General features: G+C 35.4%; 1 protein-coding gene and 2 long non-coding RNA genes across 5 annotated transcripts; all 3 read left to right on the top strand.

Moving 5' to 3' along the window:
- Nucleotides 1–24,495: 24,495 nt before the first annotated feature.
- Nucleotides 24,496–40,005, top strand: LOC149539490 (phosphatidylinositol 4-phosphate 5-kinase 9-like). 2 transcript variants are annotated; one of them, XM_089800726.1, is made up of 9 exons: nucleotides 24,496–24,884; nucleotides 28,694–30,119; nucleotides 31,127–31,294; nucleotides 32,746–32,911; nucleotides 34,255–34,365; nucleotides 34,654–34,841; nucleotides 35,403–35,572; nucleotides 38,702–38,753; nucleotides 38,872–40,005. In XM_089800726.1, the coding sequence occupies exons 1-9, from the start codon at nucleotides 24,875–24,877 to the stop codon at nucleotides 39,155–39,157; spliced, it is 2,577 nt and encodes an 858-aa protein (XP_089656852.1). In that variant the 5' UTR covers nucleotides 24,496–24,874; the 3' UTR covers nucleotides 39,158–40,005. The 2 variants fall into 2 exon arrangements, with proteins under 2 accessions (XP_089656852.1, XP_089656851.1); XM_089800725.1 differs by lacking the exon at nucleotides 24,496–24,884 and having other exon boundaries at nucleotides 27,683–30,119.
- On the top strand, nucleotides 27,129–28,137 carry LOC149539492 (uncharacterized). 2 transcript variants are annotated; one of them, XR_016356243.1, is made up of 2 exons: nucleotides 27,129–27,275; nucleotides 27,996–28,120. It is a non-coding gene; the product is annotated as an uncharacterized LOC149539492 (long non-coding RNA). The 2 variants fall into 2 exon arrangements; XR_016356244.1 differs by lacking the exon at nucleotides 27,129–27,275 and adding an exon at nucleotides 27,402–27,588 and having other exon boundaries at nucleotides 27,996–28,137.
- LOC149539491 (uncharacterized) lies at nucleotides 35,583–38,546 on the top strand. Its single transcript, XR_016356245.1, has 2 exons — nucleotides 35,583–38,135; nucleotides 38,278–38,546. It is a non-coding gene; the product is annotated as an uncharacterized LOC149539491 (long non-coding RNA).
- Nucleotides 40,006–72,089: the final 32,084 nt, after the last annotated feature.

The following is a 72,089-nucleotide window of genomic DNA, read 5'->3' as shown; positions in this document are numbered from 1 at the left end:
GGAGAATTTCCATTCATATGTGGTCTATGTATCATGTATTTGAGATCCTATGGGATGATGTATTACATTATTTTGTACTTGTGTTATTATGACGTACCCTATGACCTATGTAGGGGATGTTATTTATTGAATGTGCTTTATTATATCAGATGTACTTATGTATTTTCTTATGAAATTATGCATCTATTATTCATCATGGTTATAGATATTGTAGTTAAGACCAAAATAAATTAATAAAATTTTCTTAAATGTGACTCAATGTGAAGGAACCCTTGATGAATGGAAATTATATTTGTAATTGCTTATGTGTTATTGATGTTTATGTGTATATTACTTATGCATTACTACCTTGATGTTGTATAGACTTTTAATAAAAAAATGGTTCAATAAACATTGCAAATATTAGGTTGATTTCTCTTGGATTCGCAAGCAGAGCATTATAATTACCCATTATTCCTCCAAAAAAACTAATCTCTAATATAGTCTCACAAAGATGAAAAAACACTTGTGTGTGTGTGTGTGTGTGTGTGTGTGTGTGTACATACAAGCATATGTGTGTGTGTGTGTGTATATACATATGTACATATATATGTATTTATATATATTTAATTATATTTATATATCTATCTATATCTATACATACATACATATATATACATATATATACATATATATATACATACATATATATACATAAATATATACATATACATATATATACATACATATACATACATACATATATATACATATATATATGTATATATATGTATATATATGTATGTATGTATATGTATATATATACACATATACATACATACATATATATACATATATATACATATATATGCATATATATGTATGTATATATATGTACATACATATGTATATACATACATATATATACATATATATATGTATATACATGTATGTATATATACATGTATATACATATATACATGTATATACATGTATATATACATACATGTATATACATATATATATGTATGTATATACATATGTATGTACATATATATACATACATATATATATGTATGTATGTATATATATATATATGTATGTACATATATATACATACATATATATATATATATGTATGTATGTATGTATATATATATGTATGTATGTATATATATATGTATATATATGTATGTATATACACACACACACACACACTAGATATATAAACATATATACATATCTACATTTATATACATATGTATATATACATATTTATATATGTACATGTATGTACACATATACGAATGCATATACATATATACATTGTTCGAACTACAATTAATGGAACAATTGTTATGTTGTCATTAATGTCAAACTTTATTGGTAAGACAATTGATATCTGAATAGAGTACCATATCAAGATGATTGATGAAGAGGATTTGAAAAGAAGAGATAACAAAATGACCTAGAGGAAAGGTTGAGTTATGTGAAACTAGAATGGGTACTTGATTAGTTAGACCTTGACAAGATAATCTAATTGTTTAATCATAATCTAAGTGGAGAAGATAGTTGTATTGAAGCCTAGAAGAAGTGATCAATAGAAGACCAAATGCATAGGCTTGACCAAGAAAAGAGCATAAGATTAAGGAATTAAAAGTATATTTTGAATGATGCTGGTGTTGACGGGGTGACAATATAAGTCGAGAAGAACATAGTGTCAATCAAGCACCAATATCGACTGAGTATTAGAGGGTACATCGAGTAAAATAGTTAGTATTGACCAAGTAATTCAATGATGACTGAGTGTCAGAAGATAGTGTTGGCTGAGTGACATCATTTGATAATTAATGAGGAAATATTTATTTCCAATCGATACAATTGAATTCTTGGAATATGTAAAACGTGTTGAAGATAAGGATGGATGACATGGATCATTTAATTAAAGAGAAACCATTTTTGAGAAATTCTAGGCATGGATTGAAAGAGAAGTTTTAAGAAGTTTCTAGAAGAGAAAGGAGGAAATAAAAAGATGGAAGGATTCGATGAATATAACCAAACCCTAAGATCTATAGAGATGTTTAAGTGGAAAAAGATCATAACTACCTATTTAAGGAGGCATAAGGGTAACCTAAAAAGATGAACAAGTAGATGTTGATGCTATTGACCAACAGACTTAAGTAGGAGGCTAAGAAGATTTATGAAGAGGTGAAGTGTGATCACTTGAAGGAGTGCCAAACAGATCAGAGACATAGATGATAATAGATGCCAGTCAGTGGATCAACATATGAGCTACATTATGATTTGTATTTGTAAAGTGAGTTGTATTTATCATATCAACCTGTTGCTACTTTCTAACCATTGTATCAGTATTGCAATCCTTTAATCAATGTTGACCTAACAATTATTTGTAAATCCTTTAATCAAGGTGACATTCTAATAGAATGTTCTAAATCCCTCTAATGAGGCCACTGTATGCGTGAAAATGCGGCCTTTGCTAACACACACACTTCAACATGGTCATTGTATGCAGATTCATCTCGGAATGAACATTGGATTGTTCACCCGAAAATCAGCTGGCAAAACGACCTGTTGCCTTCTATCTAACGGGAATTGCTTGTCAGATATCCTCAGATTTGAGGTGTTTAAGCAACCAGACCCTGTAAGAATGAAGGATTTGAAAGAAAATGTGACTAATCTATATGAGAATGCAGATTAATCTAGAATGGAGTATGCACGTTTAATCTAAAAATATGTAAAAGAAAGCTATGCTAAAATGTATGCATATTATGCTATATGAGAATTAAACTAACAATGAAAATCTTATGAAAATAAGGAGCTCAAATGAATGCACAATCCAGCAGCAATTCGATGCAAATTCTCATTCAACCTCCCTCAAAATGAAGAGATGAGGATCTCTTAAATAGACTTTCCTGAAATCCATCAATGGTTGAGATTGATTTCAATCAACGGTCAGGATTAAAGGTGAAGTTCAGTCATAAAGGGAGATTCCCAAATTAAAGGGAGTTAACAGATTTAATTTGAGTAAAATAAGGAGTTAACTGATTCAATTTGAGTAGAAAAAGGAGTTAACTGATTTAACTCATTTTTTATCAATAGTGAACTAGAAATTTCCCTTTTTGAACTGAAGAGAGATTTTGGTGAAATATTTAATTTAATAAAATGAGATATGCTCTCATAATTACCTTTTCTATTTAATTAAATAATCTTTTAATTAATTTAGAGGCACTTTTCTTATTTAATTAAATAACTTCATTTAATTAATTAGGAATGGCTTCCCATTTAATTAAATAATTTTGTTTAATTAATTAGAAGTAAGTTCTCCATTTAATTAAATAATTTCATTTAATTAATTAAAATAGGCACATTTATTAAATTTAATAAATTTAATTTTTTAGTACATTAGCCTTTAGGATATAATTTAATTTAATTAAAGTATAAATACTTAGTAATTAAATTAAATATTAATTAATAGGTTTAATGTGACTAATATAAGTAAATACTATAGGAATTAAATAATAAGCATGATGAATGCAGATTAGGGTTTTCTGCATTTGACAATTAAGTCAAGTAGCGAGTAGCAGAATGAGAATTTGCCTAATGGAATAGGACTTTAGGATTGGTCAGAAATAGACCAGAATTGGTATCATGGCAATGAGCCAATTTTGAGGTATTACATTTTGCCCCTCTTTGAATGAATGTGCGAGCAACACGTTCAATTCAAAGAAAATTAGAAAGCATGATGCAAAGATGAGATTGGTTCCGAAGTTGATGACACGGAGACCAATTGATAAGCTTTTAAGGACTATCTCTAGAAAAGAGCTTAATCCTAAGGAATCCAAGTAGAACACTTAGATACCTAAGATTGATAGCATTTAAAAGACTATCTCCAGAACGAAGCGTAATCTTTAAGGATCCAGACAGAACATCTAAATACCTGAAATTGATAGCATTTAGAAGATTATCTCCAGAACGGAGCTTAACCTTCAAGGATCTAGATAGAACACCTAGATACCTAAGATTGACAAAAGATAACAAGGTCCAATCATGAGTCGTAAAATCATCCCAAGAACGGAGCTTGATCCTTAGGAGTCGGGGTTTAGACTGTCCCAATACCTGTCCATCAAACTTTGAGAAGAGTTGTTATAAGGTTGATCAATTGATGAAAAGATAAGATAGATGGCAAAGATGCCAGATAGAAGGGAACAAGATGCCCTGAGCGATGAGATGCCCCAAGTGATGAGGACATGAGATGGGAACTAGATGCCCTGAGTAATAAGTATTTAATGATGTAATCATCCTGCCCCCTCAGGAGCAAAATCGAAAGATGACACACCAGAAATATGATTTGAAGCAGTATATCATGAGATATAGAAGAAATTTGAGATTCAACAGAATCTAGAAGAGATCAGAACGATCTAAAGAAGATTCAAGTTTTTTTGAAATGATTGCGAGATCGCAAGATTGACCAAAAGTTGACCAAATTTAGCCACAGTTGACTTGAGTTGACTATTTTTCAAAATAAATTTGAAAAATATGGAGAATATAAATTTGAAAGGATTCTAAGAATCACAAAGTACTAGAAAGATTTGGGCTGCATAAGCATTCGATCACGTCAGTCCCCAAAAATTTAAAACACATTTTTGAGGCTCTTAGGTGTGTCAAATTTTGAATATTCCAAAAACGGATCCAGAACAGTCCAATTAGCCAGGGGTGTGATTTTTGTGCAAATCTGAGCACTTTGAAAAATTTGGGTCAACAGCTATATAAGGGCTTGAAGGGTCATTTTCAATTCATTTGTGCTTTTGTCTAGTGGTGATTTTGAGCTCTGATAGAGACATGGCAGTGAACATGAGATATCATCAGTTTGAGCGCTCCAGATGACACAGTCGGCCAGCAGACTACGGACCACCGGTGAGTCGTCTATTTTTATCTTCGTACTTTTATTTTTACACATGTCGAGGTCATTTATTGCATGTTGTAGCATGTTTTTAGGATTGTTTAATCTTTCTTCACGTGAAGATTCAGGGTTGTTTGTTTCTTTTCACGCGATGTGAGGATCTTTGCGCGGGAGGCATTTGGTTTCGCGCGAAGAAAGAGATTCTTCACACTAGGCGATTTGGTTTTCGCACGAAATCCTCTTTTCTCGCGTGGACATTGCTTTCTTCGCGCTAGCAACTCTTTTTTCACGCGAATGCGTGATTCTTCGCACGAAGAAAGAATGTCTTCGCGCAAAACTAGTAAAATTTTGTGCGAGATTTCATGAATTTCGCACGAAATTCCATGACAGTTTGGATTTTTGCACTTAAAAATTGGATTTTAGTTTGTTTTGATGCTTCATTTCGACTTCATACTGATCGTTTGTTTGTCATTTTTTTTGTTTGTGCGTGCAGGAGGTCTTTGGAGATGTGTCATTTAGATCACACTATCCGCCATATGGAGAGCTATTACGGAGTCTTGATGATGCAGATCGGGCACACATTGCCCAATTGGGATTGTCCTCTCTATGCTGAATTCCAGCCGTGATGGTGAATCATGGCTTACTCACAGCTTTGGTGGAGCATTTCCATTCGAAAATGAACACCTTCCACTTGTCGATGGGTGAGATGACCATCACTCTGGAGGACATCTGGAGGATCTTGCAGATTCCCTTTCATGGTGCCCGAGTCATTTATGATACATTGCCCCGAGTAAGGACAGAGGCATTATCAGTTGTGTTCAGGAGAGAGCTACCGAGGGGTAGGGCCATCAGCTAAGATGAGCTCATGCACACATATGGACCAACACATAGGCTGGCATCTATGCTAGCTATATTCCTGAGCTGTTTCTTATGTCCTAACAGAGGACAACATGGTTTGGAGTGTGGGTGGGGTGCCATGCTCCGCAGGATGCTAGAGGCACCTGAAATCTTTGGGTGGGGTCAATGCATGCTAGCTCACCTTTTTCATGAGATGCACGAGGTCATCTTCCACAAGAAGAAGACCATGGCAACGAGAGTTTATGTTTTGCAGATCTAGGCCTAGGAGCATCTTCTCGTATGTAGGCCAATTTTTGAGGATTCTTGGGAGCCTATGGAGCCCTACATATGCAGATATCAAGGGCATATTACCCAAGCCCACCTGGGTAAGACTGAGCACTGGCGGACACATCTTGATGACCTGGTGTTCGTTGTATGGCGACCCTGGAGAGAGACAAAGGACTAGGATGATGCCTCTAGAGAGCTGCCATGGATGTTTAGTTCTTGACCTTTGGCGAGCAAGACAACATCTATCATAGAGATATTCATGATTTCATGAGTATGGCGGTAGTATGGCCGTCCCCAGGACATTTCTCGTGAGTACTGTGCCTATGCCAGGGTGCAGAAGGATATTGAGTGGGGATGGCCTCTATGGATGGATCCAGGGTGATCCATGATAGATATCCGTAGTCTAGCTATTGTTCAGTGGGATTACCTGCCAAAGGTAGTAGATGCAAGGATGACACTTGCATATTAGGCATTTTTGATCAGCCATCTATTCCCACGCTTCATAGATCCACTAGGGATGGCAGGGCAGGCATAGAGACAGGTGCCCCAGCAGTAGCAAGCACAGCCACAACCGCCAGGTCAGCCACAGATTCTGCCACAGGTCCAACATCAGGTACAGAAGATTCCTATTCCCCCACGTCAGATGGGATCAGTCCCAGGTGCTGGGGGCAGTGGGGCAGGACACAGTAGACGACAGAAGCAGAGGATAGAGGAGCAGGCCCCTCGGCAGGAGGTGCCACAGCAGCAGGTGCCTCCATAGCCAGAGGTACCTCCATAGCAGCAGGCACTAGAGATGGTAGATGAGGACATGCTAGATCAGCCGGCAGGTGGGGTGTAGGACATGGTGCGGTGCTATTGCGAGTGGGTTTGTGCAGCCTCCCGACAGTTGGGAGAGTTGCAGATTGCAGTAGTAATCTGGGATGCATAGCTAGTGGAGAGACAGTGGGAGACAGATCGTCAGAGGGAGCGCGCAGAGACTGCAGAGCAGAGGCTGGAGCTGGCGCTTGATGAGATCCGCTTTCAGTCAGCACGAGAAGCTTATTATTATGCTGCTTATACCAGCGTGGTATCAGATGAGACATTACAGGTTCAGTGATTCTCTTAGTACGCACGAGAGTCTAGAGGTGCACGACCTCCTATCAGACCAGATATGCCACCACCGCCTCTACCACCTGTTGTCCCTGCTCCTCCTGGAGGTGAGAGTTTGAGAGTTTGAGATAGAGTTAGACGCTCTGTGCCTAATTTTTTATTTTGATCCCTGGCTATGTATCGATTGGTGTGCCAGCACCACATGTATCATTTTTTATCGACTGCGCTCGAGTAGCGCCCATTTTTGTACTGACCCATTATTTTGATATATATATATATATATATGAGATCTTGAGCTGAGTATACTTGTGTACATGTCATTGTCTATTTTGTTTTACTTTGATGTACATGAGATGTATGTTGTACTTAGATAGAATGCATATGTATGAACTGACATCTCACGTAGTGTTGCATGTTTTTACTTGACAATCACAGGTATTCCATTGAGGAGTGTGAATCGAAGAACCAAACGCTTGTGCAACCGTGGAGGAATTTGATGCATGTGGAGTATGAACAGAATGACCATCGAATTGCCCAGTTATGCAAATGAAGTATGTAATGCAAGACTATATTAAATGTAACCCTAGGTCTGGTTACCAAGCCTCGACGATTTATCATCACTGGATATAAAATAAAGCTGGTATATTATACAATTCTCACTGACATTGCAATCATGGAAATATGAATATAACATACGTTATTGGTTTGTCAGGATTAAATGTAAGCATTCGAGGCACAAGAAGCCAGAATGACAACAACATTTATCCCTTTTAATGTAGCAAGTTAACATAAGCATTAGAGCATAAACGGTAGGATGACCTGAATGTTGCTTACATGACAGGCACACCAAACACACGGGAGATCCCTCTCATGCTAAGTATTCAGTATTCATTCTGTCCGCAATGACCCTTGCGTTCGTAACCTGAGACAGAAGTGTGCTAGATATACTTGCAGTGACTCATACATTCACTTAGCAGGACGAGTATCAATATTTACTATAGCATGAAGAGTTTACTCCAACAAACAAGAAGAAGAACCAACATTATTGGCATATTTGTATAAAAGGAGTCGAGGTACACATGGCCATCCAATACGAGATATAGGCTCTTATAGTGGACACCCCTCTTATAGGAATATATCAACTTATTGGAACTAAACCACATATAGAAAGTAAAGAAAAGATCATGCCCCCAGTCATTACTTCTCTAGTCAAAGATGACATCATTGAGTTGCTCAAGGGGGTATGATAAAGAAAAACAAAGTAAACAAAGAAAATGCTCAGCATATCCAAACAAGTATATCATTTTTGAGTTCAATGTTTTCGGGATTGATGTTAAGTGTCAATGTCCAGAACATGTTTGAAAGAAATCTCTTCAGTAGGGTGATGACAGTAGGCAGACGCAGTCAGAACAACTGGTGACTGAGGTCAAAGAGGAATCTTCACGATGAAGAACCTAAAGAGGAATAAATGACAGTAGACAAACACAGCCAGGACGACTGGTGACTAACACAAAAGAGATCTTCCATAAAGGAATCTTGAGACATGACCCGAGCAACGGTAGGTAGACACAGCTGAAACAACTAGTGACCGTTGCGAAAGAGATTCTATGAGGAGAATCTCGAAAAGACAGTGTCACTGGCGACAGTAGGCATACACAGTGAGGACCACTGGTGATTGTCGCAAAGGAGATTCTATGAGGAGAATCTCGAAAAGAGAGTGACACTGGTGACAGTAGGCAGATGCAATGAGGACCACTAGTGACTGTCGCGAAGGAGATTCTATGAGGAGAATCTCAAAAAGAGTGACACTAAGGAGGAATGCCCCCGAGCTATGACAAGACTCAATCCATGGATACATGAGCGGAAAGCAGGAAAGCAAAAGCATGAAAGCGACTGTACAGAATAGCCAAAAGATGTGCTGCAAGATGGAGCATTGGGAACAAAAGGTGCCTGTTTACGAGGTTTTCACCTTCTTGGCAAGATCTTCCTTTTTTTTTTTTTTGCTACCATGATGCCTGTTTCCAAGTTTTCACCAATGGCACTTTTTTGTTTTTCAATTTTTTTGTTTTGTTTTTTTTTTTTTCAAGACTTTTTCTGATTTTTAGATTTTTTTCAGGACATACAGATATGTACAAAGAGCTTGCTGAGATTGAATCAACTATAAAACTGCTTTAGGTGGAGAGTGTTGATAGGCTCTTTAAGCACTTCTCCTTCGGTTGTGGAAAGATGATAAGTGCCAGATCCATATATTGTAGTGATGATGTATGGACCTAGCCAGTTTGGTTCAAACTTTCCTTTTTGCATTCGTTTTTGTTGATTCTTAGTGTTCTCTCTCAGGACGAGGTCACCCAGCTGGAAGTCACGTGGCCTGATTCTCCTATTGTAGCTTCATGCCATTCTTTGTTGATATGCTCGTAGATGATCACATGCCACTTGTCGTCATTCATCTAGTAACAAAAGCTCTTGAAGCCGAGCTATCCTGTAGTCATCATCAGTAATAAGGCCTTTCATAGAGATTCTCAAGGTAGGAATCTTGACTTCTATTGGAAGCACAACATTCGCCCCATACACCAACACAAATAGAGTCATACCCGTTGGATTTCTAATGCTTGTCCTATATGCCCACATGGCTAGATTGATTTGGAGATGCCAGTCTCTTCCTGACTTACTGACTATGCGATGAAGAATTTTGAGGATCGCCTTATTAGATTCCTCAGCTTAGCCATTACCCTAGGGGTAATAAATGGAAGACCAATGTTGTGTAATCCTGAATTTCTTGTACAGTTCCTTGAGGTCTTTTTTTTTGAACTGTCCTCCATTGTCAGTAATGATTGAGTATACCATATCTACAGATGATGTAGTTTGTGATAAAAAACGCTACAGTTTTGCCATCAACAATTGTGAGAGGGACTGCCTCTACCCATTTTGTGAAATAATCTGTAGCTATGATAATAAACTTATGTCCATTGGAAGAGGTTGGGTGAATCTGCCCCACCAAGTCAAAGGCCCATTGTTGAAATGGCCATGTTGTAGTTGAGGGAAGCAACTCTCTGGCTGGAGCGTGAATGAGATTCCCGTGTAATTGACACTGATTGCAGGACCTAGCATACTTAACAGCTTCTTGCTCCATTTTAGGCCAGTAGTAACCAGCACGAAGGAGTTTGCGAGCTAGTGTCAGGCTATTGGAATGAGATCTACAAATGCCTTCGTGAACATCAATTAGTGCGCGTTTGGACTCGTCGGGTTCTAAACACCTAAGGAGTGTTCTGTCGAGACCTCTCCTATATAGATCATCAATAATAATGACATAATGTGAAGCATTACGGATTAGGTAATGTTTTTCATTCTAGGTCAGACCTTCTGGAATGGTTTGATTATGAAGGTAGAAATAGATGTGATGGTAGCGGGATGATTCTTGTTCTATAATAGAACAGATCATCCTAGAATCAGGTGTATCATAGGTTGGGTAGTGTAGTGCTTCCACCAAGAACTAGTGTCGAAGATCATTTTCTGGCATTTGTAGCAGAGAGGCCAGAGTGGCCATGACATCAGCCACTTTATTATCTACGCGTGGAACTTGTTGGAAGGTGATGTGTGCAAAATACTTTGTCAAGTCATCAACCATGCATTTGTAAGGAATTAGTTTGTCCTCCTTTGTTTGATACACATCATTTACTTGGTTGATAACAAGCTGAGGGTCACCAAAGATGTCCAACTGATCTACTCTCCATTCAGCTGCAATTTTCATACCATTGATCAAAGCTTCATATTCAGCAATGTTATTGGTACAAGGAAACATAATCTTGTACGCTTTGGGCAATGAATATCTCTGTGGTGTAATGAAGAGTAATCCAGCACCTGATCCTTGTTGTGTGAAGGACCCATCGAAGAACATAACCCATGTATGGTGAGTGAGTGTTAGAATTGACTCATCTGGGAAATCAATGTTTATTGGTAGAAGACTCTGTATGGGTGCCTCAGCCAGCTGGTCTGCAATTGCCTGCCCCTTTATAGCTTTGCATTCAACATATTGGATGTCAAACTCACTTAGTATCATGACCCATTTAGCCAATCTTCCTATGAGAGCTACCTTACTGAGCAAGTACTTTAATGGATCTATTTTAGCCACAAGTCGTGTAGTGTGGGCAAGCATGTAGTGTCTCAATTTCTAGGAAGCAAAGAAAACTGCCAAGCAAGCTTTTTCAATAATGTTGTAGTTTTTCTCATAAGAGACCAATGTTCGGCTCAAGTAATAAATAGCTCTTTCTTTGTTGTCATTGTCTTCTTGAGCCAACAAGATTCCCAAAGATATCTCAGTGGCTGAAATGTATAAAAGCAAAGGCTTTCCAAGCATAGGAGGCATCAGGATTGATGGATTGACAAGATATTGTTTGATCTGTGTTAAGCTTTGCTCACAATCCTAGCTACAATTGAATTTCACACCCTTATGTAAGGTCTTTGTGAAAGGTTGTGATTTATCCGCCAATTGTGAAATAAACCTGCGAATAGATTGAAGCCTTCCCTGTAGTCCTCTCATCTAACTAATGTTCTGAGGTGGTGGCATGTCCATTATTGCTTGTACTTTTTTTAGATCTACTTCAATTCCCTTTGCAGAAACAATATATCCCAACAATTTCCCCGATGTGACACCAAATGCGCATTTCTTAGGATTGAGCCGAAAACTAAATTTTTCCATACGATCTAGGATGGGTCCCAAATCGTGCAAATGAGTATTGCGTTTAGCGCTTTTGAGAAAGGTATCATCAACATAGTCCTTCATGGTTCTATGAATCATGTCATGGAAAATTGTAGTAACAACCCGCTGATATGTAGCTCCAACATTCTTTAAACCAAATGGCATCACATTCCAACAAAAGGTTCCCCATGCACGTGTGAAAGCTATTTTCTCTTGAACTTTTGGCACAATTTTTATCTGATTGTATCCAGGAAAACCATCCATAATTGAGTACATCTCATAGCCAGTCGTCATGTCCACGATCATATCTATATTAGGGAGCGAAAAGTCATCTTTAGGACATGCCAAGTTAAGATCATGGAAGTGTGTACAAACCCTAATTGATTTATCATGCTTGGAAATAGGAAAAATATTGGATATCTATTCAGCATAATCAATTGCACGGATGAAACTAGCCTTTAGAAGTTTCTCCAATTCTGCTTTGACGAACAATGCAACATGAGGGTGCATTTTTTGAAGCTTTTGTTTAACCGGTTTGATGCCTGGTGCTATGGACAAGTGATGCATGATAAGATCAGGATCCAATCCTGGCATGTCAAAATATGTCCAGACAAAATTTATTTTCTTCTCCTTGAAAAAGGCAATGAATTGTTCCTTTTCTTCAGGTGACAATGACTGAGCCAAATGTATCACATGAGGATGTTCTTCTGTGCCCAGGTTAATTGGCCGTGTCAGGTCTATTAACACTGATGATCTCTCCTGAAAGTGACTGGGAAGGACATCAAATATCTCATCTGCGGGCACCTTAGAGAGGTTTTCACCCTTGGATACGTGTTTTGTTTTTAATTTTTTGGGATCTAACACTGCCACAATGTGGTTTTCACCATCAAACCTCTTGCATTTTTTCTTTTTAATTATGTGACTGAGATATTTGATGTCAGCCTCAGTCATGTTGATAATTTTCTCATTGGTGGAAGACGTTACAGGTTCGATAACGTTTAGGTAATAAGCAAGAGCATAGTCATTCTGGAATGTGGGGACTTCGTTAGATGCATTGAGGTTCCAGTCTATAAGCTTAGGATGTGCGAGTGAGAGAGTAGTGGCTGGTTCAATTGCATTCACAATATAGTCATTAAATGTGTGGACTAGAAATTCAAGACCTACGATGACCTCATCCACAGGTGTATTCAAATGCCTCAGAGTACGAACGTTAGTAATTGATGGCTCTAGGACACTAGTTGGATCAGACCCCCGTGGCCTAACCCTAGACGTTTCACTCACTTCGATTTGATTTTCATAGACATGCACTTGGTCAATGTCTTTATTGGTAGTTGCTTCTGAAAGATTGTCAAACTCATATTCATGAGAATTGGTGCTACATGGTGAGAGACTATAGAACTCCCCAACAGTGATAGGGACATACTCTCCTTCAGCCTCTAGATTCTTACACAAATACTCAATATGGCATGACTGACTAGATTCTCCCTTTTCTGAATGATATTTGAGTTGCTCGGTATTGTCCTCAGAAGAATCACTACTATCATCCACAGTGCTAACACATGGCACAAAGTCATCTGGCTCAGCAAAGAATTTAAGGAATAGGATGAGGGTAGGAATCCTCATCATCAGATTCTTCCTCTCGAGTACCTGACTCAGATTGTGACTCATTTTTAGATGAACTCTCAAGTACGGGTATGAATTTATTGGATCCCAAATGGAAGGGGACCTTCTTAAACCCTAGGCCAGTTGTGTCGCTGTTGCTTCGAGCTGTTGCTTTGATAGGATCTATTAGACCATTGTTATTGCACCTAATATGGCCAGTCCCCTTGTAACCAAAACACTTCATAAGCTTAAGACCAGGTCCATATTTCTTAGGATTGATTTCTTGAGCTTGTTCTGTTAGGTCTATTGGAGCCTCTTCTTTGTAAAGCCATGCAGCAATGGCTCTGTTTTCACTTTCATCTTCTAAGGGAACTGTAGCCTTGACAAAAGAGCAATTAAACTTGATCTGAGGTGTTAGCATGAATGGCTTCTTTGCTTCTGAGGGTCTCCCAAAATGTCGAGGGGACTCTGGGAGAGACGTTAATGATAGCACTGGTTCCATGTGGTACTCTCCCATACCTGTTTCTTTCAATTTAAATGACTGCTCAATTTGTTTCAACTTATTGTCGTGACAATCAGTATACTCATGGTTAGCAGGGACAAAAGAATCAGCAGCTTTAAGCATATTGCAGGTGTAGCTAGCAATGGCAAGAACAGTAACTTCGGAGCCATGAAATGGGAATTTAATGCATTGGTGGTATGTGGATGGCACAGAGCGCATCTCATGTATCCATGGCCATCCCAATAGAATGTTGTAGGCTAAGGGAATGTCAAGCACCTAACATGTGATATCCCTTTCAACAGGACCGACGCGAATTGGTAAAGTCACAAGACCTAGTGACTTTCGTTCTACTTCATCATATGCTTTAATAGTGATCTTTCATTAAGGATCAACAGAGTCCTCAGAATAATCCAATTGTCTAAGCAGAGCAGCAGAGACAATATTTAGGCCAGTGCCATTGTCAATGAGTACCCAACGAACACATGTCTGGTGGATCATAACCTCAATGTGTAGAGGCTGATTATGTGGGTGATTCAATGAGTTGTCATCCTCCTCAGAGAAGGTCATAAGATGAGGTGAGGTGAGGTGACCTACCATGGATTGAAATCACTCAAGATCAAGATCATGAGGAACGTTTGCCTCAGTGAGGGCTTTGTCCAGAATTTGCTTATGAGCAGGCGAGATTTTAAGCAGCTCAAATATGGAAATGTGAGCATTAGTTCGTTTCAGCTGATCTAGAACACTATAACTAGTTGTAGTCAAATTCGTTGTGTGTTTTGCACCTTTACCGGATGGACCCGCAAGGGCTTTGTCTTTGTGTTGTTCAAGATTTGAAGTAGGAGGTGCAGGGCCTTTGAGCACCAACTTTGCATGAGAGCGAGTAACAACATTAGCAAAGTGTTGTGAAGACGCATTATCCATCTTATTGGAAGTAGGGCCTCTCAAGATAAATGGTGTCTTGGGTTTGTCGTTATCTTGCTTCCCCTTTATGGTAATAACGTCACAGTATTCAGAATCTACAGGTTCAACCATATGAATGACATTGTCATCATTGGAATATGTATAGTTGACCTTATTGTAGGGTTCTGGTTTCGAAGTCTCTCCTTTTTCATAAGCTAGGAAAGGCTCTTTGAATGCCTTGTGGTCCGAGTTTTTGTTATGTCCATCTACCACAAGTTCACTAGCATCAATCATGTCCTGGACTTTATGACACAAGTTTATACAGTTGCTGGTTTTGTGTCCCTTGTTTTGGTGATACTCACAAAATGAGGTCTCATTCCGACATGGTGGACGTGGTTGTGGATCATAGGGACGAGGGTTATCCATTAGTGAGATAAGCTTGTGTTGTAGCAATGTTTTGTAAACCACATCCAAAGTTTCTCCTAAAGGCGTATACTCTCGCTTGGGTCATGTTGCCCATGAGTTTCTCGGTTTGTTTCCAGATGTCTTATTGTCAGGAGGAGGCTTCTCAACATTTTTTACCGCTTTGAGGCAATCTGTGAGATTAAATGCTACTTTAGCAGGTTTAGGTGTGACATTATCAACAACCCCATCATGTACAATTTCTCGGTTCTTGTTGACATGTTTGGTTTTATCCCTATTGGAAGTGGAACCTTGTTTTGTGTCTCTCTGAAGAGTGAGCTCACCTTTCTTGACCATAAATTCTTCAATACAGATAGCCTATGTAATCATGTCTTCAAAGGTACGTGGACCTTGTAGTTGGATTCTATACTCGAAATCAGGTAAGAGGTTATCAGTGAAAATGTCGAGCTTCTCCATTTTTGGGATTTTACGGGAATACTTAGTGTATAGTTGTCTCCATCGTTGGAGGAAAGTGAGAAAAGGCTCACCAGCCTTCTGTTTAAGGTTGCATAGATCTCGAATATTTACAGGATGTTGAATGTTATAAGAATATTGCTGAACAAATGAATTAGCAATTTCGTCAAACGTCTTGATACTAAGAGGTAAATGTGAGAACCACTCCAAAGCCTGACCACCTAGGCTTCTAGGGAATAAACGCATGAGGTACGTTTGATTGTGTATAAACTCTATAGACAAAGCACCAAATTCTTGCAAGTGATCTTTGGGATCAGTAGTACCAAAGTACTTGTCATATCTGGGTAGTTCTATGCCTCGTGGGAAAGGCGACATGTTTATACTTTTGTCAAATGGGAATGAACAAAGAGCATCCAATGTGTATGTCTTTGTGGGTTTCTCTTTCTCATGCATCATCTAAGCCTATTGGTCTTGCATAATTTTCAATTGTTTTTGGAGTTTGGAAGTCTTAGTTTCTTCTTCACGTGTGATAATGGTTTCCACATCGAAATGTGTGGGCAGTTTAGCTCCCTTTTGGGAAAGTTTGAGAAAGTACTTTTCTTTCTCTTCGTTGAGTAGAATTCCCATGACCTTTTGAAAGTTTTTGTCTCTTCGACATTTTGCTATGTGTTCAGGAAGGATTTCCACCTCTTCCTGTTCCTCATCAGTGTCATATTCTTTCTCTTTCTCTTTGTCATCCCTAGGTGGTTCTTGATATCGACTATGACTACCATGTTCAGGTTCACAATTAGTCATTATAAGAACATGTTCAGTTTCTGTACGTTGTGTTTCAAAAGGGTCTGTGGAGAAAGGATCATACATTGTATTTGGGAATGCAGGACCTCTACTTGTCTCAGTATCCTCTTGGTAAAAAGGATTCCTAATTTGTTGCAAATTGGAAAATGTTTGTTGAACTTGAGATGACCTGGCAGGTGAGGAAGATCGTGAAGACGCCTCACTAGCCAAATTAGATACAAATTGCGTAGTGAAAGGTAAGCTACCTCTACCGCGATTACGATCCCTAGCACGACCACGTCTAAGATTATCAGGATAAAACACATTGCCGCTTCTGGTTGTGACAGTCATAGACAAGGACAAGAAGCTAGAACCTGGACAAGGACTACCCTAAGACTGAGTCTCAAAAAGGACAAGATAATAGCAAGAATGCTTTTCACTAAGGCACAAATGGTTTGATTTAAAGGCTAGAACAACTAGAGATTATGACCCCTGCAACACAAAGTATGACAAGCATTAAGACAAAGACCAAAAAAATTACTTATGAGACGAGACTAGTCAAGGCGTAAGACACAAGTCTTCAGCTAAGCGAAGTGTCGCTATTTCAAGACTAATTGCAAACAGAGAGCGATAAACAGACGTAAAAAGGACAGCGTGCAGGCTGCAAATAGCTAAAACAAATCCAAATTGGTAATGCTGATACAAAGTCTCGCGCGAAAAAGTTTTACAGGCCACGTGAAGAAGTTCCTGTCTTGCGCAAAGGTCAGTGACAACAATTTAATTTTGCGCAAAAAAGTTCACAGGGCCGTGTGAAGATGAACAACAGTAGTTTAATTTCGCATGAGGACAAAATGGCTTCGCACGAGTATCAGATGATTTTGCGCGAGACTCAAATGATTTCACATGAAAGGGCAGAACAGTTTCACAACAACGACTGATTTTGACAAAATTTTTGATTGTTCCAATAACCAAGCAAATAAACAGGCACGTAGAACAGCAAGCAAGTGATTTCAAGCACGTCTGAAAACAATCAGCAAGGGTAAAAGCAACCTTGCGCATGAACAATCAAGTGACTTAGTTTGTGCTAATCCCTAGGAGAGCTATTTGTGTACGTTTTCAAAGAGTTTTGCAATCATTGCACACATCCCTAAAAAATAAAAGTTGGCCTCTCTAAGGTTTTTAGTAATGGTTCGACTCTGCAACTTTTATGACTCACAGGGGTGACTTCCAATCCAGGCGCATCGAGGTTTTGACACAGTCCGAGAACTTAATCTATAAGAGCTGCTAGGGAGATCTGACAACCCACAATGAACCACACCCGTGGAGATTTCTTCCACAAGGACATTTATATAGCAGTTGTCACTACCACATCAAAAATGGCTATTACCGCTCGAGGTTTCGTCATCACAGTTTTCCCTATAGAGGGATTGTCTGCTATGGTTAACCCTCTCTAAAGGCGACCGACTCACAATAGTGTACCACAAGGGGACTTAGCTTCTAGATTCAACTTTTTGACACCTTTTCACCTTTAGCCCAATCAAAGCAGACAGATTAATCTGACACGCTAAACTAAGATTATCTCTTAAAGATTTTTGATATCAACTCCAAGTGATCTATCAACCTCTCCAGAGAAAGGATGCCTTAATCAACAAGTTGAAGATTCATCTATCTGCGAGATGCTCAAAGTATCCTCCCCACCTACAAGGAATCCGTCTTAGACAGGAGTTTCACTAGGAACCCACTCCCTCAAGATCCACGAATAGTGTTCATGGGGGCTTAATTACTATGTGTGTACAGATGTTAATTCTTGAAAGAAAATCTATCCAAAAGTAGTCAAAGAGCACAAGGTGGTACACTTAACGCTTTAACTAATGCGAGGTGAGTCCAAAGATGTGGAACATTTAACCCCTCACACAAGCCAAAACAAGTCCACAACTTAGAAACTAGTGAGTTCTAGAAAGCACAAAAGGGTTGCCTAGTGGAGCCTTTAACGCTTCTGTCCTGTAGACCCCTGCCCTTTAACGTGGTGCTGATCTTGCAACCACAGGGTAGAACGAGGGGCCGGCGGATTAGTGAGTCCAATAACCCAAAATAGCTATCTAAATCTATCACTAGTACCTAAACCTGCTAAATGAATACTAACGGAGATCACACCCTAGTATCAAATTATGCATGTGTTGTAAAATGAAAATATGGAAGGAAACACACACAAGCTCAACACGAGAGATGTTTGTTTTAGATCCAAATGAAGTGTTATCAGCTGAGGAAGGTTACCTGGTGATCCTCGCAATGCGCTTAGTAGATTTTACCTATTTTTAGCAACTTTATCACGCTTTTCCCATTGTCCCGCAAATCGCTGTTACGTTGTTCCAAAAAAATCATAAAACACAAGAAAATTAAAAATCGTGAACAGTCAGCAGAAAAACCAGAAAACACAAAAATCAATGCAAAAAATTGCCTTTGTCAGTAGAGTTTCGCGCGAAATTCCTAACAATCCGCGTGAAGAAGTTTTACGACTCGCGTGAAATTATATTCGGCTCACACGAAGAAACAGGATTCACACGAAGTTTCGCGTGCCCAAGAACTTTCTCATGTGATATGGAAAGAATCTTCATGCGAAGATTCTAGATCCTCGCGCGAAAATGAATAGTCTCCCGTGAAGATTCTCGAATCTGTACGGAACAGTATGGATAGAGAACAAAAAAATGATTAAAAAAATACAGAAAGAGGCCAGAAAAATTGATTTTCGAGCCCCATGGTGGGTGCCAGAAATGTATGCATGAAAATGCGGCCTCTGCTAACACACACACTTCAACACGGTCATTGTATGCAGATTCATCCCAGAATGAACATTGGATTTTTCATCCGAAAATCAGCCTGCAAAGCGACCTGTTGCCTTCTATCTAAAGGGAATTGCTTGTCAGATATCCTCAGATTTGAGGTGTTTAAGCAACTAGACCCTGTAAGAATGAAGGATTTGAAAGAAAATGCAACTAATCTATATGAGAATGCAGATTAATCTAGAATGGAGTATGCACGTTTAATCTAAAAACATGTAAAAGAAAGCTATGCTAAAATGTATGCATATTATGCTATATGAGAATTAAACTAACAATGAAAATCTTATGAAAATAAGGAGCTCAAATGAATGCACAATCCAGCAACAATTCGATGCAAATTCTCATTCAACCTCCCTCAAAATGAAGAGATGAGGGTCTCTTAAATAGACTTTCCTGGAATCCATCAACGATTGAGATCGATTTCAATCAACGGTCAAGATTAAAGGTGAAGTTCAGTCATAAAGGGAGATTCCCAAATTAAAGGGAGTTAACAGATTTAATTTGAGTAAAATAAGGAGTTAACTGATTCAATTTGAGTAGAGAAAGGAGCTAACTGATTTAACTAATTTTTTATCAATAGTCAATTGGAAATTTCCCTTTTTGAACTGAAGAGAGATTTTGGTGAAATATTTAATTTAATAAAATGAGATATGCTCTCATAATTACCTTTTCTATTTAATTAAATAATCTTTTAATTAATTTAGAGGCACTTTTCTTATTTAATTAAATAAATTCATTTAATTAATTAGGAATGGCTTCCCATTTAATTAAATAATTTTGTTTAATTAATTAGAAGTAAGTTCTGCATTTAATTAAATAATTTCGTTTAATTAATTAAAATAGGCACATTTATTAAATTAAATAAATTTAATTTCGTAGTACATTAGCCTTTAAGATATAATTTAATTTAATTAAAGTATAAATACTTAGTAATTAAATTAAATATTAATTAATAGGTTTAATGTGACTAATATAAGTAAATACTATAGGAATTAAATAATAAGCATGATGAATGTAGATTAGGGTTTTCTGCATTTGACAATTAAGTCAAGTAGCGAGTAGCAGAATGAGAATTTGCCTAATGGAATAGGACTTTAGGATTGGTCAGAAATAGACCAAAATTGGTATCATGGCAATGAGCCAATTTTGAGGTATTGCAACCACTCCTAACAAGGTGATTAAATCCTTTAACAAGGTCACATTTAATAGTGTGTTTTCTAACCTTTAACAAAGTTGGCTCCTAACAGAGCTCACTTCAAAAGAGTGAAAATTGGTGACATGTTACCACTAGTTTTTCCCAAATTGGGTTTCCATGTTAAATCCTGGTGTTATACTTGTGTGAATGTTATTTGAGATATTTTATTGCTATTGTTTTACATTCTACAAAGTTTGTTACTACTAGGACAATGGACTGCAAGTTTAATGTTGTTGACGATCTTTTATAGAGACCAAGCTATAAAATGATTAGATTTGAAGTGATTAAAAGTTGAATCAGTACATCTAGACCGAAGGATAGCTGATTCACCTGCCTCTCAATTATTTTAAATCATTTTAACAATATACATATCTCTAATATAAAGTTTCACAAATATGAATAGCACACTGATATATGTGTGTACACATATACATACATAGATATATGTGTGTGTATACATACATACATAGATATATCTATATGTATGCATGCATATTCTCTCTCTCCCTCTCTCTCTCTCTCTCACACACACACACACACACACACACACACACACACACACACACACACACACACACACACACACACACAGAGGTCTCAAATAAAGGAAAAATGAGGCTCTATGTTCTTAAACTATTTTAACCAAAAGAGAATTTAGCAAGCCCACGACAAAAGTGGCCCAAAGAACACTCACCTAAAATAATAAACAAAATAGTGGCACATCAAGAACCTCCATAATCACGAACAAAGAGGCACACACAAGGGCCAAGTATGGTCTTATGATCCACAATCAAGGTTAAATCTCGTAGGTGGACTAAGTCACACCTAATCCTTTCTTTGCATTATTAATTCTATAAGATTAGGTGTGACTTAGTCCACCTACGAGATTTAACCTTGATTGTGGATCATAAGGATCATAAGACCATACTTGGCCCTTGTGTGTGCCTCTTTGTGCATGATTATGGAGGTTCTTGATGAGCCACTATTTTGTTCATTGTTTTAGGTGAGTGTTCTTTGGGCCACTTTTGTTGTGGGCTCACTAAATTCTCTTTTGGTTAAAATAGTGTAGGAACATAGAGCCTCGTTTTTCCTCTGTTAGAGACCCCTGTGTGTGTATGTGTGTGTGAGTGTGTGTGTGTGTGTGTGTGTGTGTGTGTGTGTGTGTGTGAGAGAGAGAGAGAGAGAGAGAGAGAGAGAGAGAGAGAGAGAGAGAGAGAGAGAGAGAGAGAGAGAGAGGAAAAATGAGACTCTATGTTCCTACACTATTTTAACCAAAAGAGAATTTAGCAAGCCCATGATAGAAGTGGCCCAAAGAACACTCACCTAACAATAAACAAAATTGTGGTGTATCAAGAACCTCCATAATCACGCACAAAGAGGCACACACAAGGGCCAAGTATGGTCTTAAGATCCACAATCAAGGTTAAATCTCATATGTGGAATAAGTCACACCTAATCTTATATAATTAAAAATGCCAACAAATCAAGTTTTTTTTATTTTTCTCTCTTTTTTAGAGAGGAGTTTCATCCCACTAGATTTTCTCCTTTTCTTAATTTATGAGAGATTGCATTATAATGTACAAGTCTAACACAACCTATAGCGAGGACACATAATCACCAACATCTTCATGCATCACTTGCATAATAGTATGATACTTCCCAAGTTTCAGTTAATGAGGATATTGGTTTAAGGTATTTTACCTAGCTAGTTCATCTAGTAGGTTCTTTTCATATGCACATTAAGTGAATCTTTCTACAAGTATTAGTTGTCAATTGGATCTTATTTTATCTCATGGAATTTACTTCTTGTTCTAGGTTAATTTATATCTATGATGTTGGCTAACTCATAACGTACAATTAAGGAACATGTCACAATCTCATGCAAATCTATTTCTCAACCTTAACTAAAAAATCAAAACATCGTATGTAAATTTAATGTAATTTAGTATCCAATATCAATCTAATTCATTGCACCAATAATTAAACATATTTTTATCATATTATTCTCTTTTAGAATACATCTATTTGTTTTGAAAGTGGTCCTATAAGAATAATAAATTGGTGATTCTAAAAATGATGTCATAAGAAGTCCATCCAAATAAAAATAATTGACCATGTACAAGACTTCTATTAATTTTTTAAATTAAAATCCTCAAACATTATATCCTTACAATTCCATATTTTATAAGAATCTCTATGAAAAACCATTTCAAACCTTAGGTTTCCAAGAAAAATATACATATTGATTTTACATCCTAGGCTTTGACAAAAAAGATAATTCTTTCAAACTCATATCTTTTTTTTTGTGAAATATTAAGAAAGTTAAGGGAAAGTATATTAGAATCTCAAACTGTATTTTTTTAAAGTTTATTTTCTTAATTTAAAATTTTCCAACAAAATTATAAGAAACTTCTCAAACTAAATACCAAATAATATCTCATCCTACTAGATAATAAATTTAAAGTTCAAATTAAAAGAAAGTCAAGATAAATTTAATCAAACTTCATCATTCTAAATATTAGAGTATAAATAACCATATAATAATATGGGTCGTTTTCTATTTAGAAGGTAATACTTTCAAACAATATACTTAATCATCTAAATTTTATGCTACAAAAATAACAAACTCTTTCAAACAAATAATAAAAATAATAAAAAATTTAAATTTTACGTTCTAACATTTTAAGTAACTCTCTCATTTTAAAAATAAAACACACAAATCATAAAAAAAAAGAAAAGAAAAGAAAATAAAAAAGAGGAAAAAGAGGAGAAAAGCAACACAAATTAGGAATGAGAGAAACGCTTCACGTGAAAGCTAATCAATATTTAGACATTTTTCTCTATTGGTCTATTCTCTTATTACTGGACTACACTATTTTATTTTCCCCAACATAGGTGCATGCTCTTTAAGCCAAGAAACTAGAAAAGTTTTTAACGCACATGGTGAGACAATAGTTAGTGGTGTGTGACTAACTTTGGCTTGTCAAATTAGGTAATTTATATGGTGCTAATGACATATCATGAATAATAATAATGAATACTTTACCCCCTTATTTGCATTAGAGGAAAAAAGGCATATTAAGAGGCATAGAATAATCTAAAAGTGCCACTAAAGCTCACTAAAAGCCCATGCCATTCCACATCACAAATGTGAATATAGAAATTACTTTCTTAAATGAGACAAAGGCTTCCACCTAAGAAGAGAGTTCCCAATTGTCATCCCACACAAGGGGTGTGGTAGTCAATTATATAAAGTTAAACTTTTGTGGTAGTCAATTATAGAAAAAGTGTAATTTAAGCTCACTAGTTGACAATGTTATCCCACCATTAACATCATACATACTTTTACAAGTCAGTCAATATCATCAAGGGGTCCACCTAGACTCAAAAGTGGACAATGGCACTGCAATGTGCCACCTAAGCTCATAAGTGGACAACACTATTCCAGATCACCGAAGTCAGGGCCCAAGCCAACTTTTCTTTTGGTTCAACTTGAGCATTGTTCATGTGTTATAATTTTTAATATACCCAAAACACCATAGAGTTCAAGCATTGTTTGCTTCTAAACAAACTTTATGGCACTAGGGAAAAAAGAACTATGTGATTTGCCACTTGGAGACTTAGTGTAAAACGTGGTGGCTATGTTTCTCCAAATATATAATCCAAGATGCATTGGGAACAATAAATTTCTTGTTTGGGCAAGTGCATTAGAACCCAACTTTGTTTCATCTAGTTTGGCCACAATATAATAACAATATAAAATGGTGCATATGTACCCACATGCACACGGTGAAATATATCCAATGGGAATGATTTTCCTAATGTTGGATCTAATTTAAATCCCCAACGTGGGACCCAATTTATACGACAAGCTCTTGACTGTCTGTTTTAAATAAGAGCGCCGGCAATTTAATTTTTTAATGGCGATGAAATCTGCAAGATCTGCTCAATTAAAAAAAAAAGATATAATGCTAATTCCAATTCCAAGAAAAGAATTTGGTGGCTTTGCAGGCAGACATTCCAAAGCAAGCGCTCGAATCAATTAACGGCATAATTATTATTTTTAACGGTTTAGAAAACGATATTTATTTATCGATTGGGGCTTTTTTTTGGCCTTTTAATTAATTGAATTTAATCGACCTAGCTGATGTGCTGCTTATGTTCAGGCTTACAAATTAATCTAATAAATCACCTGTGCCGATTATCGTTGCTTCTTCCTCTTGTTTCCGTGGCTTGCTCGGAATTCGATCCTTGGAACAGCGGTATGGGACGAGAAGAGGAGGGAAAAGAGGGATGATTTAATGTTGAAATCAGTCCGGTTCAGGATTATTTTCATCAAGGAAACTTTGCAGTCAATTCGTCGACGGGAAATATAATGTTTTGTGGTGAGTTGCTTTTGCCAAATTTTGTATGAATGTTTGCCGTTTTTTGGCCGTTTTATCGATATTTGGGGGATTGCCTTCGGGATAACAATGCTGTAAGTAGAAATTAGCGTATATTCGGACGCGCTTCTGCGAAAATTTGTGCATTTGATTTGTGTTTTTTATGTGTTTGAAATATTGTTTGCAGAGGTGCGCAGTGATCTGTAATTGCTACGGCTCTTTGTGTAGTTTTTTATATTTGTTTTGTTGCTCTGCGTTTTTAGAATTTGGCTGATTATTTTGGAAAATTTGTTTTGAAGTTGAGTTTTGCACGTTTCCTTCGGCAAATCTAGCCTCTAAGGGCTCTGGATTTTATTTTGCGTTTTTTCATTGAATTTTGGAAATATGGCAGTTTTTTGGCCTCCTGCGCGTTTTATGTTTTGTTTTGTTTTTCTGCATTTGTAGAGACTGGCTGGTTGTTTTTGGAAAGTATCTGTTTGAAGGTCGAGTTTTGCACGTTTCCTTTAGCAAACAGAGGGCCTAGATTTCTTGTTTTAATCCTTTGATTTTTTTTTTCATATATTCATCTTCTTTGCTTTTCTTTGATAAAATCTGTGTTTCATTGGGTTTAGCAAGTTTCGTACGGTTTCTATGCAGTCTTCCGCCGCTTCCATTTGGATTCGATCGGTTTTTGTATGACTGATAAATCGCTTGAGGAAAACGTTATATTTTATGCAAGAATTTAGCAAGATTTGAAAGGGACTTTGATGTGTTCTTTGATTTACCGATCTCAATATATTTGGTCGATTGATTGAGAAAAGTGAATGGAAGGTGCAAAGATTTTGTATCGTTCTCCGTAATGAATTTGGCGGATTATGGGTTGGGCGAAAAAACCGAGAAAAATGTACAGGTTAGTATCTGTTGAAGTTTGAGGTGGTTGATTGTAGCCTGGACATTGAGTTTTGTCGTAAATTTGCGTGGAATGTTATCAAATTTTCTCGATTTCGTGTGTCTAGTCGCTGTTTTTAATTTTAATTTTTTTCAAAATTTTCTGATATTTTGGTGATCTTGCAGCATAGAGGCCATTATCTTGAGAATTTGAGGACTATCTTAGTATTGAACGGGACTTTGCCAATGTTCATTATTAATATGATTTGGTGGAAATTTGTTCAATATCGTGCGACTTTTTGACATCTTTAAACTTCAGTTTTTAAAAAAAATAATTTAACCAGCTAAATGTGCAAAATGTGAGCTTATAAGTAGCCTGTTCCTGGAAAGTTTTAAAATTTTGTCGGATTAAGTTTCGAGAATTTGCATCTCTATTGCTGGATAATTTTGGAATCCTTTTAGTCTTTAGACCTATTCGACAAATTCTGTTTCCAGTGATTAAGTTGAAATTTAAACATGTGGCGGCTACAGCTTGCTAACATTGGACGGAATGTGAAATGTCGAGGTCTTTTTTGGAATTTGTATGCAGCTTGTTTCTGTTTTTAACCTTCATATTGATTATTTGCGTGGGAATTTTGTGGGCTTCAACTAAATAGACTTTTAGTTTTGAATTTTTCTTTGTGGAAGGATACGAGTCCAACATTTACGTTTTTGGAGGATTCCTAGACAAGGCAAATGACACTCGAGATAGAAAAACATAGTTGTAATTGTGGCTATCTTTTTGTTGAGATCGAATTGAGAGTATTGTTGTTTCTCAATTGGACAATGCAGTATGCTCACAATTCGATTCCGCGGAGGACATTGTTTCGTGGGAGAATTTGATTTAATTCGGGTTTTACTCGTTTCTTGTTCCACGTCAACATTGATGCCAAAAGAACACCTTCATATTCTTCGTTTCAAATTTGATACCTGGAAAATTTGACGTTTGAATTATTCGTAGTGTAGATTTTCGGTGCAGATAAAACCGAGTACTGAATGAAAAGAAAGACGTTCTTGCCTGTTAACCTCTGTTTGGATGTTTGGATTTAGCTTTCTAATGTAAGCATTCTGCCTTGATCCTTGCTTTTGCCTCTTACTACCTGTTCGGATGATTTTTGAACTTCTAAACTTCGAAGCTTGGAACATTGCTTATTTTTGGTGCTTCTAGGGCCAAAATTAGTTACTTTCTTAACATTAACGGCTAGCTTCTCATTCCTCTGCATGAGGTTCCATTTTTTTGACTTGGACTTGGTCATGATGTTGAAGTTTTGATTGAATCCGTGAGGGAGCAAATGCAAATCTCCCGGATTTGAAATCTATTTTTTATCTGTATAATATTTTAGCATTTAATTTTTAATGGTCCCCTATATTTACAGTTGCACACTTAGGTTCAGTCCTCGTTTGGCTGCATACTGCAAAAGCTTAGGCTACGTCTCTGACACCAAAGTCAGTGATACAAACTGGACGATCGTAGATAGGATCTGTGAGGTGTTCTATGTAAACCTTTTTGAAAGAGTCATATTTTTCGATATTGTTTATGCTATGGCCCATTGGATTTTGAAATACCTGAGGTTATTATTTTTAACATTTCCTGCCATGGTCCATCAAAATATGGATGCCCGATAGAAATTGGCTTGCGTGGATAAATCTTGAATACCCACATGGCTATATTTAATATTTGGGCGCTTTCTTTTCCAATGTTTTTAAGTAGATCCGAGCAGAGCAAAGATCTCGGTTGTAGATTAAAAACAACATAGGGAAAATCTCCTATGGCTCGTCATCCTAGGCTGTATATTTTGCGGTAATTTGATTTCACTTGACACAGTTTTTGAGAAAAAGGCCTCGAGATTGAAGCTCATCCTTACATGGGTATCTCTATAATTTAGTTGGATTAAACTTTATTGCTGTCATTTCTTGCCTCTCGTACAGGCTAGTGTTTTGTTTCCAAGGGAAGATTGTGGTTTAAAACTTTTTTGACTTTGTATGAGTAAATGAATGACCGCCAGATCTCCTATTCATTATTGCTATTGCCGCTGTCGTGAGTAGTTAGTGTGTATTGAGTAACTAACTGTCGACTCATGTGTTTCCTCGTAGCTTTATCCGATACGTTCTCAATGGGGATGGGATGGGATGGTAAGGGAAGGGATCGAATTGTCCGTTTTATCTTCTTCTGATCTGCAATGGTTGCTTGTGTGTTTTTCTGTTCAGGTTGAAGTGCCGAGACATGGCAGTAAACATGTTCATTCATTGCTGTATATCACGCCAGACATATGAATCGATTAATATATGGTGTCTGAAAATGGTCATGAAATGTACGAGGGGTCTTGATGGGCTTTTGATATGGATTTAGGACACTCCCTTTCTCTCTGGCTACTGCCAAGAAACGTGCCAGATAGGAAAATATACGTCACTAAACGTACCGCGAGTGCGTATGTTTTTCTTGCCCTGTGTGGAATTGCTCCCAACAGGCTTAAACCTCATGTATTTGAATAGGGCGTTTTTAACAGTAGCATACGCGCTCGATAAAGCTGTTGGGAACGGTAAAGGTTGTATACAATGCCCATATATGAAGAGCATTTAGCAAATTTGTCTGAGTGCGAAGCGAATTTTGGATAGGGAAGGTCCTGATAAGACTGTTCAATGTGTACGTGGTTATGACCATCCAGCTTGAGAGAATAACAGTCTTATGTCGGACCGTTTTAGGTTTGAGAATGTAGCCTGTGAATGTTAGTTTTCTATGTGGGTGTTGTGTTGGGTTTCATAATCTACTCTGAGAGTATCAGTTTTCTATGCCAGATTGTTTGAGGCTCACAATCCAGTCTCAGAATATGAGACTTACATTTGCTTTGAGCGAGTTCAGTATATTATTATTAAGACGGACTGATTGGTTTTGATGAATCTGACAGGAGGCGCCTTCTGCACACATTATAATAATAAGGCAATCAGAAGCAGTACAGGAGCTCGCTACAGGCCAGTAGAAAAGAAATCAGAAATAGCAACAGATTTCACAGTGGCGAATACAAAAGATCCAGATCGGTTGGCAAGAGGCAAGGACCTTGTAGACCCAGAAGAAGCGACTGCCCTTGATAGCTTGTTCCGTTGTCTACAACTGAGGAAAAGGGCAAGAAGGGCGGCACCCGGTGGTGTCTTCTGTATGTCTGGTCCGGTAGCCCATGTGGATGAAGAAGAAGAGGAAGATGATTCAGAGTTCTTGTACATTTTCCCAGAATCCATCAATGGATCCCATCATAAGCCATCAGAGAGATCTATTAAAGGGGAAAAGGCAATGCCCAATGGAGATGTGTACGTGGGAGCTTGGAACCGTGGTTTACCTGAAGGGAGGGGAAAATACTTGTGGGCCGATGGTTGCATGTATGAAGGTCAGTGGTGCAGAGGTCTAAAAACAGGTAAAGGTAAGCTTTCATTGCCATCAGGTGCAACTTACGAGGGAGAGTTTATTGGTGGTTACGTGCATGGGTATGGGATATTTACTGGAGTAGATGGGTCTACGTACAGAGGGCAGTGGTTGCTGAATGACAAACATGGGTATGGTCATAAATCCTTCAAGAATGGTGATTTTTATGAAGGCCATTGGAAGCACGGTGTTAAGGAAGGCCAGGGTCGGTATATTTGGGAGAATGGTTGTGAATATGTAGGAGAATGGAGATGTGGATTAATGTGTGGAACGGGGATTATGAGTCAGACCAACGGGGATAAATATGATGGGCAATGGCTTGATGGGTTGAAGCATGGCCATGGAGTCTACAGATGGGCAGATGGGAGTTGTTATATGGGGACCTGGAGTAAGGGGCTCAAAGATGGGAAAGGTACATTTTATCCTGCATGTGGCAATCAGACAAGGCTATGCCACCTTTTGGAATCCTCGCCTTCCAGTGTGGATCAGCATGACGATCTCTCCGATGATGACCAGTCTTGTTGGAAGGAGAGAAGCTCTTCTATGTCTGATTTTGAGGTTTATTTGAATACTTCTTATGCCCCTAGCTCCGAAACAACATCCTCAAAAACCCTTGAATCCAGAATAGCAAGAACCTTTTCCTTTGATGGGATAAGAAGCTCAAGTAGTGAGGAATTTGATGATAATGACGAGGGTGTCAGAACTTGTTATCCTGGAAATTTTCCTGTGCAATCTGCTGTCGAGAGAGAATATGTTCAAGGAGTATTGATTAATGAGGTATCCAGAATAAATGTGCCTTCCAAGGCTGTGAAAAGAGGGCATAAACAACAGCCAAATGAAAGTAAGAGACCGGGTGAAATTATCTATAAAGGGCACAGAAATTACGACTTAATGCTCAATCTGCAATTGGGAATCAGGTTCGCATACTTATTTGCATATTCACGCATATGCCTAGTGACTTGCTCAATATTTTACATTTATCTGGATATGCCTTGTAATGTTTATTGATTTTGCTAACAAGAAATTCAGAGTCAGACTAACAAGAGAATGAAAAATGGATACGTGTAATATTTGAATGATGAAAACAATATGATTTTAAAACGTGTATTTATTTTTAGTCAATTTCTTGTTATTGAAGAAGACTGTACTAAAATATACTGTTTAGGTTTCTAATACCAAAATGATAATCGCCCTGCCACTCTTTCGAGCTAAAGGAAATAGTAAGTGTAACCATTGTGAATTGCAGATTTTGCCAAATACCTGTAATGTTGCAAGAACTCCACACGATTAACTTAAATCCTTGGCTTTAAGGCATTCTTATAATTGCTTTGTGGTTTTTGATATCTCTCTGTTTCTCATTTAAGCAAAAAGGAAATAATATTGTAACCATTATCAATTACAGAGTTTGTCAAATCCCTGCAAAGTAACATCTTTGAGGCATTCTTTAATTGCTTTATGAGTTGTGGTATAATTTTGATTGTTCCAACGGGAAGATTGTCTACTAGCATTATCTGTGGCAACCAATGCCTTTGCTTTGAATTTTATTCTTGCAATCTGAGATGGGAATGTCTCACTGCTTCAGCTTAGTAAAATTCTCTTCTTCAAAATTTCAAATAAGAATTTAATCCAAATGCTTTTGTTTCTAAAATCTCATCTGTTTGTATCTGTCCTTTCAAATAAGAACTTAATCCAAATGCTTTTGTTTCCAAAATCTTATCTGTTTGTATCTGTCCCTCTGGGGTTGTTTTATGAAGGGCAGATTCAGTTCACATTATCATTAATTTCTAAATGCCATAAAGGATGGGTCTTTTGCTTCTGTCTGTTGCCACTGTTCCTCCTCTGGTACACATAAATTTGAGAGAAAAAATATTCTTGTGAGAAAACGCTATGTATTTCATCTGATCATTATGTATTATGATTGCAGGTATGCTGTAGGAAAGATCACTCCCATACACAAACGAGAGATTGTCCCTGCTGATTTTGATCCCAAAGGAAGTGTATGGATGCGATTTCCACCAGAGGGTTCAGCATGCACCCCCCCTCATCATTCTGTTGACTTCAAATGGAAGGACTACTGCCCAATGGTTTTCAGGTTTTTCTCGCATCTAGCTCTTTGCATTGAATTCTGTGTTCTGTTTGTAGTGCTTTAACCATCAGTCTATTTCATTTGTGTCAATAATCTATGTGCAATAGATGTATCACAACAACCTGCTTTCTAGCTAGCTGGAATGATCCGTTTCCTTTAGGAATTTCTTAAATATGTTACCTTTCCACTTATAAGATGCATTGATAATATTTGCAATAAATACTCCAAAGCAAAAGCTAAATTTTTGTTATGATTGTTATGGAAAAACCACTTAGTAACATGTACATTTAGTTACATTCAAAATTTAGGAGGCATAAATTATGACACAGATTTGGTATCTTTGCAACCAAAAATATTGACCTAATGACTTGCAAGTCTAGCTACAAAGTTGTATCAACTAGCAATATCAGCTGTCTTCCTCCATTGTCATTTTTCAGTCAGCTGAAGTTATTTCAGCTCCAAAACTTTCTGAAATGCAGATATTTTTGATTGGTAGAGATGTCCTTTAACTGGAAATAGATTATATCTGGAATAATAATAACATCAGTGTTGTTTTCTTGACAAGTGCATGGTATTTCTGTTCTATACTTTAACAATACAGTAATGTTACTTTCAAGCCTAGTGCATTTAAGGCTGAGAACTGACTTGGATTTTCTGTGGCACCCCACATAGGGACTTCGAGCTGTATGTTTTTGTGCAAACTATATCTGCATGTTGACAGATTTGCTTGTGTGTCTCAGAAATATTCTCTTTCTAGATTTGCAATTGCTTTCATTGGATTTGATTAAAAACGTGGCTTTGATGCTACTACACGATCCCGTAATGGTCTGAAAAGATTGTGTTACCTGTTTATTTTCTTATAGTGCCGAGTCTGCACATGGATGCTACACAGCACGTTCCAAGTGAATTTATGCTGCATCTTTTGTCTTTCCATGCACTAGTAAGCAATATGGTTGTTCAACTTAAAATCTAGGATTAGATTTACTAATGAATCTGATGGTTTAAAATATTCCATCAACATTGAAACAAAGCCAAATTATTGCCAGCAGTATATTGATTTTTATTCAAACCAAGAAAATGCTCGGAGGTTCTTTATCACTACAGAGTGGCTGAATGCTTTTGTTTTTCTATATTCAGTTTGCTAACATCTGTGTAGATTTTTACAGCACAATTCCTGATAATGTTAGAGCAATTTCAAATATCCAAAGAGCGTCTTTCCAAAATTACTTGATTTAATTTCCTGAACCTAGATTATTTCCTTTACCATTTTATGCATAAAGATATCCTAAATTCCTAATCCAAAATGATTCAGTTTTTCAAGCATATTGGAGAAAATTGATTGATACAATTTCAGTGGGAATGTTACGAGCTCTGGAATTCTTATATCTTTGTTGTTATCTCAAGATATTATGATATTACCAACATTTTGTGACTTAGCTTTTTTGCACAATGTTCAGGCATCTTCGAGAACTTTTTAAAATTGATGCAGCTGATTATATGCTTTCTATTTGTGGAAATGATGCTCTGCGGGAACTCTCCTCCCCAGGAAAGAGTGGCAGTGTATTTTATCTTTCTCACGATGATCGGTTCATGATAAAGACAATGCGGAAATCTGAAGTAAAGGTACAATTCAAAAACATAAACTTGTTTCCATTGCTAGTCCACTGATTTATTTTGTGGTATCTTTTCCATTGTATTTTACTATTTCCCTTTTTTTGAACGAATCAAGACCAACTTAAAGCTCATCACAAATCTGATGGAATATCATAATATAACAAGGTATAGGAGTTTTGTTTAGTGCTGGTGATGAATAGATAAAATGTTTGAGCATTTGGATTCACATTCCCAAGGATTTTGATACTGCATATATTCCAAATTCAAGTCAGTTGTCTAGTTTTCCCTTCATTTTATAAGGTATTCCAAAGGAAATCTGCTCTGAACCTAAATTTTAACTTTTAGGTAATGAAAATTACATACTTGCATTTCTTATTTGCTCTTCATTTTTGTGGGCTAATTCTAGTTTATTTTTACTTTAGATCTGCTTTCTACTTTCCACAATGAATGGGGTTATACCTGTGTGAATTTGTAAAAAGCGGTCTTTTCTTTTTTCAGTAGATTGTCCTTTATCCGCAAGAAAATGATATACCTGGACAAGTAGGCATATTGATATCTTCATGATATTCAGGCATCCGAGTATTATGTGTTTGTAGAATATTTTGTTGACATATTGAATGGTAAGTGCAGAAGATATTTGTTAGAGAAAGATGAAAAGTGAAATCCTCAAGGCAGTTGCATCATTCAACGAAACTTACTACAGGAATGTTATAAACTACAGTTCAAATTGCCTGAACCTGTTTAGTTATCCTGTTCTGAATATGATTTTTTTGATTGCATTCTGATCCAAAGCTGTGTAAAAGTAAACATGTTCTACTGATAAAATGTTCAACTGAGCATTTAATACCATCTTCACCTGTAGATATAGGATATCTTGAGTTGGATGTGAAACTGTTTACGGGTGCGGTGGGGTAATGTACAAAATGCATTTCAGTATATTTGAGTTTGTGTGTTTGTCCCTAGACATATGGGATTCACAAAATTTTGGATTTGCCACACTTGGTTTTGGGTGTACAAGAGATTTACATTTTAAACACTATGCATACTAATTTAGTCTCATCTATGCCATTTTTGCAATTAGTCAAAGAAGGTGGGAGTTATTGTTCTTAGTTTATTTGGCATTTTTTGTCAGCATCCTTGGAAATTGATGCATCTTTGTATCTTAAGATGCTAGCTCTAACTGAACGAGTCCTTTAAGCTATACATTTAGGTGTGGTAGCCAACTAATGCTAGTTGTAAGGTGCACAAATTTTATATTGTGGGATCCCTCAGTTTGCCTTCATGTTCCTCAGGGTTTGAGCATCCTATTGTTTTTCTTTTCTTCATTGTTGACCAGTGTGACCATTTTACAGGTACTTCTTCGTATGCTGCCAAATTACTATAAACATGTTCGTACTTATGAAAGCACATTGATCACTAAATTTTTTGGTCTACATAGTATCAGAGCAGCAGGAGGACAAAAGGTATTTCTACACCTTCTTACTCTATTTTCCATTTAATCGTTGACATAATATGTCAATTTCTGGTAACTAGACCTTATTTTCAAAATTAAATATGAGGAGCCACACTTGTATATTTAATATTAATACCATTAATGTATAAGCAGAGGTAACATGATTTATCATGTTGAGATGTTTCTGTTTCTAAACTCTAGATGTTATTTATGAGACTCTACCATTATGAATCCAAAGTGATTGTGAAGCAAAACTTATCGCAGATTCTTAAAAATTGGATTTGGAAATTTGTAACAGGTTCAACTTATAGTTATGGGAAATATGTTCTGTTCAGAGCTTCGCATACATAGGCGGTTTGATCTAAAAGGCTCATCTCAAGGTCGATCAACAGACAAAGTTGAAATTGATGAGACTACAACTCTCAAGGATCTAGATCTGGAGTTTGTGTTTCAGCTTGAGCCAAAATGGCGCCAGGCACTTCTAAAGCAAGTTTCTTAAGCCCTTGCTGTAATTCTTTTGGGATGAAATGCTTTTATATTTATTTGGCTATATATTGCAATCATGAAAATAAATCAGTGTCAATTCAATGTACAAATTCCCACAACATTTCCTCGTGCCAACCTATTACTGGCTTGTGAAACATATTGTATTTTAACTTAAAAATCGTTTTCCATGGATCAAAAACATATTGTCAAATAATGATACAAATCTTTCAAGACTACAGATGTCAAGTAAGAGCTGGCTTGCATTCTTAGTTTAATGTAAAATTTTCCACAATCTTCTTCCACAAAAAATCTGTTAATGAACAAGAATTCATTATAGCATAACATGTTGTATAATTTTGGGGGTGTGCCGGTCAAAGATAAATATCATATTAGATGATACAATTGGCTGGTAACATCTTTGAAAGGCTTTATATATTTATCACTGTTCTGGAATTTATATTGTGAATATATTCCACTTATTCGTGCAGGTTATTTCTAATGCTTTAGCTAGTTGTAATTTGTCACGATTTATCTGTACTGATAAAATGTATTCATCTGCAGACAAATCAAGTGTGATTGCAACTTTTTGGAAGCCGAGAGAATAATGGATTACAGTCTTTTATTAGGTCTTCATCTTCGGGCACCACGATATGGTACTCCTTTTTCACCAAAGAGTTCTTCCACGGATGCATATCTGTCAAGTGAATTTTTAAAAAAACCCACATCTGACGGTAAGCTTTTTCTCTAAGACGAATGCATGCTAGAAGCCATCATTATGTGATTTAAAGTGATTCCTGTTTTCATGCATTTATGCTTAATTTATTAATCAGTTATTTTATCTCTTAATTTTCATTGCATGCAAAAGCCCTCTCCATGCACTTGACATGCATTAAGCCCTATAGTTCATGTTAGTCACAAACATTTATTTCCCAATTTGCAAAAGCTTCGAGTTGTTGCAAAGCAATTTTATGTAGCAAAGTTTCCAAATAACTTTTAAATTGTGCAAATTCAAGTAGCATCTATTTTCATTTTTTCTTGTCTGTTACTAAGCTTCAATGACAAGGACAAGTGAAGTAATCGTGGGAATTGTCTTCTTATATTCATGGTACTTATAAGTGCAATCCATAAACCAAGGTTGCATGGGTACTCGTACCCACACCCCTGGTACTCGTACCCACGTACCCAAGTACCGGGTACATGTATCCCATGTACCGGGTACTCGGTGGAGAGCATCATAGCTAAGGACCTTGATTAAGATTCTGATTTTTTTTTTTTGGTTTTTTGTTTTCGTATTAGCTTGTTGTTTATCAAACTTAATTCAGTACCAAATCAGTTTGAAACTTTGATACTCATTAACAATAAACTTTATCACTGTTCAAGCTAAAAGTTTATCATTTGCAATATGTCATTGTCATATGGTTTAGGATCTTCTTGTTCATGTTTAAAGTCTGCCTTCTTTGTTATGCATCTAAGCATTTATCATGTATTATTATTTCAAACATATAGCAAATCTGAACTGAAAACAGTACATTACATTTGCAAACTTTATCACTGTTCTTGTTTTGAAAAACCATTGTCATGACTCATAAAATCAGATTTTTTATAAATATAAAAGTGTAATTTAAAAATAAGTTTGACATATCCAAGTACCTCCGTCCCCTATTATGAAAAATACTTTAAACATTCAGCAATAGCATATATATATTTTTGACTTATGGCTTATATTTTCAAATTTCTTGTTTTGAATGCTCAATGTCATGACTCATGACAGATATTTTGATTTTTATATTTTCTATAAAATATTAATTATATAGAAGAAATTAGGCTTACACACGTACCCCTGTCCCCAATTTTGAAAAATATGCGTACCCGTACCCGCTCCCGTACCCGTTCCCGTTCCCATTCCTGTACCCACGTACCCATGCAACCTTGCCGTAAACTGAGATTCGGTTGATATCTTGGGATGCCATGCTCCATGCTCTTTTGTATGACAAGTATATCTCGCCTTGTAATTATTACTGAGAATACTTTTATAAATATGATGACTACTCATGGAGGGCATGTGGAGATGATTAAAAACATACAGGTCAAATCCCACAACCATTAAAATTCTCTATCCTAGTTTTCAATGTCAGAAAGTTTCGACTATAGTGGATTCTAACAAGAGGGGTATGTCTTTTGGCTAAACAATGTAAACATAGCACTAACCCCTGATACTTTTTGAGAGAAGCTCTTTGCTGTTTTTCTTATTTTTATCAGGCGCTTAGAATATTTCACACTCATGGTTGTCTGATTTAAGCAATTGATAATCTACAAATAATAAATTATGCAACAGAATGGTAAAGAACAATATGTTCTATTGACATACCTTGGAACTGGCATTATGTCATGGGACTTGGCCAACAATATATTTGCACCAAGTATAGTGCACTGTAATGGTATTGTTCATACAATGTTGATATTTACTCAAGACAACTATTTTTATTTAGTTTATTCGCTAAGCTTCCTTTTCAGTTTGATTTTGAGCTGGTGATGCTTGAGACTCAAATGCCCACAAATGCTTCTTGCAGCGTCCAGTCTCAAGCCCTGATCACTAGACAAGCTCCTAGCTCTTATTACAGTTTGCTTACTGCAATGTCACATCCAGTTCGCATGTGATTCTACTGACCTAAAGGATCCTTAACCACAAACACCAGCAGTCTCCTCTGCCCAAGATAATACAACTTTCATTTGGATTTAAATAAGAAAATCGCAGCAGCATTATTAGTGAGGATTTGTGTCTGCTCAGAAACTTCTTATCTAAGAAAGCCTTCCCGAGGGTAGTGAGATTGTCTGTTTCTCCTTTAAGTCAAAGGTTCAATGCGAGCATGTTGCTAAGAGCCTGCCCAAGGTTACAAATGCAAAGTGAACTGGTTTTTGATTGCCTCTTTTATTAGAGTAGATTTATCTGTGGGGTGTAGAGCACATGGAGAGCTTGCCCACTTATTTAGAGTTTTGTTCCTCATCCTTTTACTGAATATCATATCACATAAAATAGAAAGAGCTTGCACAAGTTTGTATGATTGTCTTTCTAATTTTGGCAGATAGAAAACTATTATGGCTTGAGACTATGTTCAACATAATATATGACCTCAACAAGAGTTGGAATCCCAGTTTTATACATATGTGGCATTGGTTGCAATAACAAGAATGTCAATACATCATCTGGATCTTTCTTCTTTAACCATTCTATCACTGCTGGCTAGTTGGGCTGTGTTCCAGTTGAGCATGTAGTTGTCCTACGCGGAATTGCAGGTTGCTTTAATGAGCCCTTAAATTTGATTGATTCTGTTACTTTGATCTCTTTGAATATTCTGCTAAAAAAGGAAATTTTATTGATTGTGTTGTAATGCCTCTGTCCAATGACCATATGACTGAGTTGGTTTTTGTTATTTAGTGAGTACTTGAGGTATCTTCCGGGTGCATCCCTAGTACTAGTAAGGGGCTTCTCTCTCAGGTCATTTTCTTCAGAATTCTCATACTTGCACCATGTAGTAGACACAAGAGGTGACTTGATTGCCAGAGCTTATTCATGTATTTTTTACAGTTCGTTCTCTTTTACTCAAACTGGAGCTTATGTTAATTCTTCTAGTTAGTGTGCTTTCTATTAATTTTGCTACAATCATACCTGTTACTGTTATTAGTTTGAGTTTACGTTTTAATTCATTTTATCTTGTCTTCATGTTTGCATAGTTTCAATGCCTCTACTTAATATTTGAATAAATAAGATTGTCTTTTACTGTATATAAAAATAAGAATATGAGTGTCATCTTGCAAGAAGCTTTGTTACTTACAATCTTAAATAATTTGGTAACTACCAGAGTTTGGTGTTCAAGTGGAAAATACTGATCTCGTCCTTCCTGGAACAGCGAGGTAAACCTTGTTGGATTTGGCTCTCCTTATAATTTTGGCAGAAATAAACATTCAACGTGTTGTTAAACGTTTCCTGGCCTTAATGTAAATGATGTTAAATAATTCAATGCTACTGCAGGCTTGGAATAAGGCTAGGTGTGAATATGCCTGCCAGGGCAATTCGCAGAACCCTGAAAATTGCTCAAGATTCTCATTCAGAAGGGGAGTTGTCTGGTGAGGATTATGATGCAGTGTTGTACTTTGGAATTATAGACATTCTCCAAGATTATGATATTTCCAAGAAACTTGAACATGCTTACAAGTCCCTGCAATTTGATCCTCATTCAATTTCAGCAGTGGATCCAAAATTGTATTCCAAGCGGTTTCAGGATTTTATTTGCAGAACCTTTCCTGATGATTCATAGCATTTGCATTTGTTTCATTGTATGATACTAGTATTGATTGCAATTCATGGTGAATACTTAAATTGAGCTCCTCCAATGAAAGGGTACACATCATTGGGCAACTGGAACTGAAGCACTAATGTACCATGGCACAAACTTTTCTCGGTTTACCCAATGCACGAGAAAACTTCCAGATCTGTGTAATGGGAAAAAAATGTGATCGGAAAATTCTCTGGAGTTGCAAAGCACATTTGCAGGACACAATGTAGAGCAAATTCTGAAATGCAGCTTTCTCTGGGGAGCTATACTAACAAACTCACATTGCCAATTGGCCATGACCACGTATCTATACTTATTATAGACTGTACGGCAATGACCAAGTATTGAATTGATGGTACTATTCTAGTTCCCTTTTGCCACCTAAGCTTTACTAAATGTGGAAACTTAAAGACTTTCCCTGAAGAGGGAAATCTGCGGCATTGATTGTTTTCCCCACTTCTCATGTCTTGGAGCAGGTGGTTGATGTACGTCTCACTTTTAGGAGGAACCTTCCATATAAAATGTACAGTGTATACAGCAGAAAAAGACATTATATTGTCTAGCCTTTCAATGTAGTTGAAGAATGACAGCTTTGGTTGCTTCTAATGGCTATGCTTAAGCTTTAAAATGAATTGTAAGATTTTCTCTAGAGGAAGACAAAGCCTGGCAGGTGAAATGCATCAGGCATTGCCATTATGAAATGAGAGCAGCAGGCATTTTTTGAGTTTCTACAAGGTGAAGTTTTGTATTTGTAAGGTCTATATTGTGTATATTTCAGCGTTCCAATTCGGTTAAAGCAATCAATAGAGCTGTTTCAGATTTTTAAGCTAGCATGTCTTTTTTGATAGTTTGACAGAACTATTCATTTTGCATTATTGTTTCCTTGACTAAAATCTAATGATGACAACCCATGGGTCAATTTAATGTGCTTCATTGAAGCTTTCATATATAACTAGGCCCTTTTTTTATCAACGACTAGTTCTAAGTCCTGAACATGAGGAAGAGATTTATCAGAATAGGTGCGAGAGTGGATTCTGAATGTTGGATGAGATTTATCTATATTATTGAAGGAGCTATTTACTCTAGAGTTGGAAAACAATATTTTCTTCACAATGCATCTAGGCAGTGAGCACCGAGATCTTCCTTTGGGCTTCTGGTAAGACCTGATATGTTATGCGTAGATCTAGTTTTGTCTATAGCTCTTTTCAACTTAGTGATTTACAATATACACAGTGTGTAAGCATAACCAACAGAATCCTAAAAGACACTATAAATGGTAACAATGTTATTCCATAAGTAGAAAATGAATGAGATTTAATGATAGCAAGATTGAATTTGCCCTTTGCAATGGTCTGACTCTGCATTTTAGCTAGACTTTCGCCTAACTACCTGAACAATCAGAGTTCAACTGGACCAGGATGAGAGGTACATGGAAATTTCTGTAAAATTATATTAGTTTCTGACCAAAAAAATTGAAGTCTTATTTGAATGGCAATTATTTTTAAAAAAGGAGAGGAAGGCTACAATGCCTATATAATTCTCCTTCTACTGGATGCCAACGAAGGGCAAAGACGGTGAAGGCGAATAGAATACCTTTCTGTATAAAACTTATGCCTACAACGTGCATAGTATATGTTATCAATGTTTATTCATTTGAAACTAAGAAATTAGGGAGATCACATTGTTTACCCATTAAAAAGTAAGACATTAGGGAGATTACATTCATCTACTGCTAAAAGACAGCAACGCATATTTTATAGTTTCATTAGATTAAAATGGTGAAAAGCGCAGGTGAGTAAGACACATTTATAAGCAACATTCGCTTGTTATTTGATGACCACGCTTACTCTGGCAATCTGGCCATGTGAATATTTTGTTTCTTGGTAAGACCAGGAAGACTACTATGTCCCATGATGTTGAAATTTTCAATATTTTTTGAGAAGGTGGTTTTGATTAAATTAAAACTGAGCAAAGACACATGCGAGTACAGTGCTTTTGTAAAAGACCATTTGCTTCTGACTTTACATACGCTTTTCTCGAGGGACACATATAAAATGATATGATTACTTCATACTCTTCTGTAATATAGAGTTGAGTAGCGTATCCCAAACTTTAAAAACTAAAATAAATTTTATCATTTGATTCATAGAAAATCAACATATTTAAAAGGACATCATTTGTTTATATTACTTTAGGCTAAGATGGGCTCGTCCTGTATATTTGTCTATCTTCTTTACCCTTTTTATGAAAAATTGGAAGTGCTTCAAAAATTCTTGAAGGCTTCCAAACGATGACATCCTGACGTCAGCCATGTTATCGAACTGCGTCATCTTTAATGGAATATGAAACGCTTTATGTTGCAGACTCTTTATAGTAGAATACAAGATGCTCAAGGCCTGTGACCCCACAATCTGTACATTTTAAAAAGCAAGAGCAGGAACTTTGCTTTGAATGAAACATCCATGTCACTTATGTATATCAACTTTTGTTTTAGAAGGTAAAGACAAGTAAGAAGATGCACCAGTTTTCAAAGAATCTGAAAAGAGCTGTTGAGATCGCTGAACATGAGAATGCATGTGCATATTTGAACGTTTTGGTATTGATGTGGACCGCAGGGATTTATGTGATACTGTAAAGTTTATAGTTTATACTCTTGTGCATGTCGTTGTATATATATATGCTAATCCAAATAGGTCTGCAATATAGGAAGTACAAACATTAAGGTTAGCTAAAACCATTGAAATTGAATTTTAAGTAACTGAAAACTCTACATCACTAGAAGTTGAACATGTTTTCTAACACTCTTAATCGAGTGTTCAGGGAAAGCCCAAGATGTCTGGAGGCACTAAAAACAAATATGTGTAGCCGAAAGGTTTGTAGAAAGATTAAGATGTGACAAAAGGTTTGTAGAAAGATTAAGATGTGACAGAAATAAAAAGCCTAATAAAATGATTAAGATGCTATCCAAATGAATGTGAAGGGTAATAAAGTGAGATGACACATAATTCGGATGACCTTTGAGTATTTTAAATGGTCTGCATGATTTCAAATGTAATCATTTAAAAATGTTATTATTAAATGAAAAAATTTAAGTTACATTCTTTTTGTTTTAATATTTAAATAAAGCAATGAAATATGAATTTAAAAAAAAAAAAAAATCGGTAAGAGGCCGAAGTCCAGATTAATTATTATGTATTATTATTAATTATTATTTTATTAAGCATGGGTAGATTCGACCCCAAGACCTTTCTGATAAGAGGTTCACAATTTACCATTGTGTTGTAGGCTCTTGCCTATGAAATATGAATATTGATTATAACAAGAATAGAATTTTGTAAATCAACTTTTGAGATTGAAAAATATAGAAAAGACAAAAGATATTCAAATAAGTACTTATGCAAAATGTTAATAGTGACAATGATTTACATTGCATGATGTCAACCATATCAAAATAGAATAAAACTTTTGTTATGTCTTATTAAATAGGCTTGATGTGTCTAACATGTTAATGAAGTGTTCCTTTGAACCTACAATGATTTGACATTCTACTCATTGACCCATTTAATTTTTTTTTCCACATCTTGTTAATGTCTTCTTAGATCACATATAATTATGTTTAGTTCCATTGGGGCTAACATTCCCATAAACATGCCAATATGCCATTAACTTGTAGAAAGATTTAACAATTTTTTTGGCACATCAACTCACTTTGCTCTTCAAAGATATACATACATGTCAATGTGCCATGTACTCGAGTTTATTTACTAAATCCAATGGTAGTATTAGGACGCAAAAATGTGTTACCAATTGAAAGGTTGATGGATACTTAAACTTTTCATAGCACTCCAAATCAAGTCCCTAAAAGATACTATTTGAATTAGTACCCTTTAATGCAATTTAATAAGACATACTTATTCCATTGCACATGTGAGTATTTGGTTGTATCCTTCATTGTTGACTTGCATATTGTTCAAGTTTTGTTAGCTCTTCAATTGCCCTATAGCTCTAATACATGTTAATTGGTCTCCTCTTTGTATTTTGGTGGAAAATAAGTAACAATATTAAGCATAGCTTTTAAGCGCTTCGTTTAGTCATCTTATAGGTCTAAACTTCTTGTTTCTCTAATCCACTTGGACAAGTTCACATTCCAAAAGGGTAATATTTTTTCCAAACCTTGCTAATGCCCTCATTATACATATCCTTAAATATAGTCATCATTCCTTTCATGGGATCTTGTATTCTGTAGGACTTGGTTTCAACTTATTATCCCTATATTATAAACAAAACGAAGCACGCCTCTGAACTTTTAAAAGAGTTGATTACCCAATAGTGTCTAATAGTGAAATTATGTTCTTTGAATACTTTGGCCTTATCTATTTCTGATTTTAGGGTATTAATTAATTTTTCTTAATGTCTCGGACTTCAAATTTTGCCACCATAAATTGGTAATTTTCTTTTTAAACTCTAAATGTGTTGTATTACTTTACCCAACACATTTTTCTATGAAATAGGTTTAATTATGGTACTTCCACAGAAGAAATGGTCAAATTCAAAATCATATAACAATTAACATTAGTTGTTGTGCAATAATCTTTAGTCTTTACTTATCCACATTATGATATAAGGTGCAAAAAGTCCCTATGATCCATCATAAGGTATTACTATTAGTTTGGATCACAAATTTTGAATTCAATGGTTACTATTATAACTCTCAACTAAGTTGCACCAATGCTTAATCTATCACACAACTAGGCTTTTATTGTTCCACAATTGATAACTTAGATTTCTCAATGATTTTAGGGATCAACACAAAAACTATTAGATATTCACTAAGTTCTTGTTTCATAAATTGTGTTAAAACTAAGGACTCTATGCATAACATTTTAAAATTGCTACATGAGTGTCGATTTGGAACCATTTGATTAAAACTAAGACTCGTGCCAATTACATGATGATAACCAAAGATTAATTGTACAAGTCTTCAATTAACATGCAAATGCCAATTTAGAACGATATGATTAAATAAAAAGAATTGTTACATTACTTATTTAACAACTAAATATATAATACAATTATGGTTGGGGTTAGGGTTAGGGTTTACATCATGGTTAGTATTAGTTTTAAAAAAATTACAATTAGGGTTAGGATTACAATTATGATATGGTTAGAGTTAGAGTTAGTATTATGGATGAGATTAGGCTTAGGATTTAAGATGTATGATTAGAAATATTATTACGGTTAGGGTTTGTGCAGGATCATGGTGGACCAAATTATACCCTTAAGTGGCAGTGTAAAATCAACAAAATAGATTTATGTCAACTTGACATGCAATTTTGAAGTAGTTATGAATTTTATATTAAAAAGTTGTAAGAATAGAATTTGTAGGAAATTGAATGTAGTTTCTAAAATACTAGGTCTTAAATGAAAGTAATTTAATCTCATTAGTCAAAAATTCATATTTTAATACAATGTTATAGAAATCGCATAACAAAAATAAGTAGTAGGTGTATGTTTGGCCACCTTAATTATAATTAAACAATAATACTTTTTGATAAGATCTTAGATATGAGAAGTAGACTCATGCCCAGATGTGACACATACTTTTGGATATCTTTATTCCAAAGAAATAATTAACTATGAATTTTTTACTACAATGTTATCATAAAAAAGGTTTGTGTTTGACCACCTTAAATAATTCAAAAATTACACAATTTAATTGTTTTTTTTTCTTATTGTATTAGGCAAAACATAGAATGTGACACATCTTTTGGATTTCTAAAATATTTTACAGTTTGAAAGTTATAACTATCTTTCAAAGTATGTAAACATGTTTTTGAGTTGACCAAGGAGGCTTGGTGATTACCAAATGTAATTGGATACCCAATGTATCAAGTACACCCCTAAATGCTACAAATTCACATTTTTGAGTTGACCAAGGAGGCTGGGTGATTACCAAACGTAATCGGATACCCGATATATTAGGTATCTGATAGTCTCTCACCTAAACATGAAAAATGGAGAGTGTGGGTGAAAAGCTGAGTGGTCCTAATTATCTCCTCCACGATCCATGTGATTTTCAAGTTGTGTGTTCTTTATTGTTATAAATGAAGTCCCAATCAGACAATAATATGTAGTCTTTTTTATTATAAATTGTGATATATATATATATATATATATATATATATATATATATATATATATATATATATATTGTTGGTGTAAATAATTATTCACTATTTACACTTTACTTAGGTTAATTCATTATTTTATTATTTCTTAAGCGAGACACTTAGGAGTTTGCGTACTCTTATGAGTTGTCATGTTGACAACATTGGAGTAAGCAACTCTAATTTAGCACATGGTGTCTACAATATTGGAGTTTGCATAATTAACTGAGTTGTAATGTAGACAACACAATTATTCACACTCCTATTTTAGCACGTGGTGTCTACAACATAATTTTGCATGCTACACCTTTGTAGGCTTATCCTCTCATCTTTGCACTTACTCTTATGCTTAATGGAGGATAACCCACACTTGGTGGACATGTACCTGGTTGTATGACTTATCATGTTGCTGATTCTTATGTATTCTAGAAGCATTCCAGAGGCCTTTATATACAGGCACTCCTAGTGTACTTTCACATTGAATGAATATCATATCGTCACTCTGATCATACTCTTTTGGTCTACTATTGTGCTTGTGTTCGAGTTCCTTGATCTTGGGTGATTTTTCCCTAAGGAAAATTCTTACATGGTGTTAGAGCTTGGGGAATTTCTCTTCACATAGTCGTTCGAGACCATTCTTACTTCAACACTCAATCCAAATCTGGAGTATCCGCAAAAATTGAGAGCGTCTAGAGATAAAGCGAACCTCACCATTACGTTCAGAGCATCGATTCAGTGAAAATTGACTATAAATTTGGCTATATTGGGCCATAGTCAAATTTGAGGTAATTTTTTTCACAAATCGGCACCCGAAGGCCTAATTTGCAAATTTAGTATGGTCATTTCAGATCTGTATATTTTATTATTTTAGTCTGCAATTTCTCTACTTTATTTTTTGGATCTGCGTATTTTGTTTGGAAATTTTTTGGCCATCAGGCCTATAGAGGAGAAATTTTTTGCAGGACAAGATTGGATCTTGCTAGTGCAAATTAGATTATTGCATCATATTCAAAAGGTCAAAAAACCTCCATATCGACCTTTTTTTCACCAAAATCGAACATCTGAGGTGAAACTTAGAGTCATTTGATTTTTGGAGGCGCGACAACAATGATTCAGGAAAAATAATAACAGAGGTGATTTTCAAACAATGTAATCTCCATCATACGGACTCCTTTTTGCAATCAATTTATTTTGTTTTGGGATAGAATTTCGTGATCTACACATTGGTGTAGGATGTTTGAGCTCTCTATTCTTGAATTTTTTTGCAAGTTGCAAATCCCAATTTTTGCCACTTCAAATGCCTAATATGGACTCATTTGGACACATAATCAGGTTTCATTTTTTTGAAAGTGCATAATTTTTTGTCTACTTGCCAAATCTGCAATCATATTATAGGCTTTTGTGGACAGAAATACTGCTTTCAGAAATAGGCCCTAAATTGACTATTGTAATCGCACTAAGTATAAAAAGTGCCAAAATCTTTCATTAGGGGAGGGGAGGTTGATTGATTATTCTTTTCATTTTGAAGGGTGCATAAATACATTGATCTCATGGAGTCTTGTCGCATATGCCAATTTGGTTTTAGACTGAAGTTGACACCAAGGAACTATAATCATTGATCATCTAAGAGAACATCATGAAGTGTTTCCTTATCTTTGCTCGAATATACTACCACCTAATCCTTATTGGGTAGATCATCTTCATCTTCTTATTCGCTTTATGTATAACAACACGAGTAAGGAATCTTTTGCTCTTCTTCGTATGGAAAGTTTTCCTCATGATATTTGGATGGCTCTTTGGGAAGCATATGGAGATCTACAAGTCCCTCCATTTCTCGAGGACATTCTATCTTTTGTCATTTCTGCTATGGTTTCTTCAACTCTAGATGAGATCACACCTCCTGATACTCCTATTGATTCTACTGATCCAGTTCTAGCCACAAATGCTCCTGATTTAGTGCAATAGGATTTACCATGTCTTCCTACTTTAGCTTCATGGGATGACTTCCTTCCAGACATTGCAAGTCTGTTCGTGGAGTCTCAGATTGAATATGTGGGAGACATCATCAACACCATTCATCTTCTCTTTGTTGAGGAGACCATTTCATGCATTATGGAGATTGATAGTGACAATAGTGATAGGTCACAACATCGGTGCATTCCACATGCATCCATTGCCACAATGATAGGTCCAACACAATAGGGTACACCTAGTCTTCCAACTCCAACATCAGGTGATGACTTCTTGACAAATATTTCAGGTTTGTTCATGAAGTCACACATAGCAGATTTTGCAGACATCATTGATGATATACATCTTCTCTTTGATGAAGAAGATGCTTCTTTAGTTGTTGTGAGGGCTCACTCTGACCCTCATGCCCATTCTCTTCATGATCGATCTTTACAAGTTGATATGATTGTGGATTCTTATGTACAACAGTTGTAGGAGGTCTCTTTATCATTTGAGGAGACAGTAGGTTCTTTGGGACAGGTTCTACATCCATCCTTGCTAGATTTGACATTGTTCTTTTCAGTAGCATTCGAAGGGGCGACAGTCAACATCGACATAGGGACAACTGAGTAGGTTTCAGAGGCATCATTGATCATCGAGATTCTTTTTACACATAGGGGAAGCATCTCATATGTACCTACATATGATATTGTTTCTTCCGAAGGGGAGGAACATTATTCAACAGTCCTAAATCAGCTTGTACATTGGAGCAACTATTACTGATCGACATTCTACATTTTGGGGGGGGGGACTACCTTGTCTCCTTCTTCTCTCTTGTGGGGGGAACCTTTTCCTTCTTTGGGATTGTGTTCTTCTCATATTTCTCTATTGTATATACTTGATGTATGTTGTATGGGGGGTCTTGATTATTCCATCCATCCATGCATCTTGTTTTTCATCTCTCTTTTTGGGGGAGGGTTTTTCCCACGAGGTTTTCCCTCTTTCTCGACTTTATGATAGATTGCATTGCATTATTTACATGGGTACCTAACATGCCCTAGTAGCTGGGACCCATCTTGCATTTCATCCTAGCTTTCGTAAGCTTAAGTGCATTCCCCTAAGTTGCACTTAAGGGAGGTGTTGGTGTAAATAATTATTCACTGTTTACACTTCACTTAAATTTACTTAGGTTAATGCAATATTTTATTATTTTATTATTTCTTAGGTGAGATACTAAGGAGTTTGCATACTCTTATGAGTTGTCATGTTGACAACACTGGAGTAAGCAACTTTAATTCAGCACATGGTGTCTACAACACTAGAGTTTGCATAATTAATTGAGTTGTCATGTAGACAACACAATTATTCACACTCCTATTTTAACACAAGGTGTCTACAACATAATTTTGTGTGCTACACCTTTGTAGGCTTATCCTCTCATCATCATACTTACTCTTGTGCTTAATGGAGGATAACCCACACCTGGTGGACATGTGCCTAGTTGTATGACTTATCATGTTGCTGATTCCTATGCATTCTAGAGGCCTTTATATATATATATGAACTCCTAGTATACTTACACATTGAATGAATATCACAACATCATTCTGATCATACTCTTTTGGTTTACTGTTGTGCTTGTGCTTGAGTTCCTTGATCTTGGATGATTTTTCCCCAAGGAAAATTTTTACACACACACACACACACATATGTATTTAAAACATATTATATTATACATAGTATAGCATATTATATTATATTATGATATATTATATTATAGGATATAGTATATAGGATATTTGTTCATTTGGGTCAAAAGGGGTCATAGGGTATCCTATGACCCCTTTTAACACATTTCATGACAACATATGTACTTAGGTCTTTCAACCCTAGGGACATATTATAATTGTTCATATGGGTCAAAAGACCACTTGGTACATATATTGTCATGAAATGTGTCGAAAGGGGTCATAAGATACCCTATGATCCCTTTTGACCCATATGAACAGTTATAATATGTCTCTACTTAGGGGTCCTCGGACCTCTAGGATTATAATATACCCTAGAGATATATTATAATTGTTCATATGGGTCGAAAGGCGACCCCTAGGATTATAATATGTCCCTAGGGACATTATAATTGTTCGTATGGGTCGAAAGGGGTCATAGGGTCGATACATTTAATGACAAATATGTCTCTAGAGATCTTAGGACCCCTAAAGACATATTATAATTGTTCATATGGGTTAAAAGGGGTCATAGGATACCCTATGATCCCTTTCGACACATTTCATGACAACATATGTCCCTAGGAGTCCTGGGACACCTAGAGACATATTTCATTTATTCATATGGGTCGAAAGAGGTTGTAAGATGCCTTCTAACCCCTTTCTACACATTTCATGACAACATATGTCCTTAGGGGCATACATCATTGATTCATATGGGTCGAAAGGGGTCATAGGTTTGACACATTTCATGACAACATAAAACCCTTAGGGACATATTTCATTTGTTTATATGAGTTGAAAGGGGTCATACGATAGCCTATGACCTCTTTTGACATATTTCATGATAACATATGTCCTTAGGGGTCCTAGTACCCTAAGGGACATATTATAATTAGTCATATGGGTTGAAAGGGAGCATATGATATCTTATGACTTGTTTCAACACATTTCATGGCAACATATGTCCCTAGGGATGGACCAAATTTATTTGTTCATATGGGTCCAAAGGAGTCATAAGATACCCTATGAATCCTTTCAACACATTTCATGTAAACATATGTCCCTAACATTTGTTCATATGGGTCGAAAGGGGTCATCCCCTATGACTCCTTTTGACACATTTCATGACAACATATGTCCCTAGGGGTCCTATGACCCCTAAGGACATATTATAATTGTTCACATGGGTTGAAAGGGATCATAGGATACCCTATTACCCTTTTCAAGATATTTCTTGACAACATATGTTCCTAAGGCTCATAAAACTCTTAGGACATATTTTATTTGCTCATAGGGGTCAACAGGGGTCATACGATACCCTCTGACCCCTTTTGACACATTTTAAGATAACATATGTCCTTAGGAGTCCTAGGACCCCTAGGGACATATTATAATTATTCATATGGGTGGAAAGGAGTCATAGGATACCCTATGATCCCTTTTGACACATTTCATGACAACATATGTTCCTAAGGGTCCTAAGACCCCTAGAGACATATTTTATTTATTCATTTGGATCAAAAGGGATCATAGGATAACCTATGACCTATTTTGGCACATTTAATGACAACATACATCCCTAGGGCTCCTAGGACCCCTATGGACATATTTCATTTGTTGATATGGGTCGATAGGGGTCATAAGGTATCCTATGACCCCTTTCGACACATTTCTTGACAATATGTCCCTAGGGGTCTTAGGACCCAAAGAACCCTAGGGCCAAAGACCCTTAGGGACAATTGTTCATATGGGTCAAAAGTGGTCATAATATACCCAATGATCTCTTTTGACACATTTTATGAGGACATATTTCATTTATTCATATGGGTCGAAAGAGGTCACAAGATAACCTATGACCCATTTCGACACATTTCATGACAACATATATCTCTAGGGGTCCTAGGACCCCTAGAGACATATTTCATTTGTTCATATGGGTCGAAAGGGGTCATAAGGTATCTACCCTATGACCCTTTCAACATTTCATGACAAGGGACATTATAATTATTCATATGGGTCATATGGGGTCATATAATACCCTATGACCCCTTTTGACACATTTCATGACAAGGGACATATTATAATTATTCATATGGGTCAAAAGGGGTCATATGATAGCCTATGACACCATTTGACACATTTCATGACAACATATGTGCCTACCCCTAGGGACATCTTATAAATGTTTATGTGGGTCGAAAGGGGTAAGAGGGTATGGGTTGAAAGGGGTCACATGATAACCTATGACCCCTATCAACACCTTTCATTTGTTTATATGGGTCAAAAGGGGTCATATGATACCCTATGATCTCTCTCGATGTAATGCCTACCCCTAGTTTACTTTTCATGTTCTATTGCTAAACTCTTTTAGGCTAGTTTTATGATTGTGGTACTTGGTTACCAGATTTGATTAGATGTTATTTCATATTTAGTTGACATATTTGATGAACTACTTGATACTCAGTTATTTCATGTATTTGTGATTATTTAGATGATGATACATTATGTTCATATAGTGATTTTAGTTATTTCAGAATGATTAGTTAGATGGATATTTTATATGCAGTTTCTACAGTTACTTGCCCCATACTTGCATGTGTATGGTGTTGAAGTTGATAAAAGATCAACCCCACAAGTTCCAAGAATCACCTACATGCAAACACCTATCATAGAAAGAGAGAAGCAAAAGCTATGGAGGCTGAAATTGTCAGATCCATAGATGGAACATTCTTGATGAGCAAAAAGAGAGACTGCTATTATCAAAAGTGAATTAATTTCAATGAATGTTTACAATGAGAGATTGTCCTTATAAAGGAGATTGAAACCCTAAGAAGGTCTAACCTAAGTTGCATCATAATAATTAATAAAATAATTAGTTATTAGATGTTCATTATTAGATGCCTAAAGTTTGGCTTAAGTAGACTAGAATTAATTAGAAAATATCTAATTATTCTAAATATGGTGTACCTGTATGTTTTACTTTATATGTGATGTTTCTAATGTGGGTGAGGAAGGGAGGTGTAGTCACCCTCTAGTTGAGATCTACACAATACACCACTCCATGCCATTGTCTATTTAGTTTAGATTATATGTGTATGCACATGCTCAAATTTTATGTAGATTGTAGGTATCGGGCTTCAACTTCCCTAAATTGTCAAGATGAGCATGCCCTATAGCAGCATGTCAATGGTAATTTAGAGGGGAGATGAGTCCAAATCCTAACCCTAAGCTAATAGTCCTAGAAAGTAGGACAAATATTTGAGTTGTTTACCCATCCAAATTCATCAAGTGATGTGAATTCGTGATTTGAATCTGTGCTCTGTTCTTTATCATGAGTTTTTGTATTTAGTTTTGTGGGTCTGTTGTGATTTTCAGTTATAATAAGATCAAATTAAAATATAATCTAATGAAAATTTTATAAAGAAAAATCAATATTTAATTATATTTAATTAATTGATAAATTAATTTAATAACAAAATTAAACTTAAAATATTTAATTGAAGTTCTAATTTTGGCATAATTATATTTATGTAATTTAATAATAATTTATTTAAGAGTTTCATTTTTATAATAAACTCTAAATATTATTAATAGTTAAATTAATAAATAGTTTATTCATAAATGTCTTATGATTTAATAAGAGAGAGAAATAATTAATTCAATAAAGTTTATTTTAATTAAATTGCAAAAGGTTGCACAAAAATAAATAAATATAATAAAATAATTAAGAAAAAGGTTTCACATGATTGCAAAACCAAAGCCCTAATTGGAGAAAACTCTTTATTAAGAAATCAGAGCTCATTTCTTTATACACAGGTTTGGAGGAGCTAATTTCTGAGAAGAGGGTTTCGAAAGAAAGGGAAATTGCTTGCAAGTTTTGTGCATTCGGTTGTTTTAGCATCATATCCAAGTAGGATCTTGTGGGTTTTGCGTAGTAGTTTCTTTCTTTGAAATATCTGTCTTCTCCATGTTTGATTGAAATTGTTTCATATTATATTTAGGTTGAAACCCTTATTTGTGTATTTTAAATTTTTATTTTGTTTTGTTTCGAAAATGTCTATGAACAAATTTGAGATTGGAAACCTTGTTTAATGAAATTGGGGATTCATATTTGGATTGTTAAATCAGGGTGGGGGTTTGGAAAAGAAATCAAATTTAATATACAAATTTGATTGGATGTTCATATTTTTCCTAGTGGATCTATTATGTAAATTGGTTAAACAAATATATGTAATATAAAATTACAATTTACTATGATAATTTTATATATTAAAATGGTGTTTTGTTTTTGAAATTTACCAATTAAAAAAAATTGGGTTTTGCGATTTTGTATAGGGGACGATTTTGGTGGTTTTATGTTTTTTTTGAAAAAAAGTTTAAAAAAAGGAGTTTGAAGGCCATGACTTCCCTCGTTCCCCTTCCCATAAGCCTTTGGCCACCGACTGCGAAGGTAGCTAGGGTTGCTGATAGTGGCTGTAGTCACTACGACAGCCAAGGCTACCTAAGCAACTGTTAGAAATGTTTTAGAATAATTGTTGGGGGGGGGGGGGGGGGTGTGAATCAATTATTCAAGGTCCAAATGTCCAATTCAAACTTTTCATCAAATAAAATGTGCCCATCAAACTATTCATTCATCCAAGCTTTAAACTAAGTTATTATAAATCAATATGCAAGCATAACACAAAGAATCAACACATAACACAATGATTTATGTGGAAACCCAATCTGGGAAAAACCACCAGTAACATGCTACTTAATTCTCACTCTTATGAAGTGATGCCTTGTGAAAGGCCTACCCTATTAAAGGCTACAACACACTGTTAAATGTGACTTGGTTAAAGGATTTAATCACCCTATTAGAAGTGGGCCTAGTTAGAGGACTTTAGAACATTCACTTGGAATGCCACCCTATTAAAAGATTTACAAATGGCTATTAAACCAACCTAAGTCCATAGGATTTTACCCTAACTGATACAATTTCTAGATAGTAACAATAAGGGGTTTTGACCTGATTTCAATTCACAACTTATCTTGCTGATCTCAGATCACTCTTTAGCTCCTCACATTGCCTAGCTTTCAGTCTCTGCAGCTTTGACAGCTTGCCCTCCTTTCAAGCTTTGTCTCCTTGAGTCTTCATGCTCAATGTACCAGTGCAATCATCTCTCTCTCTCTCTCTAACCACTTATCAAAGCAAAGTCTTTGTACTCTATTCTTCCTTCTCCTAGATGCCTTTTGTTTGACACCCTTCAACCACTTCACAATTTTGACACACCAACAACTCTTGCTTCTTGGTCTGTGACTCCTTAAATAGAAGTCTAGAATTTCTTTTCCCACTCGATTCTTCCCTCTAATTTTGGTTAGAATGAATTAGGTAGGATTCATTGAATCTAACCCACATCTTGTTTCTTCTAGAAATATCTTGAAGAATCCTCTTGAATTCGCTAAAAAATGGTTTACATAGAATTCTGTTCCACCAACTCATCATCCTTATCCTCCAACTAGTTCACAAAATTCTAGGTAACAACTATGTCGTCTCAAATTTGGCGAATCTTCATCTTTTAAAATAATGCAACAACTCGACATTATTGAAATTCTGGTGCTTGACACGTACTGTATTACTCGGCATCAACTACATTTTACTGATACTCGACACCTATTGTGGATTCAATCGGCATCCACTAGGTTTTCCTATTTGCTCGACTCCTTCTATATCACTTGGCACTTGAACTTCACTCAGCACCTAAAGTTCACTCGGCACACACTAGATTTTACATTTTCTTGACTCCAACTGAAAAATTTGCTTGGCTCCAACTAGCTTGGCACTCACTAATGAACTTAGTTAAGCTTTGCATTCAACTTTATTCCAACTTATTTCTCCAATGTTTCTAAGTGTGGCCAACATATGTATCTTCAAGTATGTTATCAATATATCGTTTCACCATTGTCTTAACTGATCCTTGTACTTCATTACAAAATCATAACTCAACCTTTTCCTTAGGTGCTCTTATTACATCTTGTTGATTAAATCCTCTTCATCAATCAACTAAGTGATAGTACTTGAATCTTATAAGCATTTGTCATTCCAACAAGTAGCAGGTTTGATATCAATGACAAAACAATGATTGAAAACATTCTATATCAACCAACTTCCTCCTTTGCAACAATCTCCCTCTTTGATATTCAATAATGATCTTTTCAATCAAAATTCCAACAGCAACAACACTGCCCAAAGTTAGCAAGGCCAATGGGCCTGAAATGGTATAAAGATGTTCTTTTGTTTTTAATTTATTTTATTATTATTAATAATTTTTATTCATTAGGTTTTATAAAATATTTAATATTTAATATTTATTAATAAGTTTAGTATTAAATATTTATTACTATGTTTGATATTAAATATTTATTAATATGTTTAATGTTAAATACTATTATTAAATAATAATAACTTGTATTATATGGTTTAGTAGCTATTATTTAATTAATAATGATATTTATTTAAAATATTTTTATTTAATGAATTACGAGTTTTGGAAAATGGGGTTTTTAGTGTTAGTGTTAAATACATCGGGTATAATTGAATTATTTATTTTTGAATCTAATGTTGATTTATCTAAATGAACATGATGAACTTTTAGGGATTCATTTTAAATGAAGTACAAAACTTGAACCTTGCCGTTTAATCAAATTCATTTGTTTTTCAAAACCAAAAAAAATTCTATGAAACTACATTGCTATGATGTATGTTTTCTTATGTTATGGGGTCTAGGTTTGACTTAGTACTTTGACCAATTACGAATTTACTAGAGGCTTGGGGGTTTTGTTCTATGATGATGTTATGTATATGATCTTTTATACTGACCATGGTGATGTGTTTCATGTTTCTATAATGAGTTTTTTATTAGTGCTTGTTAGTGCTTTCCAGTTTCTTGTGTAGGACTGAGGTGAATGGTGTGACTTTATTGATGTAACCTTTGAGTCTTCAATCAATTATCTTTTGATGCTTTCTAGTTGCTTGTATAGGACTAAGGTGATTATTGTGTTTTATCTTTTGGTGCTTTCTAGTTGCTTGTATAGGTCTGAGGTGATATTGAGACTGGTCTTTAGGTGCTTTCCAATTGCTTGTAAAGGACTAAGGTAAATACTATGTTTTATCTATAGGTTCTTTCTAGTTGCTTGTAAAGGACTTAGGTGAAAATTGTGATTTTTATGAGTTGTACTTTTATGAGCCTAGGGTAAGTAATCTATGTGTATGTTGGGAAGTGACTTGCAATGAAGGTCGGAGCCCTAAGTGGCTATCTAGGTAATCCATTGTAAGTTATTTTAATAAGTGATAATATTTAATTAAATGAGAGTAAAATAAATTAATAAGAGTCAATATTTTCCTCACCCATGCCTTGAGTGCTAGTATAGGCTACGATGGGAGTAGAGAGGATGATTGGTTATGACCTTGTTTCATTAGTATGCCTTATCTATATGAAAGGATACTAGTGCTGCATAGAGACGCCAGGGGGCTAGAGTCTAGTGAGGCTACTAGGGTAACCTTAGAGTTGGCTCATGCGATGACACTTGCCCACTGGCATAGTAGATTTCCTACATGTCTTTGTCTCCTTTGGGTTTAGATGTTACTGGTGTCTTGGTACCCTTTGAGATAGTTTGCTATCAGGTATTTCCTTGACCTACATGTTGGTTATGACTTGTGTATTGATTTCCATATGATACTTGAGATTATCTCCTCAGCACGGTGGGAGTGGGCCATTTAGGTTCCATGAGATTGGATGGTAGTGCATTTTCTTATACCACTAAGATCTAACAATTGGATTTTGATGCTGGATATCCTTGTGCAATTGTTCCTTTCTTTCTGATCTTGTATTTCTATTAGATAGTAATATTCTATTATATTATACTCGATTTATCAAAGATCTTATGAAATGATGTATTTTATTGATGATGTATATTCTTTGAGCTTTTCATACCCTATGACTTGTACAGTGGATGATTATGCATTTTAGTTATGCCAAGTGGGATCCTATGTAATTGTATATTATTTAATTGGATTCGTACTTGTGATTATTCCATGATGTGGATTTCGGTTATGTTTTAGATTTATTATTAATAAACTTATACATGGGATTCAATGTCATGAAACTCTTTAGAGATTTAATCTGTTTATGGTAGTTGTATGTATGTGAGTTATTGCTTCCACTATAATATCTCTTGTTGTTTATTATCGTTAAAAAATAATGTTTGGCAAAATTAGTGAAACTTTAGGTTAATTTCTTTTAAGTTCCATCGCGGGGTGTTACACTTGACACATTTCATGAAAACATATGTCCCTAGGGGTCCTAGGACCCCTAGGGACATATTTTATTTATTCATATGGGTTCAAAGGGGTCATAGGATACCCTGTGACCCCTTTCCACATATTTCATGACAACATATGTCCCTAGGGGTCCTAGGACCTCTAGAGTCATATTTCATTTGTTAATATGGGTCAAAATGGGTCATAGGATGCCCTATGACCCCTTTCGACACATCTCATGATAACATATGCCGCTAGGGGTCCCCTAGGGACATATTTCATTTGTTCATATGAGTCGATAGGGATCATAGGATACCCAATGACCCCTTTCAACCCATATGAACAAATATCCTATAAACTATATCATATAATATAATAAAATATATTAAAAAATAGTATGATATATTATAATATAATATGCTATACTATGTATAATATAATATATTATTAAAATATATCTTATGAACTATATATATTAAATATCATAATTTTTTTATTAAAAACACTACATATTATTATTTGATTGGGACCTCATTTATAATAATAAAAAATACACAATTTGGAAATCACATGGATCATGAAGGAGATAATAAGGACCCCTCAACTTTTAATTTACACCCTCCATTGTCTATGTGATTCTTTTAAATATTTGGGCAGAGGAATATTAGGTATTTGATATATCTGATATATTGGGTATTCAATATTTGATTGGTGATTTTTTAAAAACAATATTGACAATATTAGTCCATGAAGATAGAAACATTTTAAGGAGCATAACAAAGACAATTCTATGATAGTTTAGTCTTTGGGCTTTTTGGCAGTTGTGTATATAACATGGTTGTATCAGTGATATACACAAGGACTTTAGTATGCACAATGATATACATTATGTACCTTTTGTTCCATATACATTAGTTCGTATGAAAAATATATATTCATATTTTTAACATTCATCTATAATTATGATGAAACACTTGAAAAATTGCAAACATGAACATGTCGATTTATTGTATCTAATTTGTGTTTTCATATAATAGATTATTGGGAAATTCTTATGGACATATTTGTAACCATTTTTCCTATTAATCTATATCGGTCAAAGGTCAATCAAAGTGGTCAAAGTAGGAAAATTCATTATATAACATGGAGGGAGCATAAAAATCATATTTTTAGTCATGTTTACAATGTTCAAAGTGGAATTTACATAATAGTGTGACAAGTTACAATTATTGTAAAAACTAGTCAATTGACCCTAAAGGATGGTCATGGCATTGTTTCATCAACATTGTTAGTTCTGAATGGGTAGGTGAACCATAGTGACACCATTGTTTCATACATAGAGAGCATAGAATCTTTGCAACCATCTTGAACTAGAGCGTCTCCAAAGTCTCCTAAGCATGTTTGGGAAGCGATCTCCCAAGGATCGTAAATCAAAGCTTGTGAGACCAATCAACAAATTAGGAGATGCTATAGGACTATTTAATGTCTACAATAACCTTTCCTAGTTTTGCGAGATTCAATTTCATTGAAATTGGCACAAGGATTTTGGTTGATGCCAAATCTCACACTGTTCTTCAGTGAATTAGGGCACCACTGTGCAACTTTCAAACTGTTCTTTGTGATATCATTTCATTAGTGTCATTATCTATAGATGGGTGGGTGAACCCTGGTGACACTAGTGTTTCATCCATGGAGCCCCTAGATTGTTCGCAACCACCCCAAACTAGAGCGTCCCCAAGGTGTCCCGAGCATGTTTGGGTAGTGATCTTCTGAGGATCATAATTTGAAGATCATGAGTTCTATTGATAAAATGTCAGATGTAGAAGAAGCATGCTATTGATATATACAATAAACTCTCTCGGTAATGGGAGATTCAATATCATTTGAAATTGGCACATCAATCTCGGTCAATGTCAAATCTTAGAGTGTTCTTAGTGAATTGGTGCACCACTTCACAAATTTTGAACCATTCTTCATGGCATCAGTTTGTTAGTGTCATTAGCTCTGGATGGGTGGGTGAACCCTAGTGACACCACTATTTCATCCATAGAGAGCCTAGAACGTTCATGACCACCCTAAACTAGAGTGTCTCCAAAGTACCCTAAGCACATTTGGGTAGTGATCTTCTGAGGTCGTAACTCAGAGCTTGTGAGACCCATCAACGAATTAGGAGATGCTACAAGACCATGATATCGATGTATACAATAACCTCTCTTAGTTCTTGGAGATTCATTTTCATTTGAAATTGGTACAATGATCTTGGTTAATGCCAAATCTCACAATGTTCTTCAGAGAATTGGTGCACCACTGTGAAACTTTTGAATTGTTCTTCATGGCATCATTTCATTAGCACTGTTAGCACTAGATGGGCAAGTGGATCTTATTGACACCACTATTTTTTCCATACAGAGACTATAACATTCATGGCCACCCTAAACCAGAGCATCTCAAAGGTGCTCTAAGCAGGTTTGGGCAACGATCTTTCGAGGGTCATAATTTTGAGCTCATGAGACCTATCAATGAATAATGGGATGCTAGACAATACTATGATATCAATCTCCACAATTACCCCTCTCAGTTCTTGGATATTCAATTTCATTTGAAATTGGCACAACGATCTCGATCGATGCTAAATCTCCTAGTGTTCTTCAATGAATTGTTGCATCACTATGCAACTTTTGAACCCTAGTGAGACCATTGTTTCATCCAGAGAGATCCTTAATCAGTCATGACCACCTCAAACTGGAGCATCTCTAAGGTGTCTTAAACATGTTTAGGACATAATCTTCTGAGGGTCATAACTCACAGCTCATGAGACCTATCAAAAAATTACGAGATGCTACATGACCATGATATCAATGTCTACAATTACCTCTCTCAATTCTAGGAGATTCAATTTCATTTGAAATAGGCACAACTTTCTCGGTCAATGTCAAATCTTGTAGTGTTCTTTAGTGAATTGGTGCACCACTGTGCAACTTACAAACCGTTCTTTGTGGCATATTTTTAATAGTATTATTAGCTCTAGTTGGGTAGGTGAACCCTAGTGAGACCACATTTTCATCCATAGAGAGCCTTGATCATTCATGACCACCCCGAATTGGAGTGTCTCCAAGATGCCCTAGGTTTTAAATTGGCACAATGATCTCACTTGATGCCAAATCTTTTAGTGTTCCTTATTGAATTGGTACACTATTGCACAAATTTGAAACCATTTTTTATGGCATTGATTTGTTAGTGTTGTTAGCTCTAGGTGGGCAGGTCAAACCGTAGTGAAACCCCTAGTTTGGCCATAGAGTCACTAGAACATTTGTGAGCACCACACACCAAAGTGTCCACAAGGTACATTAAACATGTTTGAGCAATCATCTTTGAGGGTTGTAACCTAGAGCCCTTGTTGTTTTGTTTGATTATGTTCATGATCAGTTGGATGTTGAAAATTTTCAAGGACTTCTCTTGGCTTCTGGTTTCCTTTCCTTAAGGAGGGATTTTGGTTTTGGGGTTTCTTGAATCTTTGGAGGAGTTCAATTCCTTTCTCTTATTGTGATATCAATTACATAAACCATGAACAAGATTTTAATGAACATGACTGAAATGAATAATATTTCAAAAACCATGTACAAGATTTAAATGAACGAGATTCCAATTAACAAGATTCTAATGAACATGATTAAAATAAACAAGATTCTATGCACTATACAAATACACATGTGCAATAATTCATAATAATATAATATATCAAGATATATACTCATATACAAACTTGATATAAATGTATGCCAAAATGTACATCCGCATACAAAATTTTGTGCATGCCATCAAAATATGTCTATAAAATCAAAGTTTATGCATGAAATGTGGCATATGCCATCTTAAAATATTCCCTAAGACATCTCTAAAAAATTACTATATCCTAGGCTACTAGACGATCATCATAGTGGAGCCTCTTTGATGCACTCTTTGAACTTGCTAGGTCTTGTATAAACAAAAAAGACAAAATCAAAGTTAGAATAGTTAATTAAATGATTTGTACATATCAAATATAAATTTATTCAAGTTCATATTGATTAATAATGAGGGAAAATTCATTTACCTCTCTCTAGGCCTTCCTCCACCACTCAGGATTCCTTGCATATGTCCTTGGCAAAGTGTCACCTCACAAACTCTAACCTAAACACGTTTGTATGGTTGTCAAGTTTATCTTCTACTTAAAATAATGTTATTAATGATAAAATAATGAATTAATAACATAATCAAGAATTCAAATTATAATTTACCTTAGGTGATTTCTTATTGACAATTGTCAACTAAGTGAGCAAAGATACAAAGTCTTCCGATCCCCTCCATCACATCAAGTGTTTCCTATGACAGTTAAAAATATAATTGTTACAATGATAAAAATAACTTCTTTTCTAATATAAGAACATTACGATAAGTAGCAAGTAAATGATAAATATACATACTATAGGGCTCTTGCTACGAATGGAAACACTTGAGGGTCTGTGATGGAAAATCTGTGTGAATGCATCATTAGAGGCCACCCCCTATAAAATAAATAATTCAACAACATTTCATTAGTACAAACAATTGACAAGTTGTTGGAATACTTTAGAATAACTGGGAGGGGTGAATCAATTATCCAAGGTCCAAATGTACAAATAAAACTTTTCAGTACTTAACCACTAGTAGATTTGGTGTGAACTTTTGACCTTATGCCATTTTCCATTTAATTTTAACTTTTTTCTTGTTTAGCTCCCAAGTTGGTCAAAAATTCAACCAAAATGAGTTTGTTTGGTCGAAATTTTGACCAACATGGATTATAAACAAAAAAATGAGAAAAGTGTGTGAGAGGAGGGATTTTCACTACATCTATTCACTCGTGGGTGTGGGAGGAGGGATGTGTTGCCTATTATTAATTTGGACATCATTATATGATCTAGAATATTTCAACATGCTAAACTCGATAACTGTGGACTTTGCTCCTGCCTTCCTACATGTTTTGCTCCTGCCGTGGAGCTCTTCCTTTTTGCATGAATGCTCTACTCTTGCCTTGCTATAGGTTTTGTTCACCTATTTTCCTATGCAATGTGCAAGTCATGGCTTCTCCTTTTCATGAAGAAAAATCCCCTACAACCTGCCACAAAATTCTTCTATCTCCAACTATTTACATTTGGCAGGCTACGATCACATCTAAAGTGAGGAGAAATCAAGTTTTTTTTTTCATCCATTTTAGAGCAGCTTTCAAAATCAAACATTATGATTGGTAGTTGAGGCTAATAGAGAAGGATTCCAAACATGACTTGCCTCCTGATGCACAATTTGAGGTGGGCCATGACACACCTTTCTATGGATCTCCTCATGCTCATTGAGATGAAGTTGGAATAATCCATATATTGCCTCCATGCCATGGAAAAGGGTGTCAATTCCCACCATGTGACAAAGAAGAGCACACTCTAGGTGAGAAAAATGCTCACAAAAAAACACTTTGTTCAGTTTCCCCTTCACAATGAATGGAAATATACTCCCCCTCACTTTGGTCAGTAGCCTTCCCACAAACAATACAAGAGTATTCACAGTAAAATCAAAATTCAATGCAACACATATCACAACTAATGGCCTTAAGTGAATTGTTCTTGTGAGTAAGTTTCTATGCCATATTTGGGATTCCAAGCTTTATAGACCCTCTCATCACTATTTTTGGTTTCCTCCCATGCTTTGCATAGGTAGTGATGTTGAACTTATGAATTAACAAGCATTGAGAGTGATTTGAGTGGTGGACCCATGAGGTCAAGGACTCTTTGAGCAGAAAAAGAAGCTACTGACATGGATGACTAAATTTATCATGCAAATTTAAATTCTCATGACTTGACATGCTCTATTACCTTTTAAAGGAGTGACTTTTGAAGATTGTTTTGGGGATATTGATGACAACATGAGTAATATTGTGTGATCATGTATAGATGTGAGTAGGAACTCATGTATACATTGGAAACTTTTTAAAAGACTTAAAGCACTTAAACCTTTTTGAGCATCTTGAAAACCTCATAATAATTTATTAAACTGATAGAAATAGTTGTGCTCTAGAGTGGGTCCGCCTAAAAAAAAAGTGAACTGAAACAATTGACACCTCATATTGATCCAGTGAGACTTTGGTATTGACTAAAATTAAATTTGAGCATTGAATAAAGCTTTTAAAACTTGTTTACCTTTTTTTCACAAATTGTAATTTTTTGATAAGAGGGCCTGTAGGTTGGCTTTAAAAACTAACTGAATCACCTAGCTGAGCCCTAAGATCTTACATATTGATTCCTTGTTTCATATTCCTGCACTGTCTGATTTCATCTCATGATGATCACTCAGTCAAAATATATTGACTGTCAAAATTGCTTAGTTAAAACCGCCTACAAGAAAACATGTTAGAAAACATGAAAGTGCATTTGGTTTTGGCTTTGAAAATAGGTCAAACAAATACTTGGGGGCTTGAAAAATGGGGAATTAGTTCATTGCCATGAGGGGAATATAGATTTGTGATTTGGGATCACGACAAATAATAGGGAAAATTTGGTGAGCATGCAAAGTGAGGTACTCAAAATTGCAGAACAAGGGACATAAGTTGAACTGTGGTTTTTGCAAATGGATTAGACATGAGAAAGTGTGCAGATGGATTCATTAAGGTTTGAAAACTGGCATACTAATTTTTTTTCTAGAGTAGAACATATTGGTACAAACTATTTGAACTCATCTATCAAAGATTCAAAGTTATGACATCCCAAACAAGGGTACTGATTAATCTGCATTTCATGGCACTAGTAAAAAGTTATAAATTGCATTTGGAATTACATTTGAAAATTAATCAAACAGATTCATCATATGCTCAAATTTGGAACATAACAAGTGTTTGACATCTAGAATGTAGTGCAAATTTTTTTTTCTTAGTATGGTCAACTGGGTCAAAGTTATAATTTGTCAAATAGAGTCTCCCAGAATTCGGGGCAGTTTGCATCAACATGACAACAATAAACAACCAACTTTGAGGGATTCAAAACCTAGTCAAAATAAATTGAAATGACTTGAAAAATGAAACATAGGTTCTCTGATATCCATACTAAATAATCCCAAGGTGGTGAGTCATGAACCATTACCAAGTACAAGATATTCAAATGCAAACTAGGCCTTTTGTCACTGTTTGACACTTGCAAAAATGCATAAATGAACATTGCTCGAAATGAAACTTCACACTTGGAATGATAGTTTATCATCATAGGATGCATGGATATTCTGAATGCAAGGTGTTAGAAACATAAAACACTGCTTAGGCTTGAAAATGATAGCTAGGTACATATGCAAGAAAAAGCAGATAGAGGGGCTCAAAATTTTGGAATGGTACTCAAAAGAGGAATGCAATTTTGAGTCCCATCAATGGCTCTGTCTTGGGATACATGGCCCTTTCATGCATGGAAAGGATTCAAATCTCTTGAGGAAGAAAACCACTCCAGAAAAAATCTTTCTCGAGCATCTTATTGAAAACATGAAATCTACTCTAACTATACAAGACGGTGGCCCCGGGCCACCCAAACTTCTCAAAATTTCTTACCTCTATCGAAAAAATGATTCTCATTTACTTCTCTCTAAGATAAGTTTTAAGTATCATTTTCATTAGTTTCATCATACACATCAAAATTTCTCATTAGCGGATTATGTGAAACAAAATCATTCTCATAGTGCATAAAAAAGCTTTAATCACTCTTTTCATCTTGCTCACTATGAAAATGCATATTAGCATGCTCATATAGACCATCATCAAACTAAAAACCATCATGAATATATGATGGATGCTTGCGATCAACTGGAAACACAAAGGCTTCATATTTCACTTCATTTGCAAAGTTGCAGATGTCAAGAAATTGCAACTCACCTTGTGTATTTGGGTATGAGGAGTTTGTGAAATTTGATATCTCTAACCTTGTAGTCATACTACTCATCAAATTATATTTGTCATTCACTAAAACTCCTTCACACTCAAACAACTGATTATTCACCAAGCTTGAAAAAATATTCTAAAAATGCTGATCTAAAATATGGTGGTCACAATCATTATCTTCATCTAACAAACTATCAGAATGAACCTTGAACTTAGTAAACTTGTCATCAAAAGATTCACATGATATCCCCATTTTGAAAATAATTTAATAAAAAATAAGTTTGATATTCTTATCTCTACAAATCTTCATACCATGGATTTGTTTTGCTGCCCCCAATCCTTCATAGAAAATGCATGTGCTAACTGACATTTCAGCCCCTTAATATGATCCATGTTAGACCCAACTACAAGCATATCATCAATATATAAACATAAAATAATGTAGCTGTCATCATCCAACCTCTTAAAATAAACATAATGATTTGAATGACACCTACTATATCCATGCTCATGCATAAACCTATCAACTTTCAAATAGCATTGCCAAGGTGCTTGTTTCAAGCTATATAAACTTTTTTTCAATCTGCACACTAAGTTCTCCATACCTTTGACCTCAAATCCCTCTAGCTATGCCTTATGTATCTCTTCATCCAAATCACCATGAAGGAAGACTATTTTAACTTGAAGCTTCTCTAAATGCAAATCTTTAGTAGCCACAATACTTAAAACAATGTGAATAGAAATCATTTTAACAACATGAGAGAATATCTCATCAAAATCAATTCCTTTTTTCTATGCAAATCCTTTTACAACTAACCTGGCTTTAAATCATTTCTTACCTCCATCTTATTTTAACCTATAAATCTACTTATTCTGCAAAGCCTTTTTACTTGTAGGTAACTTTTATAAATCACATGTCTTATTTTTCAGCAAAGAGTCCACTTTTTCTTTCATTGCAGACTCCCACTAAATCTTTGTATCCATCTACATAGCTTCATCATAACATTCAGGTTCACCAACATCAGTGAGTAAAATAGAGTACAAGGACAGAGAAAATCTTTTTGGAGGTCTTCTTATCCTTGTTGACTATCTAACATTCACTGGATTGTGTGGTATTTGTTGTTGTGGTTGTTGCACATCATGAGGAATTGCTGAAATATTAGTTTTTGGAGTATCATCCAACAGTACATAATCATCTTCTTTCTTCTCATGTTGCTACAACAAATCTTTGTACACACTTTATCATTGAATATGACATCCCTACTTCTTATAATTTGATGATTTTCAAAATCTGAAAGCCTATAATAAAATTCATTAATGCCATATCCAAAAAATACACATTTCTTTGACTTAGGTTCCAGCTTGGTTCTATTTTCAAATCTATATTAGCAAATGCTTCACAACTAAAGATTTTGAGAAAAGAATAACTCACCTTCTTACTAGTCCATGCTTCCTCTAGAATATGACAACCCAAAGGAGTAGAGGGACCTCTATTTATCAAATATACAACAATATTGATAGCCTTGCCCACATGTTTAAGAGTAACCCTGCATGCAACCTCATGCTCCTTGCACTATCCATTATAGTCCTGTTCATGAGTTTAGCCACTCCATTTTCTTGTGGAGTCCTTGGAACATTTTTCTATCTATGAATACCATTAGCAAAGCAATAATATTCAAATTCACGATTGCTATACTCACCACCATTATTAGATATGAGACATTTTAATTTCTTTTCAGTCTCCTTTTCAACCAAGCATTTCCATTTCTTAAAAGTCTGAAATACATTAGATTTCTATCTAAGGAAATAAACCCATACTTTTTAGTTTCATCATCAATAAATGTAACATAATAATGAGAGCCACCAACGAAAGATATCTAAGCTGGTCCCCATACATATGTATGTACAAGATCTAATCTCTCACTTCTCTTTTCCTTCATAGTCTTCACAAAAATCGCTCTCTTTTGTTTTCTATATTGATACATTTCAGACCCGGTAAAACTTTCTTTGAATGAAGTACTTTTATACCTTTCTCACTCATGTGCCGAGTCTGTTGTGCCATAACACTGTATTAGAATCGACATAAGCTATTTGTTCTCCCTACTCAACTGCAACAATTGTTCCTAAACATTCATTTTTCTCTGAAACAATCAAAGTAGAAGGAACAATATCACCTGTACAAAGATATAAGGTTCCTACTTTCACACCGTTTGCTACAACAAGTGTGTTGGAAATATTATGACAAGCTAAGTTACTGAGAGGGGAGGGGTGAATAAATAACTTGTAAAACTTAATCCTTATTTAGCAATTAATTCTTCATGTGAATTCTGATCTAATTTCGTGCATGAGAAATTCAAATTAAAAAAAACATTCATAACACTTTTGACACACAATTTGGTGACCTTGAAACTTTCCAAATAGAAAATAAAACTGGGGTGGCAATGGTACCCATAAGCTTTAGTACTACAACATAAAGTTGGCCTGTTAAGGTTTACAATGATCACTTTTGATGATCTACCTTGTTAGGAGCAATAAGGACTGCTAGGTCCACCTTGCAAAAGGATTTACAAACATACAATGAATTATGGACTCGGTAAATAGATTTATACAAGACTATTAGGTCTAACTTGTTAAAGGATTTGATTGATCCACCTGTTAGGATAAAGTAGTGGTTGATCTCTAATTTACAACTTGGTTTACTGAATGAGATTCCTTTGAGTGTACAAATCCCCTTACTATGATAGATAAATCCTGCTACTCCTTATACTGTTGTAGCCTTTTGTAATTTTCTTTTCTACTCCTTTGATTATTACATTACTTTCATTTTTATATTACACATTAGATGTGACACAACACATTACATATATACCAATCTAATTAGAAAATTACAAAGTCAGCCACAATATAAGTTTACACAAATATTACAAAGTCAGCCAAAGTGTAGAAACTTAGGTTTTGAAGACTAACTCGGTGAGGTTTTGATACTCAACATCCACTATTAATGCTCAACATCATCATGCACTTAGTAGACATAGAAGCTTGGTCCATAGCGATCACTTTCAAGTAGTCTTGAACTTGGTCTACACTAGTGACTCAGTGATAAAACTCGGCATATAAACTGAATCATTTGATTCAAACTGCATAGCTTAGTTGATGCTATCACTACGAGCTTGGTATAAATTGAGTTACTTGGTTAAAATTGAGTAGCTTGATTAACACTAGACTCACATCACATCAACTACAAACTTGGTAAGCACTACACAACTCGGTTTGCACTGGTAAACTTGGTATACATTGAGATGCTTGATTTACACTACTGATCATCACCATAGTAGTAATTGCTTGACACAAATTGAAATCTGTCCAAAGGACTCAATAACAACTATATAACTCAGTAGCAACTGAAGTTCTTGGTTAACACTGTTAATTGTACAATATGCTTGGTAGATACTTACAATCTAAATAAGTGTACATCACTAATAACAAACATGACTAGAATGCCAACAATCTCTCCCTTTGGCATTAGTGAGAAAAACACTTATCAGTCAAAACTGAATTTAGGAATGTTTAAAAACATCTTTATCCATCACCTTATGTCTCCAACTCATTAGAGTATATTGTTTTTGAGATTTCTCAAAATTGGTTTTGTAAGAGATATACATCTGTACATGGTAATGTTGCCCCATACATAATATATAGTATATTATACATCTTTCCATAATACATCTAAATACATCTTCTTGCTTTTATACAATATACATTTTCAATCTTTTCAATCTTCTTTCAATCTTCTCCCCCTTTCTCCTTACATCTTCTTACATCTACTCCCCCTTTTTAATGCCAAAGATTTATGCTATATTTATACAGTAATGCCAAAATGTGACAATTAGTTTGAATGTAACTTTACAATAAGTGCCAAAGTCTTGTCCCAATTCTTTTGCAAAACCTTGCATGTGTACAATGCAATCTGCACTTCTGTTGACAATTCTATCATGTGGTCTGCAATGGAGAAGTTGTTGTCATGGATGAGCATTTTTGAATGTACAATGTGATTCTACAGTGTATCCATATTTGGGAGAATCATGTTCTAAATATTTATCAATTTTGATCTAATTCTTGCCTCTTCTCTTAGCAATTCTACCTGCATATCTATCATAAATCTGATCAATTGAAGTGGGTAGAGCTTGAACTTGAGTCAACTTGTAACTATTGTGCACTTGCCTTAAGATCCTCATCATATTTGACAATTTATCTCTTATTTTTTGTGAAAATTTATGTTTCTTAGTCTTTACTCTTTTCTGACACTTGACATTGTTGTTGCTTGGTTTGTATTGTGCTTAGCACATACTATGTAACTCATCACTTGTATGCTTGAAACTACCCAGTCAAGCTTGAGCTTGATTTGTGTAGAAAATACTCGGTGACCATCACATAATTGGGTCCTATAGAGCTTGTTACATACTTTTGTACATGACTTGACCTATTTAGAGTAGCTTGATCTCAGTGATGACCATCTGACTTTGCCTTGCAAATGACTAAGTATTTGAAACTAATTAAAAAAATAGTTAGAGATACCGATAGAGACACGTGTCAAGTATATGTACTTAAAATATAATTTAACTTAAATATCTACCACATATTGGTGAATGTGTCCATTGAATAAGACAAACCTCAAAAACTATAGGCAAAAATATTTGACTTACCATGTGGAAAGATTAAATTCCATTGGCGAAGTGACCCCAAAAATAAAAATTATTATTTATCATTATTGGCGATTGGTCTAAGAATGGGATCCAATTTTCATAAAGTGTGAGTGACATGGCCACCCTGAAAGTATCATTTTTTTTGCTAAATTCTAGGTCCCAATGAGTGAAATTTTCCATTTGGCGAATATTTTCCACTAAAGTTATCCCTATTCACCTTAATCAATTCATTCTTCTTGTGCATATCCTTTGCAAACTAATATTTCCATTTTTCTTACCACTTCTCCATTCTCATTCAACTTATTTCTAAAAGTCCACTTGGTTCTAATCATATTATTGTTAGCAAGTCTCAATACAAGTGCCTAGGTATTGTTTTTTCAATTTGATCAATCTCCTCATTCATACTATTAACCCAAAATTTATCATCCAATGTATCTTTTACTATTCTTGGTTCTAAATCATTTATTAAATGTGTACCTTCTTTTATTTTTCTTCTTGTTTGCACTCCAACACTTTTATCTCCAATTATCTATTCAGGTGAATGGTTCTTCCTCGAATATTTGGGCAATATAAATTCAATTCTTTGATTCCCAACATTCACTTCACTCGATAGAGCTTCAACTTCTTTCTTAGGTTGTACTATCTAGTGCTCAGGTATTAGTATCTATGACTCGGTAGAAACTATCTAGTTCTGGTAGCTTTGTGCTATAACTTGGGTAGACTGCGAGGTGCCACTTCATAGACAAAGAACTTTTTGTGCAATCTTTTGGTTCTTTCTTACTTCCACATCATTCTTCTCTCTAATCTCATCAAATCTTATATTTGTGCTTTCAATCATCTTGTTGGTAGTCTTTTTCAAACATTCGAAAGCTTTACTCTTAGATGAATAATCAAGGAATATACCTTCATCTCCTTTAACATCAAATTTACCATCCCTTTTATCTTTATGAGTGTAACACCTACTTACATTCGGTGTATGACCATACCACAATTCATAGGGTGTCTTGTTTGTTCCTTTCCTCAATTGAACTCGATTGAGAGTATAAACAACAATACTAATAGGTTCTCTTCAAAATATCTGAGAGACCTCCTTCTCAATGATTAAAGTCCTTGCACAATATATGATAGATCTATTTCTCCTTTCAACAATACCATTCTATTGTGGTATCATCGATGCAGTTAACTATCTCTTGATACCATTTTCAACATAAATGTTAGTGAATTTAGTGGACATAAATTCACCACTTCTATATGATCTTAAAATTTTCAAAGATTTACAAGTTTCCTTTTCAACTCTAGCTTTATACCATTTTAACATACCAAATGCATGTGATTTCACTTTCATGAACATTTTATTCATCAATCTTGAATAGTCATCTACAAAAAATATGAAATATCTATCACCATAGTAACTGTTGATTCTAATTGGACCACATATATCCATATGCACTAATTCCATAATTTCATTTGAAGCGTGTGCCCTCCTAGAAAAACTAGACTTTGTCATCTTGTTGAGCTGACATTCTTTGCACATAGCATTTTCAAGTTTTTACAAATTAAGTAAGTCTCTTAGTCTTTTCTTTCTACTAATTTTCACCATGCTTTCAAAGTTTATACGACACAAACTTTTATACCATATGCACACATCCTCAATTCTAGCAAATAAGCATGTTTCTTCTATAGGATCAAGGTAGAATGTGTTACCTTTTGTTTGCATTCCTATTCAATTAGATTTCCCTCATCATCAAAGATCTTTACTTTTTTTTTTTTCTCAAATTCTAAGTTGTGACTTGAATTATTCACCCAAGAAACACTAAAAGATTATATTTAAATCCTTGAACCTAATATGCATGATCACATCTGATCTTATCATTCAACATTATTGATCCTTTACCTTTTACTGAGTATGGAATTATTAGCATGAATGCTGATGATATTACATTGGGGGAGTATCCTTATCATTAGAGAGTACTGATATGTTGCATTCATGATTGTATTTGTGATTGATGTTAACATAGTAGTAATTTTGTTAAGACTGGAAGAATAGTAGTTAGTAATCTTAAGATGTGCATAAGTTGAGGAAGTTTAAGATGATGCATAGTCGAGGACATGTTCCTAAGGTTGTCATGATGATGTGGTTTAAA

The sequence above is a fragment of the Cupressus sempervirens genome, chromosome 9 (assembly GCF_028749045.1).
Source record: "Cupressus sempervirens isolate cs-2001-9-10 chromosome 9, ASM2874904v1, whole genome shotgun sequence".
In the NCBI taxonomy this organism is placed as follows: Eukaryota; Viridiplantae; Streptophyta; class Pinopsida; order Cupressales; family Cupressaceae; genus Cupressus; species Cupressus sempervirens.
Note: the sequence above shows the minus strand (reverse complement) of the source record. Positions and strands in the feature narration are given on the sequence as shown.

Coding starts and splice junctions, on each gene's coding strand:
- LOC149539490 (XM_089800725.1), top strand. CDS start 28,681: ATGAATCTGACAGGAGGCGCCTTCTGCACACATTATAATAATAAGGCA. Junction 32,912..34,254: donor TGCGGAAATCTGAAGTAAAG/GTACAATTCAAA, acceptor ACCATTTTACAG/GTACTTCTTCGTATGCTGCC. Junction 34,366..34,653: donor GAGCAGCAGGAGGACAAAAG/GTATTTCTACAC, acceptor AATTTGTAACAG/GTTCAACTTATAGTTATGGG.